Raw genomic sequence first — 56,242 nt, forward strand, 5'->3', positions numbered from 1 at the left:
TGAGGTGAGTGCTTTTCACTCACCTCATAGTTCTAGCTGACCTGTGACAATGAGACTGTCACAGGTCGGCTCAGTAGATCGGGAGGTGAGCAAACACATACTGGCATTCGCTCACCTCTCGATCCTGTCACGGCTCTCTGCCGTGACAGGGGAGGGGCTGGATTCCCCCCTCAACGATCCGCCAGCGCTGACTGGCGGAACGGACAGGGGAGGGTACAGCTGGCTCTGCCTCTAGATAGGCAGAGCCAGCTGTCAATCACGCAGCTGGGCGCATCCCGGCATAATTGTTGGGATCTGCTTCAGCTGCGGCGTCTCAGTATACTGAGCCTAGGGTGACGGGAGGACGCTAGTTTGTGTCCTCCCGTTACCCTAAGGAGAACTATGGGGAAAAGCCTTAACCCCATAGTTCTCCTTTAAAGGTCTTATTACTTGACCAATTTCACGAATTTAAGAAAAAAACATAGACGGTTGTATTCTTGCCAATAATAATAATTGGTTTTGATTTAGTTCTCTGAACAAAGGTAAAGAGGTGCTGCATACCTGCAGTAGCTTCAGATAGCCCAGAACTGAATTTCATCCCATTCTGACAAAGTTTTAATACTTCCTCATAGTGCCGAAGCTTGCCCAGGCCTGCTGCCCATTCTTATTAACCAGTGAGACAGTTCATCATAGTGATGGTCAACGTGAGAGGTAAGGAATTGGTAGGAAAACATTTTTTATTGGATATAATCTGAAAATAAATACCCTTCAGCCAGGGAAGATAATTGCAGCTTATTCAGCTGTGCGTTACTTCCACCAAGACATGCAGATCTCTTACCGGCTATGAAATCAGTCTCTACTTACGTTTCTGCATTTCTTCTTGCAACAACGGGCACCAAATAGATGCATACAAATACCCAGCAGATCCCTGAACTCTATTATTTTAGGGATCTACTGGTTTGCTCACAAAGGGGCATGAAGAAATTTGGAACCCTAGAAAGCTGGTCAGTTATAGAATGATATGCAACTGATTGTTCTCTGGCTTCAGTCTGATGAGTCATTGACTTGGAAGTAATATACAGTTCAAGCAAGTCAGAAATCATAGGCTGCATACTTGATCCTAGTCAGCGACTCAGAGTAGTAATATTTCTGGCTGGGAATAGCAGCCAGTCAACCAACATTTTCAATAGTAAAGTTCAGCTACATATACTCATGAGCAAAAATATTGGCCCCCCTGCATTTCTGTCAGATAATGCACCACTTCGCACAGAAGATTGCCTAAACATTTGTAATTGCAACATTCTCATGTTTGTTTCTTTTGTTTGTATTGGTATGGCACAAAAAAAGTGGAGGAAAAAAAAGACAAATTTGACACATTCCACGCAAAACTCCAAAAATGGACTGGACAAAATTATTGGCACCCTCAATTAATATTTGGTAGCACAGCCCTTGGACAAAATTACTGAAATCAATCTCTTCCTGTAACCATCAATGAGTTTCTTACACCTCTCTACAGGAATTTTGGAGCACTCTTCTTTCCCCAACTGCTCCAGGTCTCTCAGATTGGAAGGGTTCCTTTTCCCAACTGCTTTTGAGATCTCTCCACAGGTGCTCTATGGGATTCACATCTGGACTCATTGCTGGCCAGTCCAGTACTCTCTAGTCTAGCGCTTCGTCTGAAACCATTTCTGGGTGCTTTTTGATGAGTGCTTTGGGTCATTGTCCTGCTGTAAGACCCATGACCTGAGACAGAGACCCAACTTTCTGACACTGGACCCTACATTGCACCCCAGAATTCTTTGGTAGTCTTCAGATTTCATAATGCCATGCACATAGTCAAGTCATCCAGTGCCTGAAGCAGCAAAGCAACCACAAAACATCAGTGAACCTCCACCATGTTTGACTGTAGGGACTGTGTTTATTTCTTTAAAGGAAAGCAGTAGAATGATGGGCTTTACCAAAAAGCTGTTATTTTGTTTTGTCAAGAAGCTGTTAATTTTATGTCATACCAATACAAACAAAATAAAATGAACATGAGAATGCATTTGTAATTGCAAAACATTTTTGCGCAGTTGTACATTATCTGACAGAAATGCAAGGGTGCTTATATTTTTGGCCATGACTGCACCCCTATCAGCTATCAGGATTACCCAAGCCCACACGTGCCCTAATCATACATACCGCATACACTTTCACTATACTGATCACATTTATTTATCGATTCTGTGCTGGAAGAACTGTAAAAGCCAAAGTGCATTTTATTTGTATTTAAGGTCATATACACATTGCACCATACATAAATAATGACATTGTAAAAATGACTCCGTATTTACAAGTATAATATATATTTCAATATAATAATATAAACATTTTATATTAAATCTAGGGTATGGTATTTGAGTCCTTTCTGTAAAGTGTGGGTGGGAGGGAATTTCTCAATTGTGGGGGGAAAGGGAGAAAACAGGGTGGGCAGTGTACTGTGGTAACATAACTTTTTCTACGGCAGGAACCTGGAGCGCCTTACAAAGTGGAATAAAATGAATGCAAGGAATGCAAATCCAGGTCCCTGCAGCAAGAAAGAGGTTATCCAATATGGCACCTGTAATGTTTTTGTCATGTGATATTTTGGGTCTCCGTTTTACGAGTATAGGGGTGGTTTCATGTTATAACCCTGTGAGTAGCTGCGCAGCACCGAGGCTGTATACTGGTGGTCGGTTGTGGTATTAAAATATGCAAAAATATTACATTCTCACTGCGGGATAAAATTGACAGCTACAGCCATTAGCATGGGGACACAAGGGTGAAAGTTAGATTACAGTAGGTCATGGCCCTCCCTATTATTCCACAGCTTTCATCGATCGTACGGTTTGCTGGAAAACCCCTTCCTAGGGCACAGGGGTGGAAGATGCCAAGCTGTGCTCACAGAAGGGTAAAAACAGGGCTTTACCAAGGGACCTTACCAGCTCATGTGTCTGCTCAGAGTGGTACACATCCTTCTATATTTATACAACAGTTGGAGGACAGGGATGCAAAGACCGGTTGCTATCGTCCAAGTAAGACCTCCAGCCAGCAGGGGCAGGAAGTGATCATCTGTCTTGAGTAGCAAGGTCCCCAACCCTTGGCAAAACTGATGCGTATGCTGTGGGGATCATAAGGTCCATCTGTGTATTCCGGGTGCGCCGAGAGATGCTGCAAGATGCAGGACTTTTTAAAGTCAAAAACTTTGAGAGAGTAGCCGGGCATCACCTTGCGCACGACAAGTGAGCGACAGGTGGGGCCATCCAGCGTTGGAGAGTTGACAAAGATGGGATGGTCGCTGCGGTTATAAGCCCACACCCCATCTGGCTCCTTGCTTAGCACAATCCCAAGTCCAATCTTCTCCCGTGTCCTGACTGCGGCCTCACTCCGGTTCTCCAGACTTAGCTGGCCCAGGCAGAAGCCACTCCCTTGAGGTAGGTCATAGAAGATGCTTACTGAAGGCTGGCACACTGCATAAAGGCGCCCAACACGGGTCCTGTGCTCCCAGTAGGCTACACTGCACCAGTGGCCCTGCTTGCTAGAGTCCAAGGACAGGCTGGTATCTGTTGACATAAAGAAACAAGAAACAATTATTTCATGTGAAGATCCAACATTATCCAGATATGTGATTAAGAAAACAATACAGGCAGTCCCCGGGTTACGAACAAGATAGGTTCTGTAGGTTTATTCTTAAGTTGAATTTGTATGGAAGTTGGAACAGGTAAATTTTTTAAGTGCAACTCCAGCCAAAAAAAAGTGTTTGTTAGTTTTGGATAGCATAGGGAAGGGTTAACCCCCTGTAATGTTTGTTTTGCTGTGTGTGCCCCTGTTCAGAAGATTCCACCTCACTTGCTGTCCCTGTGACAATTGGATTTTGAAAATTTTGAGTTGTCGTGGAATCAAGGATTGCTGATAACTCTTCGGTGGAGACGCCTTTTTCCCATGATAACTCTTACAGGAGGGAATGTCCCTTCCCAGGGGTAGGTTTCCTCTCACTTCCTGTTGTCTCAAGGACAGGAAGTGAGATTAAATCTTTCTAATGAGGATACAGACAGCAGTAAAAACCTCACAGTGACCCGGAAGAAGAGGTGGGCACCCCTCGTCTGCATGTCTAACAAGAGCCAACTTCCTGTAATGTACGTACAGTACTACGAACCAGACCCAAAAAGGCGGGCACTCCTCATCGGCACGAGCGCAGTAGCATTACAACTACTGAAATGCTGCACGGTACACTTTGGCTGCCACCTGTGACCCCCTGCTGTGCAGCAATAGCCCCCGTTTGTAAGTAAGGGTCGTATGTAAGTCGGATGTTTGTAACTCGGAGACTGCCTCTACAGAAAATTCAAACCGTCATGAAATTGGTTATAAAAAAAGGTTTAAAAAGTAAAATTGGCAGGACAATGGAGCCGTTCATGTACACATCGGTGACTGTATGTTAATGTTTAGCACGCCAAGTCAAACATAGATAGGTCTTTACTCCTGTAATGCACTGAATGTGCACCCAGTACAATGCTGCCTCCCTGCTACACATGCCATGGCTGTTTGAACTCTGCATCTGAATTTCAGGGTATGTGAAGTTAAAGAGGAATTCTGCTAAACACCATTTTCTTCTGCAATACCCAGAACCCCCAATGAACATTCAGAAACACAACAAACCAGAACATAGCAAAGTACAAGAAGGACAAACAATCAGGCAAAAGTAGACCATTTCTTTCATCTATCCCGGAAAACCCGTTAATGAAATATATGCTGAAGACCCGATTCCCACCTCGGCGACAGCATCTTCACGCGTAGAAATTAGTTGCGCGTGTACATTAAGTTGTGTTTGTATGAGCAGATTGTTTTTTGTTAAAGAGGTCACCAGCACACCGTATTGAAGTGAAGAACACGTCTGTTTATTGACGCTTCGTGTCAAAACAAATAATGTTTCTGGGCCACACAGGGTCCCCTTCATCAAGCTTCTTCCAAGGCTGATGAAGGGGCCCTGTGTGGCCCTGAAACATTATTATTTGTTTTGACACGAAGCGTCAATAAACAGACGTGCTCTTCACTTCAATACGGTGTGCTGGTGACATCTTTAACAAGTTTCAGTATTGGTGGCGCCATTCGCGGTCACTTCGAGCACCCACGCTGACAGGGATATCCGGCAAGGAGTGCAGCAGGATTCTGGAATACATTTTTGAGCAGACTGTGACACATTGATGAAAAATTGGCCAAAATGCAAGTAAGCGCGCGCAAAAACAATTGCAATGCACGTCTCCTATTGACTTTATGGAGACAAAACGAGTTGTAATATGCCAAAAAGAAGCTCGTGCACCTTTTCAAGCAACAGACGTTTTGCTTATTGCGACAAAACGCTCAGATGTGAACGGGGCAATAAGAATGAATGGGATTTTTTGTGAAGCATTTTGACACGCTTATTCAGCTGCGACAATACGCTAAGTGTGAGCCAGGGCTAAAGGTTTTGTAAACCAAAATGTCTTATATTACAGCTTACCAGTTCTTAGATGCGGTGGCTGCATTCGTTTTCTTTTTTGGGGCTGTTTTTCTTTATTTTCACCTGGTGGTCTGGCCACTAAGTCTTACTTTTCTACTTCCTTAAATAAATCAGCAAAAGTGGCAGAACGAGGGATGAGATCAACCCTTTAACACTAACGGTCAGATTTTATTGATTTTTGAATTGTTTATCCCAATAAGGAAAAAAAAAATCTGCCGTTGCCGTTATCTAAACTTCGGATTTAATTTGTTAGTAAAGTCTAAATCTGCTGAAGCATCTAACACCACCTCCCCACAGGGTGACAATGCTGCTGTCCAAGGGCGGGGGCTCTGTGGCTCCTCCATAGAGTGGAGCCATCCTAAGACAAATAGAACATTGAAAATAGAAACATTCTTTAAAAAGAAAACAAATGCAGCCACCACATTTAGGGTTTGGTAGACTGTGATAGATTACATTTTTGGTTTTCGATATGCTTTTAAAGTGTTAAAGCAAAAAACTTTCTTTTTTTTAGAGCGGAGATTGGTTTGAACCCCTATCAGGTATTCATGGCCATCTGTGTCACTGCTGGGATGATTTACCGTCTCTCTAATGTCCCACTTAACAATGTCACCAGGACAGAAAGTGATGAGAAACCCAAAATGTGTCACTGAACCAGGAGGTAAGGGGGAATCTTCCAGTGGGGATACTAATCCCATGACAACTGTCTAAGAGAGAATAGATTGCCTCCATCTTCCTCCTGTTTCCAAAAAGGAAAATCTCTCTAAGGCTGGCCATACACCTATCCACTTCTTTCGTTCAACCCACGGGCTGAACTGAAGAAATTGACGCAATTCCTCCATCAACACAAACAGCGTGATCGAGAAATCGGCGATGTTTGCATTGTATTCTGACAGGTGCCGCTGGTATCAGTCAGAAACCACATCAGAGCGGGCAGCTCATTGGCTGCCGGCTCTGATCGCACAAAGATTTTCCAGCCGACTCCTTTGATCAGCTGATCGAGGAATGCCGGCTGAAAGGCAGCCGACAGCCCCACACACTGGCCGAATTTCGACTGCTACATGAAAAACCGTCCGAAATTCGGCCAGTGTATGGGCACCTTTACAGGCCACAGGCACAAGAAACCTGACAAGGGTTGTATCTATTCCATAGGCTATACAAAACTTAAAATATATTTTGGCTTTAAATACACTAACAGAATGGATTTCTACTTTAAAGTGACACTAAACTCAGAAGTTAAATCCTCTCATGGTCCCGTGATGGACTACAATCTTACATTTAGTTTACTAATTTGTATTGAGATTGTAGTCTATCCCAGGAGTGAGCTTGGAGCGGTGACTACTTTACAACACACACAGGAACCATGGGGAACAAAAGTAGCCCCCCTCCAGAAGGAAGGACAGTGTCAGCACCAATTCAGAGATGATTTGAGGATCAACAGAGTGAATGCAGTTCCAGGCCAGGTTCCCACCTGGGCGATTTGTGACCACGGGGCAATCGTGCACGATGCCGCACGGTCACGGAGTTGTCCATCAGCAATGAACGCGCTGTGGGTGCCATTATTTTCTAATCCGAACACGATGGCTGCTAAAACAGCCATGCGTCGTGCATCGCAAAGAAAAGGTACATGTTTCTGTGATTGCCACGTGGATGTACCCCATTGAAATCAATGGGGCAGCACAGCAATTGCTGTCTGCAATTGTGCATGACCGTGCAATCCCGGAACATGCGTCCCGGATCGGTCAGGTCTGCACTGGCTCTGAGGAGTTAACCCCTAGGTTTAGTGTCATTTTAAAACATTTAACTTTATAGCTTAGTTTTATCATACAAATACAGAATTAAAAAAATATATATATAACCCTAAGATAGCATCCTCAGCATTGTGTATTAGTTTATATGCAGCCATGCGAAGAACACCAAGACAAAAATTAGCTCTTAATTGTAATGGTTTTGTTGCGCACACTAATATCCAAAGCATATATTTAGAGATCTCTGATTAGGTTTGTTTGTTGTCTGGTTCAAACAAAATACCTGGAATGAAATAGCATTCTATGGCCTATTTTACATGTAAAAAGACTAAAGTTTCCCTTTAACCACTTCAAGACCAGGTGTTTAGACCCCCTTCCTGGCCAGGCCATTTTTCAGTATTCAGCGCATATAAACCTTGAATAGTAATAATTACTGCAGGAGCAGCTGGCTGGTTTTGTATTAAAGGAGAACTATGAGGTGAGTGCTTTTTACTCACCTCATAGTGCTAGCCGACCTGTGACAATGAGACTGTCACAGGTCGGCTTAGTAGATCGGGAGGTGAGCGAACACATACCGGCGTTCACTCACCTCTCGATCCTGTCATGGCTCTCTGCCGTGACAGGGGGAGGGCTGGATTCCCCCCCTCCCCACTCCGATCCGCCAGCACTGACTGGTGGAATGGACGGGGGGAGGGGGCAGGTACAGCTGGATCTGCCTCTAGATAGGCAGAGCCAGCTGTCAGTCACGCAGCTGGGCGGATCCAGACATAATTGTCGGGATCTGCTTCAGCTGCGGCGTCTCAGTATACCGCGAGCAGCAGCTCGCGGTATACTGAGCCTATGGTGACGAGAGGACGCTAGTTTGTGTCCTCCCGTTACCCTAAGGAGAACTATGGGGAAAAGCCTTAACCTCATAGTTCTCCTTTAAGGGAGGCGATAAGCAGGCTGAGGGAGGAAAGAAGAAGAATGTTTAGGAGATGGCAGACTACAGCCTGCCTAGAGTTTCTCCGATATGCCAGACCTCTTTTGCAGCCTCGTCCTGCAGACACTGAGTAGGGCAAGAGGAAGGAGCTGACAGAAGCATAATGTTCCTGCCGAATGGGACAAAATTTGAGCCATGGGTGATCCCGGGGTTGCCGAACGTCAATTCAAAATTGAAAGGAAATGGGTAAAGAAAATTGACAGTCAATGACTGCATTCAGTCAGGTGCAAATCACTGTCTGTCTGTGAAGGTTCTCATTCATCCAGGTCATGGTATATCTGTAAAAAATAAGTCAAGGCAACTGGACTTGCTGTATTTTTCTTGAAGATGTTTCACTGGTCATCCAACCAGCTTTCTCCATTCAGAATTCTCAATTCTGAATGGAGAAAGCTAGCTGGATGACCAGTGAAACAACTTCAAGAAAAATACAGCAAGTCCAGTTGCCTTGGCTTATTCTCCACAGATAATCACTGTATGGGTCTAGCCAGCCATGGGAGCCAGGTGTCTGAATACATTAGCTGGCAGGTGGGATTCCCCATCCACACTAAACAGTGTTTTCTCTTGCCTAAGGTTAGGCCATACAGGCATAGATTGCTCTTATTCATCTAACAGACTCCTCTATGCAGGCTAATCAGCATGGAAGGAGGAATCTACCCTGCGCCAGCCAATGTATTCAGGCAAACAGTATGTTCACCACTTTCAATTGACTTTCAGCATACCCGAACACTGACTGGGCCTAACAAATTCAGTCAATGTTGGGCTGACAATTGTCCACCTGGTTTCTATGATCTTTCAGTCCTGCTTAGCCTGTAGCCTAGAATGACAGCTCAGTAACATGTGATTTCCATGTGGGACAGCGTGAGGCCCCTTTCACACTGTCCAATCAGAAGGGGATCATACACCGATCCTCTCCTGATCAGAAAGGTACGGATCAGGTGTGACCACTGTGACATCCGTGTCCGTCCTGTTTTTTTCCTCCAACTTGCAATGGAGGAAAATCCTAAATGACTGGACCCCGTGTCTGTCTATGGGGAAACTTGTGTCCATTTACATCAGAATACCCCGGAAACGGCACGATCAGGTCCAGTGAAATGGAACACTGCTCTGTTTGTATTTCCGAACTTGGCCAGAGTCAGGGTCAACCAGATGTAAACGGACCCCCATCTGTTTAGATCTGGCTGCCCACAGACTTACATTGGGCATCCGATCGGCTTTAACTGAAAAACTGACAGGCGGACCTGATTGGCTGCTCGTCTAAAAGGGGCCCGACATTGGGAAACTACTTTGTCTTTGTCATAATAAAATAACTATAAAGATGTTGGTTGACAATTCTTTATCTTATTTCCTATATGAAGAAAATGTTTACACATAGTGCCCCTATCAAGCTGCATGTCCCTCTTATTCTTCATCGGTCACAAATAGGACGCATCTTGTTCTCGATCAATCAGTAGCTCCCTTTCCACACTAACGTTGTCCATAGATCTGCTCACTCTCCTCCACATAGCAGGTCCTCGGGCCCGTTTGGAGAGATGCATACGAGCTCACTTCATGCCAGGCTGTTCCTGCACTCAGTGGAAAGTCTGTGACAGCATCTTGGAGAGGACATCAAAGGAATCTATGAGGATGTGTCCCGTAGAGTGAGCACATCCTAAATCTTCCCAGTCTCACTGGCCATTTTATAAAAGGAGCAGGGACAGGTTTCATTTTTTTCTTAGTACAGTTTTAAAGTTGAACTCCAGGAAAATCAGAAAACCATTGCAGTGGGGCCCCTTGCCCTGCAGCGGTTAAATACTCATTTTTTTCAAGGGGTAGAAAACTCCTCACTCCCCAAATTACTCTAAAATGACACGATCTTCTTGACCAGCAGTTTCCTTACCTGTGAAATGGCGGTATTTCTTTCTAAATATTGGTCGCAACCTAATTTGGCTATACACGGTTAGATTTTTTTTTTTCATCCAACAACCTGCGGGCTGAATGAAAAAAAACTAAATTTAACAGATTCTCCCATCCACAGGGTTTAGCATGGAAGGACGAATCCCCCGCTTTTTCCATTGTATTGTGACAGCGGCTGCTGGCAGAATGCCCGACAGCTGATTGACTGCAAAGTGCCGTTCGGCTGAAGATTCTCCAACCAGCTCCTTTGATCTTCTGATTGAGGAATGCCGGGCAGAAGGGTGTTGGCAGGGGCACCCACTGTGCGCTTTTTCGGCCAGTTCATCAAGAAGCCACTTGGTCTCTTAAGCTGGCCATACTCCATCAACACTTACAAGCATTGATCAGGGGATCTCCTGCTGTCAGAATACCCGAAGAGAGCCCGAAGCTTATTGGCCGCCAGCTCTGTTCACACAAAGATTTTCCGACTGGCTCCTTCGATCAGCTGATCAAGGGATGCCGGACAAAAGGGTGCTGACAGCAGCACACACTGTGCGAATTTTAGTTGGTTCATCAAGAACCGGCCGAATTTCACATAGTGCATATAAAGGCCACCTTTATATTGAAATTGTCCGTCTTCTCTGCCAGTGTAGTCTGTAGAAAACACAGCCAGTGATCTGCTTGCAAGCGCACATAAGAGATGGTATTTACATATGCAATCCCAAAAATGTATACACTGCTGTTTATATACCAACATGACATCACAAAGCCATGCTCAAATGGTCACGTAAAATATATATGTGAAAATATAGAAGTTGCATTCTCACTAAACTGATATCAGATTTATTGACATTCCTGGAGAGGATAATGATACGATAACTGAAATATTGGGGTATGTAGTTAAAGCACAGCTGAAGGGCCGGAGTCGCCAACCCCTGCACTAGCGGGTCCATTCACACAGGCTAATTAGGTCCAGAGTGGTTCCGGGCAGCTCTGGTCACTCAGCCAGTACAAAGCAATGACAGGAGCCACAGTTGTTCGCAGCTATTTACGTGTATCTACATATCCAGTGGTTACCTGCTGACTACGGAGAGGTGACAGACCCTGGGCACAATCAATGTCCAGGGTTGGTTATCTATCCCTAGACACAGGTAACTACTGGATATGTGGATACATGCCAATAGCAGTGGACAGCTGTGGGCCCTGTCAGCCTCTGTCAGATTATTTTGTACAGGCTGAGCGGCTGGAACCATTTGTGATCCAAGCCACAAGAATCTGCTGCTGGACCTAATTAGCCATGTGAAAGAAGCTTTATAAATGTATCATGGCAATGGACGAGCCACCATGACAGCCAGGAGGTGTGCAGGCATTTGACACATTCTGAAGCATCAGATGCTGAAGATTCCAGCAGCACCTCTAGCTCTGCAAGATGGAGAAGATTGGAATCCACTCTCATGGTAATGGGAATATTCCTGTAGTTTCCAGTTCATTTTTTCCCCTCTTTTTACACACGAGCTACACACACAAGCAGCCTCAGACATATATAAACAGCTTCAGAAGCCTTCCAGACGCGCTCTCCTCCTCATTCGGTCAGAATTTTGTGGTCTCATCTGGGCAGAGGTTTTGGTTTAGAAGCAGGATAAAAGCAGGATGTTTGCCTGAGGTTACCCTGCCCTCAAATAAACATCCCGCAGCAGCCTCATCCCAAGAAGAAGCCGAGCAGTGTGAAGTAACTGGCTGCCTCTTACATCCTTCTCCAGGAGCCGGGGATAGACAGATCTGGGGGGGAAGTGAAGGAATGTATAGGAGGGGAGGAGTAAATCAATGGAGTAGGGAAAAGCAAAACAGAGGAATTTAACTGAAGCCAAGATGAGGAATTCGGGTGGGGGGGAGCGGCACAGAGCACGGAATGGTGAGGGCCAGAAAACCAAGAGGAGGCAAAAATCTTGGTGGGGAGCAGAGATGTGCTGGCGGTGTGTGAAGCACTGGGGTAAGGAAATACCATCAGCGGGGAAGAAGGTCAAAGTATATGCACAAGGGAAGAATAGCAGTAACTTTATTGAAAATGAACCAGCTACCTAAAATGTGCCAGAGCAATATTAACCCCTTTGTGACAAGAGCAAGACGCCTTTTGGTCCAAATGTAAAATGCCCCTTGCCCTGAGAACATTGATTAACCTTGCAGCAGGGAACTAGGAACATGCAACCGACTGTGTTCCTCATTCTCAGATCTGCTGACAAACAAATTAATCATAAAGTTATTGTCACGTTAACCGATACATACTGACAGTGCTAAAACTGGCCTAAACAAAAAAAAGAGAACCGGAGCGCCACAACCTAGCGCAATAAGGTAGGTTTATAAAGGGGCAACACAATATTCACTCACATGTGGTGGGGTTAGGAGGAAGCTCAGCAGTTTGTGACCATGAGGAGCAATGTGGTATGGTGTCAGGTGTGTCATCCAGTGGCTGCATTGACCCACCTGATACCATACCACTGCCCATGGTCACAAACTGCTGAGCTTCCTTCAAACCCCACCACATGTGAGTGCATATCAGTGAATATTGTGTTGCCCCATTTAAAAACCTATCTTATTGTGCTAGGTTGTGGTACTCCGGTTCCCTTTTTGTTTTTCCAGGATACACACCAGACACCCCGGTCTGATTTCACCAGGAGCCGTACACCAGCCTTCAATACCCAACCCCCCCCAAACCTAGCCTGGGCATCTAAGCCCCAGAAAACTCCGATCATGAAAGTGTTTAAGCAGAACTAAAAAGGTGCCAATACACTGTACGATTATCGTACGAGAATCGCGGGAAATCCCGCGATCGTACGATAATCACAAAGTGTATGGAAGGCGTGCGACCATTTCTACTGTACGGTCGCACGTCCTCCGTCGAACAAGCAGGCTTGAAAACCCGCCGAGAATCGTAGTGGCCTGCTTGTTCGACAACTGCCGAATGGGCCGGTGTGCGCACGCTCTCACTGCCCGTTTGCAGTGATCGGGAGCCTGCCCCTCATTGCAGTCATCGCAAGCCCGCCCCTCAGGGGGGCGGGCTTGCAATGATCGCAAGTACAATCTGCCTGTCCAAGATGGGCAGATTGTACGAGCTTTTAATTAGTTTACAACCATGGCAAGACAAAAGTCTTGCCATGGTTGTAAGGTGTATGGGCACCTTAAGGGTGACCATACACTGATCAGAACTCTCCTTCCATCCCCCGAGGCTGAATGAGCAGAAACGTTAGATTCCCCCATCCACTCCAAACAGCTTGGATGGGGGAATCCCTTCATTCCCCCTTCCTCTCGGGTTACTATATTTCGACAGGAATGGGTGTGCCAGTAAACTTTCATTGAATAGGATTGGTCCCGAGGGTAGCTACCCAGTGGTCCAATTTCAACCTGGTCAGCTGAAATTCAACCAGTGTATGGGGTCAGCTTTAAGGTAAAAAGTAAAAAACAAAAACAAAAAACTGCAACTTTCCAGGTCTTTATCGCAGAAGAGACACACTGAGGGGGAGTTATCAAAACTGGAGCAGACAAAATCTGGAGCAGCTGTGTATGGCAACCAATCAGCTTCTCGCTTTCATTTTCAAATCTCAGCTGAACAAATTGGAGAGAAGCCGATTGGTTGCCATGGGCAACTGCTCCAGTTTCTGTCTGCTCCAGTTTTGATAAATTCCCCTCACTATGTCTCCTCTGCAATAAAACAAACTTACCTGCCTGTTCGCAATTGATTTAGAATGTACACTGAGCTGTGCATGCTCGGCAGGCCTTAATGCCAGGACAAATTAACTCAGATGTGCAGAGTTATGCCATTTTCCCACTGACCAATCAAGTCGGCTGAAGAACCCGCACCTGAAAGTAGGCAGGTTAGACCAGCCTTTCTAAACCGGTGTGCCATGGCACAGCTTCAAGTGTTTTCAAGGTGCAAACGGTCCAGATGCCAGTACCAAGGATATGCACGACACTAATGCAGGGCATGGAGGGGTCTGAGGGGGACTCTGCTGCCAAGCATGGGAGCTTCTGATGTAAAGGGGGAGCCCCATTTTTTAGGTCTCCCCATAGAACCCAAATCAGATCACTATCTCGGAAACGTATCTGGTATACATATGGGGGGGGGGGGCAAACTTCATTTTTACCATGTAGAATATTTACATTGTACACTTAGATGCCTTGAGATTTTGCATATTTTTAAAAGGCGTGAAGGGAAAAAGGTTGAGAAACGCTGGGCTAGACAAATATGTTCTAACCCTACCTTTCAATATAAGGACCTAGAAACACCCCACACTAACTTATTCCATTGAAGCACAATGGCATCAACTTTACAAACTCAGTCCACATAAATATTTCAGTTTTGGGCTGACGCGGACATGTCGCATCTACATGCGAGTTACCAGTCCTGCCTACCACTTACACCCTCTATGTACGGTGGTCTCACGTTTCCTTTTAGAATGATACTTTCCCTCAAACTAAAATGAAGAATGAGAAAACCGGTGGACTTAGGGCCTGGCTAAACTCTGTGTGATATATTTATAGCTGTCCCATTTGGAGATTTAATGCTATAGAAAAGGCTATTAAAATTGTTGCTGGCGACTAGGGACTTTTCCTTCACTAACCAGGACAATGGGCTTCCTGTTTCTCAGGCTTCAGAAATTCCAAAAGAACAACAGATACCGAGCGCCTGTCTTTAGAAAGCAGCCTTGCTGTGAACTCTCTAACCTGCCACCATCTACATATAATAAACCCCTTTTTATTGTACTTGGACAAGAAGGCCCATAAGAAAACCGATTGAAAAAAACACAAAAATCCTGAACAAATCATTTAGGTCCAATTCACACCATATCCAGTGCGTTCCGGCACAGTTAGTGGCCGGAAGGCACTGGATTGCATAATTAAAGCCTCCCGCAGTGGTGGTGCCATTCATGTCAATGGCACCGCAAACTCGCCTTCTGCCCGCAGTGCGATCGCCCGCACCAGAATGTGTAGGACAGCAATGCCTGCAGTCAGATGCGATCGCCAAAAATAGTGCATGCTATTTTCTTATAGGCATTTATCTAAAAAAATATATATTGCTAGGACAACACAATCCCATTAAAAAAAGAGACCCTGTCACCAACCTAAAGAAGAGAAATCAAATATTTTTAATGACTACTTGCAGCATTTTACATAAACAATTTGTTTAATTCACTTTGTATGTCCCTTTGAACTTGCTAGGAAATTTGAATCCTCCAAGAGTCCATAGCACAGCCACAGTTCCCCATGCCTCCTTGCATGCCATAGGCTTCTCCATTTTTTTGGGATGGTAATTACTCTCAGGGCTGGCCCAGCTGCCCTGTTCCTCCCTACATAATTTTAATGTAGATGCCAAGGGAACAATATGAAGTGTCAAGCTCTAAGTCTGCTGGGGCTGTTGACATTACATTTATAGTTTGAACTAGATGGACTTGTGTCCTTTTCCACCCTGAATAACCATGTAACAGACATTACATACAAAAAGCCGGCACCCAGTAGCAGTCTAAGAGCCATCTGGATGTCTTTTACAGGTAAATAACATGCATAAAACAAGTTCAATGGGAAGGTTGTTATTAAAATGAATGGTCTGTCTACAGGGTCACTTTGTGACACGTCATGGAGTGGGCTGGGGAAGGACCAAGCTGCTGTTGATCACATATGAACCCTGAAATGCCTATATCTCATGATCTATGGCCCCTTTTGACATGCAGTTAGGAGGTAAAGTGGAATCAAAAATAAAAAACAAAATTGCTAGGGAGGTAGGGCTTTATGGCCGAGGAGACACGCAACTTAAAGTTTATTTTTTTTTGCGGCTTTACTTTTCTTTTGGGTAACAGGAGTACATTTACTAATGTATTCCTGTAACCCAAAATCAGTTGATAGCAGGCTGATGCCCGCCATCAGCTGACCACGCAAAGCTGCACTGCAAAGGTAGGGATTCCTGACAATATTATTGGGAACACCCACCTGCCTACTTGACAGCTGGTTACGCCTCTCTAGATCCAGAGCCAGCTGTGCCCGCCCCCTCGTCTGTCCTGTAGTTCCAGCCAGCACTGGTCACATTGTATTATCAAAAACAACTCTATTACAATGCTGATGTTATAACCGGATAGGATATGCTGGGACTTTACAACTCCTGTAATAGAAATATTTATTGGAACGTTTCTTTAATTTTTAAAGTAAATTTAACTGGTGAATGGCCAGCTTAACCACCACCGCTGCATGAGATCAATTACCAGGAGATATTTAACCACCACTGTGCGGGACTATACTCTGACCCAAGAAGTGAAATCCGGATGAGGATATCCTTGATTCAATACGTTTCACACATAGTACTTTATCACTGCAAGGGTTAAAAAAGTGATCATCTGTTACTAGCTACATTGATACATTGGGACATATTGAACTTTATATCCTGCAGTGGAAGTCACTATCTGCAGCAAACACTCCCCCCCCCCCAGTCACACTCCACATTTTTTCAGAGGGGTGATCGCCACATTGTTTTCACATGCTGTCAGCTTCAATTTGAACATTGAGAGCTCCACCGGTTCTTATACTTACATTAATCAGCTTGTCCGTGAATGCATGTATGAAGTGAGTGTCTGAATGGTTGGACCAACCATCTTTTAATAGGGTGTCAGGTGGTGGTGTTGTTTTGTCAAGGTAACCTGTACTCTAAATGTCATTGAATAAAATATATTTTTGTACCTTAGTTGACACTCCGACCCTAAATTACTGTCTTCGATGTGATCTCCTGTAGACCATATCACTTTCTCTTTACTAAGCTTAACCACACGTGGAACAACTTTGACTGGCTGTCGTATATAACTGTCCTGCACATTGCACCCTGTAGTAAATGAAGGCAACTGTGCCACAAGGTATAATTTGGAAGGTCGGGTTCTCCTCCATTATTCATGGCCACCAAGCTGTGGAGGATCAAGCTTTTTGTCTCGTCTTCCTTTAATAACTACAAACTGCCCGGACCTGTCCCCATAAAGAACAGGGATAAGCCCAGGCATTTCTATCCAGTTCCATCAGAGGCTTTATTAAAGTGACTGGGGAACTGAAGGGTGGAGGTTTGTTTTCTTTACTCCCATAAATAAGATTATTAAGCATCACAGCACTGAGGTCAGCTTTCCTTCTCAGAGAATAGCTGATGATAACTATCGTTGTGATGGTGTACATACAATATTAAATAACTCCTGTCAATACAAGAGGCAGAAATGTTGGCCGATGTAAAATCTCTAGAATCTATCTCACCTACGCATTTATCAAAATGACTTACATTACTACCGTAACCAGAATAATAAAAATAATAAATTATTATTTCGTTTTAAAATAGTATCTTTCCCCTTTCTTCTCTATTAAAGTGCAAATGAAGCTAAAACATCTTTTTTTTAGCTTTGGATAGCGTGGAGAGGGATTAGAACCCCTGACAGGTTTTTAGGGATTGCTCTGTGTCCTCGTTAGAGAAATTCACCCTCCTTATTTATCCCGGCGACCGTTATCACTGAAAGTGAAAGAAAATCCCACATTTTGGGTTGTCACTGCAACAGATGGGACATCTTCCAATGGGGACACTAGTTCTGGTGACCCTGCTGGCCAGTGCAGCTGATCACATCCTGTTTTGGCCATTAGACAGGAAATGAAGGGAAATTTCCCCAATGGGATACAGATGACAAAAAAAGCCGACAGGAGTGATAACCCTAACTTACTCTATCCAAAAATAAAAAATTGGCTTCAGTTCTATTTTAAGCTCCTTTTCCCTGCACAGCATGCTGCAAAATGACATTAAAAGGTGTAGAAGACCGGTCACGATACAATCACTGGCTGGGGTGGTCCCTGACCCAGATGCATTAAAGTGCAGTGGAGAATTGCCTTGGTCACAATCTAGTTATGCTGCCGGACAGGGATATCTGGATTAGAAAACCATCAGGACAGAATTAAATTTTCTCTGTCAGATAAGACAGTTCACACATATTTTGACTGTGATTCTATATATCACTCATACGCTTAGCTGTTTTCTTTGGTTTGGCTGTCCTCTGCCCAACATACTTTGATTGAAAAATCAAAGGAGCCTGGCCAGCTGTCAAAATACAATAGCTGTAGTTGGAGATTCCTCAATCCATGCCATTCAGAATGGATGGAGGTATATGCTAGAGTTCTATAAGTCTATGGCCAGCCTTAGTAGTGTGGAAAGGGCATCAGGCTCACAAGACTAGCTGAACAGAATGATAAATTCTTTGGCAGGTAAAACACTTGTATTTCAGCGGTGAATTTATCTTTTTCTCTGGAGTTTTGCCTTTAGGTCTACAGACAGGACAAGATCTTCCCACAACATGGCCAATTATGCAGGCATTGGGAGACAAACGCATATCTATGAGCACCATGTGGTGTAAACAAACAAGCTTTAGTTGTCTGATCTTAGCTTGGATTTTTCCCACTGATTACTATTGTTCTAAGATAATTCCGGCTCCGTGGGTGTCTCCGGGGTGCATACACATGGTCAATATTTACATACCAATTGTTTGCCACTCATCTTTAAACATTCATCTAATGTCTACAAGCAATCAAAAAGAAAACTATGTTATATTATCCCCCCATTCCCTTCACCCTTCCCTATGGGCCAACCTGTATCCTTCTTCCAACACTTGATTTCTCACCCTTAATATAAAACTGGCCATAAACTAGTAGATTTCCATAGGCAGCACTGACAATTCATGCAGCGCTTTACATATTGTACAACCACACTGGTCCCTGCTCTCAAAAGAGCTTACAATCTATGGTCCCTATATCATATACAAATAGAGGTCAGCAGAGGTAGGTTTCCTTCAAATCTAGCAGCAGCTGATGATGATTGAAATAAGGAAGACTGGCATTTTCCCTAAAATACAATAAGAACCTTCCCAAACAAAGTTCTATTTATGCAGCAAAAAAATATAAAGCCTTTCTATTTATTGGCTATGGAAAGCAGAAGTCATACTTCTCTTCATTTTGGAAAGAGGAACCCAAAACTCATGTAAGCTTTAACTCATTCATGCCAAAACTTGCTTTCAACCTTTTTAAAAATCGGCAGCTTTCAGTAACTTGGTGATCCTGCCATGAAGGTCCTTGCCCAGGCACTTCCTGTTATGGGGAGACAACCGTCCTTCAATTGTACTACTCTGCTGTCACGTGTTCCTGAAAGAGACTGCCGGCTGTGCTGGTAAACACTGGGCAGGCATTGTCCACCATGGTCACCATCAGGAAGCCAGTCTAGAACAAGAACCGTGCCTCCAGTTCAACGGGTAGAATCGTGCCTCCAGCCCAACATACGGAACCGCGCCTCCAGCCCAACATAGGGAACCGCGCCGCCAGCCCAACATACGGAACCGCGCCTCCAGCCCAACATAAGGAACCGCGCCTCCAGCCCAACATAAGGAACCGTGCCTCCAGCCCAACATAAGGAACCGTGCCTCCAGCCCAACATACGGAACCGCGCCTCCAGCCCAACATACGGAACCGCGCCTCCAGCCCAACATACGGAATCGCGCCTCCAGCCCAACATACGAAAACCGTGACCAGCTCAACAACATATAGAACTGTGATCAGCTCATCGCATACAATAGTCATAAAAATTCATACATAAGTGCCAAGAGAATCAGACATACGGTACACCTTTCTAAAGGCTGCAGGAAATAATGGTATTGTAAAAACAAAGAGACCAACCAGGTTTAATCTGAGGGAATGAGGCATGTGAATGATCACTATTGGCCAGGTCTGCACTTTTTCTCCCAGAACAGGCGATGTATGACATTTTCACATTTCAGTATGGTACAAACTATACCGGGTCACAAAATCTTAGTTTATACCAGCCATACAGTGTACACATTCCCATACTGACAGGACAGCATTGTACACCTAGGATACATACCTGGCACATCACCAGCAGATATACAGAGTGAACTGGAGGCATCCATTTCAGTGTATGAATCGGAGAGATCTGAAAATAAAACAAAACATCAATGAGGAAGATCCTTGGAAGCTGCAGAGTGAACAAAGCAAGCAGAGGAGGTACAGGTTAGGAGTTTACTGCTGTCATTTGTTGGGGAGATTTGCCCAAACCTCACATCTTGGTGAGTACACAGAATCATCACATGAGTTTCATGAATTGCTCCATGAGACTCATGCAATTTGCTGTGGATGGTACACTCTGTATTATACAATGACAGCTGTCAGTGCCTGCAGACGTTGGCAAACAGTCTGCACGCACTCTGCACACGGTAGCGAACACCCGCAGGTAATCACAACATACACAATTACATGCGATCAACTGCTTGGAGCGGTAGCTACTTTACAACACACACAGGGGCCATGGAGAACAAAAGTATCCACCCTCCAGAAGGAAGGACAGTGTCAGCACCAATTCAGAGATGATTTGAGGATCTACAGCCGAGTGATACATGAATAAGATACATTTTTGTTAATAGTTAAGGTACTTGAATGCATTTTTAAGATTGAACTCCTGAGTGTAGTGTCACTAACAGGCCAAGCTGTCCAGCAGAAGTGGCAGACAGAGGGATGAGACAAACCATTTCTTTGGGGTCGGATTTAATGATGTACTCTTGTGACTCAAAGCCAGTATATAGCGGGCTACTGCCTGGGAAGGATCCCAACAATATTGCAGAGATCCACCCGGCTTCCTGACAGCTGGCTCTATCTCTCCAGAGACAGAGCCAGCTGCGCCCACCTCCCTCCACTGTCTGTTCCCCCAATGATCGCTGAAGGAACAGAGAGGGGAATCCCTGCAGGAAGCAATGACTGACCGTCACTGGCTTCATGCTTTCTTGTCACCCAGTGACGAGAAGCATGGGGACGGCTTCCCTGCTAATCGGGAAGCAGGATGGCAAGTCTTTACACGCCGCCCGGCTTCCAGGCTAATCAGGAAGCCAGGTAGCGAGTCATTACACGCCGCTTGGCTTCCTTAATGGGATTTCCGGTATCAGAGAGTATCAAAAGAATAAATATAATTGGTACTCGTAACCGAAATACCGGTATCGGTGCATCCCTAGTACAAACATTTATATATCTTTTAGTGTCATCTAACATTACCCTCCCCATAGGGTGACAATGCTGCTATCCAAGGGGGTTGGTTACTATGTACAGCTTGCTCCAAATTCAAGGCATACACTTAAAAATGAGGTCTGATCAATTTGAACCATCTAGCATAAGGGTAGGCAACCACAGCACTCCAACTGTTATAGAACTACAAGTTCCATGAGGCATTGCAAGACTGACAGGCATGGACTTTCAGAGGCATGATGGAATTTGTAGTTCTCACCACAGCTGGAATGCAGAGGTTGCGTACCCGTGGAATTGAATGTTTTGCATAGTTTTGTTCCTAGCGATATGATATCTCCTTCCGATCAGGATCTGTAATGGAAGTGATAACATACTTACCTTATCCTCAGTCCTACCAGGCTGCTAGACCAATCCCTGCACTCTCTTCTCCCCTGGGCTCCGGTGGTCTAAGGACCACTGAAGTCATCACGTCTAATGCAGGTCCATTGACTTGCATTAGACCTAAGAGCACCTAGGGACAATCCATGGCCGGCATCAGACCTAAGGGCACCTAGGGACAATCCATTGCCGGCATCAGACCTAAGGGCACCTAGGGACAATCCATTGCCGGCATCAGACCTAAGGGCACCTAGGGACAATCCATTGCCGGAGTGGAGGGGGAAGAGAGGCGAGTGCCAACCGCCGTGGCACTAAGGATCAGGTAAGCAATGCAGCTTTATTTGACCCATAGCAAACTGCACACTTAACCCTTGCAATGTGCGGGCAGCCCCACTGCAAGAGTGTGGTGTTTTTTTTGTTTTAATTCCCAGAGTTCTCTTCTTTATTCATTGCAATTCAGTTCACCTCTCCCCAACCTAACTGCAAAAAAAGAAAAACACGTCTAAGTGACACTTGACTTTTCCCCAGCACAGGTAAGTGGAGAGGTTTAGCCGAATGTCACCAAGTCACCCGAGGATGTGTGCTGCCTGCAGGGTCTACAAGCCCTCCTCCTATTACACCCCCCCATCCCCCCCCTCTTTTTTGTCTGTAGCATGTAAAATTTCAACTGCCCTGACCACAAAGCAGGCTGGAACATGGTGCTGGAAGGATAAGGTTACACAAAGCCTTTAAATGCTTCATAGTTACCATACTTAATTACCCACATTAACATTCTTGAAGCTGTTTATTCCTGCAGGTTTCCTTCCTTCCTCCATCTGCTACTGAAGCACAAGAAACTTTGTTTTAACAAGTAACCCGTATTGTTCTCTCTCCATGAAACGCTCTGAACCTTCGCCTGCAAAACAAGCATCCTAGCACGGCACGCCGAGCAGATCAAAAAACGCCATTGTAAGAATGGCCACGACAGCAACGCCGAATTTACAAAGGGGTTGTACTTTCACAAGCGACATCGTTCCATACGCTATTCTCTAATGCCGATAGTTATGGAGCACAACGCTGGCCATACACCCGCGGGCTGAACAAAGAAAATATTACAGATTCCTCCATCAACGCGTATGAGCTCTAATCGAGGAATCCCCACTCTTTGCATTAGTCTGACAGTAGCCGCCAGGCGCTGTCAGAACACCTGAACAAAGCCAGCAGCTCATTGGCTGCTGGCTCTGATCGATCGAAGATTTTCTGGCCGGCTCCTTTGATCAGCTGATCGAGGGATGCCACCGAAATTCGAATACGGTACGGCCAGCTTAAATATTTAAAGTGCATCGAAACCCCATTTATTAGTATTTATACAGCGCTGACAATTTTATACATCGTGCACAGTCACATTGTAATGGATGTGGTTAAGTGACTATGATAAAATGCCTATTTCAATATATTGTGTAACTTAGCACCCCCCCCTCCTATGAAAAGTACGCACTAGAAATAGAAACCAAGATGGCGCCTCCAGGAGAAACTGCACCCAAGACGAGGACGTCAGCACCCTGGAAGGAGGTTACGCTTTAATGAAGCAGTCCAATTATAACCTAGAAAGCTATCGCAAATGCTATGTTTACATATACACTATCAGCCGCCTATATAAAAACACTACAATGCGCAACAATAATAAAGAAGTATTTTTACTCTGACTATCGGTGTCAGCATGTTTTATTTCTTCACTGATAGTATGCATACTTTGTACTGAATTAGGCCCAGGAACAGATATATGTCGGATTCTTGATGTCAGAGTCCACAACAACATCAGGCCCTGCCCTCCAGGAGTTTCCATCTATAGTCCGCATCCCACATGCACACGTACAGGGCTGATTCAGACAGGAGCCAATTAACCTACCAGCATGTCCTTGGAGTGTATATTATAAGATGTGGTGGCTCCATTTTTTTTTTCAGGCTCTCCCGCAATTTATTTTTACCTGGTGATCCCGCCAGCAACATACCTTCTCTCCTTGGGTCACTGTACTGGAGAAGCAATGTTCTCGCTATAGGACAGGAAGTGTGTTTGAACTACAGACCACCACTCACCTCCGCTCCGCTTGTAGTTTACAGAGGTGAACTGGGCAGTGTCAATAACACTATAGATAGCACAGAAACTTGCAAGCTCACTGGATTTCTATCAGGATCAACAGGTAGTTTGCAATCAAAAGTGTTTTGTCATGTCTCGTTGGTAAGTGCAATGTTTAAAAGACCAAAAGGGAGCAAATAAGAGACGCTCATTGTTAGAGTTCGCATACACATTAAGTGCCTGTTCACACCATTTAATGCGTTCATGGCATGGATCTGTGCCATGAACACATTGGATCACAAAAACAAAGCTTTCCCGCGTTCTGGGGTGGAAGGGGGTGTGATGGTGCCATTCATTTCAACGGCACCGCAGACATTCCTCCAGCCAGCCGTGAACAGGCCCTAAGGGTACATGCACACCAGCAGCCACACTCAACCGCACGGCTGTTGGTGTGCATGTACACTATCAGCGCCAATGTGCTCGATCAGGCCGCATTGCACTCTTTTGTAGAACTTTATTGAAATGTCACAAGTAACATTCCATTAAGTTCTATGGGCTCAACAGGGCATGCTGTACTTTTTCTAATAGCACTCCATCGGAACATGGTGGTGTGAACCGAGCCTATGACAAGCAATTTGCTGCCACCAGATCGCTTCTATGGCTCTGTAAAGTGCCCGCCCTCCAGTATTTCCTGGGCTCCGCTGCCCCTCCATTTTACAAAATGTTTGGGTTTGATAAAGAGTTGTGCCAATATGGTGCAACATACAAATTTGCAACTGCCACCATTTCATTCTACAGGGTGTTGGCTTTTAGAAAATATATAATGTTTTCGGGGTTTGAGGTAATTTTCAGGCCTAAAGTGTGGATTATAATATGTGCGCATTAAAGCTCAATGAAGTGCCCATGCATGCTGTTCCACTGGCTGCAATACAGCTTGTTAGAGGAAACCCTTTGTTGTCTATGTGCACATAACAATAAACAACCTGCCAGCTAAAAAGATTACCAGTTAAAACAGAACGACATTTTTTTTTTAATTAATGCCATCAGTGTAAGATACAGTCTATATAAGCATAAGTACTATATAAGAAGAGAATAGTGAGATGAGTATAGTAAGAAGAGTAGGTAATATACAAGAAGAGTATAGTAAGAAGAGGAGGCAATATATAAGAAGTATAGTAAGAAGAGGGGGCAATATATAAAGAAGCATAGTAAGAAGAGGAGGCAGTATATAAGAAGTATAGTAAGAAGAGGAGGCGGCAGTATATAAGAAGTATAGTAAGAAGAGGAGGCGGTAGTATATAAGAAGTATAGTAAGAAGAGGGGGCAATATATAAGGAGTATAGTAAGAAGAGGAGGCAGTATATAAGAAGTATAGTAACAGGGGTGTGGAATTCGTATCGCCCGACGCCCGGGACATGTAGTTCCGGGTGCCGGGCAAGTGGTTTTTTCAGTGTTTTAGCCCTGCTACAGATAAGTATAATAAAATAGTAGATCATTTATAAAGTATAGTAAGAAAAGTAGATAATATACAAGAACTGTACTAAGAATGGTAGGCAATACGTATTTGAGAAGTATAGTCAGAATAGGTCATATACAAGGCGGTAATATACAGAAAAGGTAAACGTAGCTAATATATAATAAGCCTAAACATCACCAGACCCCTCTTTACACATCAATGCATTACATTCTCACCATTCACCTCCCTACCATCTGATCTGTGTGAATGATAAACTGAAATAACGAGAACAATATTTACACAAAGAGTAAATAGAGGACTCAGAGTCTTGACAATTGTCAGATGTTCACAGCTTACAATGGGGCAGAAAATGTTTGGAAAAGTAAGAACACCACACCCTATCCACATAATGAATGGAATTTGGAAAGCAAGATATACACATCCAACTCACTAAGGACGCATTAGGTTCAATTCCACACATTATTAGCCAAATGCAACCTCCATGATGAACAGACACTGGAGGCTGTGCGATTCTCAGAAGGAATGTACACCACTAAGTCCACTGAACTCTGGTAATTCGGCTGATAACATCGCATTACTTGTCAAGACTGAAAAGTCTCTCTGCAAATTAATCACACGTCAGCTTAATGATCACGACAACTCACCCAGAGGTTTTTGCTCATATTGTGGAGAGAGACGAGAATATGGGGGAGGAGGAGACTCTGTAAAGAGAAGAGATTGAAATGTCAATTACGGTCTGTGTATTAAACGCAAAGCCATACCATAATATTCATTCTGCCGTCACTGAGATCAATTGATGCAAAGGAAGCAATTTCATCCCATTAACAGAAATTATGCAATGAAAACCAAAGTGCCCAGTTTTTAGCACCTACGTTAGATGATTTAAATATATGATAAATTCATAGCAATCAATACGGCTTAGAAAGTGGAGCTCTGAGCCGTAAATCACCTACCAACCCTAAGCTGGCCATACATTGGCCTTTTTTATTTCTCGTTCAGACCCGCGTGGATGGAGGAATATTGGCTGCAGTCACTGTGGTACCTGCTGTACCACTTTGTGGCACTTTATCATAATAAAGAAACATGGCTTTATGGGCTGTCTAACATGGCACGGTAACCTCACTGGACTCCAGGTACTTATTTTATCCACTGCTCAGCATTAGTAAACTCTAGTTACCTCCCTAGAACTGTTCCCTACACACTTATTGTTCAGTCATCTAGCACCAGGGTTCTTCACACCCTCTGTAAGCCCACAAAATTATGGGCACAACCCATGGTATGTCATCATGGCATCCTGCACTCGCAGTACAATTCTGGAAAAAGCAGCACCGCACTCCACATCCATGAAGAACACCCATTGCTAGGCAAGAAAAGAAGAGAAGGAAGACCATGCAAGTCTTGTGACCAGCCAGCACAGATTCCTGCACTCCATAAAGAAGGGTAAAATGTAAGACATTAGTCACCCATAAAAATACATGTTTTGAGCCCCCCACCACTACCACCACTTTTTTTTTTAGTCAGCCCTGCCACCTGCCTCTATTCTCTCTTAGACTGGGTTCACATCATTTTCTGGACCAGATCTGCAACATAGTGCATTGCATTTTTGCCATTTTTTACCGCGATTTGATTTTTTTTTCAACTTAAAATGGTCTTACAGGTGCGTTCCATTCGTTTTTGATCCAGACCAGACAAAATAGGACAAGGAGTATTTTTCTGGTCTGGGACGGACTGCGCTGGTGGGAACAGAGGCCAAAAGTATAGGGATACATTAGGATGCATTTTGGGTCCGGAAACAGTCTGGTCTGGAGGTAATCTGGATGTGGTAGAACGGGCCCTTAGTCAAGAATGACATGTCCTGCTCCCGCAGCTGCTGAGAGATGCACTTCACATACCCTGGGAGGGTGCAGGAGCAGGGACTCACAGTGGCTAGGGTCTTCCCCATCAGAGGCCAGCAGCAGTACCCAGAAGAGACAGCCAGCTCCCCAATGTCACACAAGAATGTGGCATTGTGGGGCTTTGGCATTGGATCCAGGGATCGCAGCAGGACAACACTGGATTCACTGGGCAGGCGAGTATGTTTACTGGGGAGAGCTCAGCATAAGAAGGAATAGATGGGAAAGAAAAGCCGGAAGGGGGGGCCTCCTTGGTGGACTTCTTCCAACCTTTAAAGGAGTTGTGAAGTCCAGCATGTGCTATCCTGTTAGGACATCAGTAGTGTAATAGGAATACATACTAGAGTGGTTTTTCATAATGCAAATCAAAGCTGAATGAAAAAATCCCTTTTATGTATTGAGTGCTGCCTTCTGTCTGCCCATCACTTTCACCAACTTCCTGGATTCCCAGTGTGCTTTGTGTCTCTTTCTCTGCTGCTTGATGTGATGCAATCATGATTTCTCAAAACTATATATCCCATCGTGCATTGCTTCCAGCAAGCAACGATAATGTTACATTAAGGGAAGTTTAGCTGTTGTTCAGCCAGAAGGCTTAGTTAATGTGACGACACAAGCAAGTGCATATTCTCTGGGCTGAGTGAAATTGTGTCAGTGTAGGAAGTACATCCTATAGGCAAGTTTACAAACTTGTAGATCAATGTGATTTTTTTAGGAGAAGGATAGAACTTATGGAAAATGAGGATCATCAGCACTCAGAAGATGACGTTCAAATCTTGATGTTCATTTATTAAAATAAAACGTCACATAGCCAACGTTTCGGGCCCGCACAGGGTCCCTTCATCAGGGAAACATAGGGACGAAATAGAACTCATGGGCACTGAATATATAAATACGGATTTATTTTCCTTTTTTTGACCATAGATACCCTTCAACTCACAATATGTGGCTTAGTGGTTAACATTTTCTTCCTTTCCGCACTTGGGGTCCCCGGTTCGAATCCTAGCCAGGTCACTATCTGCAAGAGGTTTGCATGTTCTCTCTGTGCTTGTGTGGGTTTCCTCCAGGTACTCCGGTTTCCTCCCACACTCCAAAGATATGCTGGAGGGTTAATTGGCTCCAGTCTAAATTGGCCCTTATATGTGTATGTATGCAGGTGAGATAAGGACCTTAGATTGTAAGCTCTTTGAGGGCAGGGACTGATGTGAATGTGCAACTATGTAAAGTGCTCCGTAAATTGTCGGTTTAAGTAAATAAAATCTCAGTGACCTGACTGGTTACAAGAAGAACCCGGCAATGAAGTAGAACTCAGAAAATAAAAATAAAGGAAATGGAGAGAAAAGATAGGAAGGAAAACAGTAACAAAAAAAGCCATATTAGGGGGTTGGGGAGGGGCTCTCTCATTCAGCTCTTTATAGAGTCTGGAAGAGAATAGATGCAATTTCCTAGGACAGACGGCCTCTGAATAAGAGCAGAAGGAGAGGAAGGGGGTAGTGGTAACTGCAGCTTTAAGAAAGCGCCTGTAATTGGCGAGATCTCCAGATAAACAGTCATTCTGGCGCCAGCAAAAAAGCTAACTCTGTATTATCACCACTCCTACTCCTCCTCAACAGCAGAGGGACCTCCTCAGGAAAGCAGAACTGGAGAGTGATCTGATTTCAAAGAGAAAAGCATGCCAGACAAAATAACAAACTTCAAACTCCCCGATTCCTGGGCTCCTCTCCTCTCCATTAGAGAGGACTCGACCTCATAAAACCATTACAGGGAAGAATGGCTTTATCTGGAAGTCTGGGTCCCACAATTGATACAGACAGCCCTGTATTCCCCCTCTCCCTCCCTTCAACTTTATTCACCGATGGTGTCACCCGCTGAACGTGGCCATGGTTTAGGGTGGAGATGAGATTTTACTGGGGCAGCAGAAAATGTGTAGGTCACAGAAAACACGAAAAACAAGTCATTTAAAAAAGGTGAACCTCAGGCGCAAAAATATTTACATAGATTCTTCTATAGCAGCCTTTCTCAAACACGGCCAGGGCATTGTCTGGGGTGCCTTCAACGTTTTTCTAAAGAGGGGGCTGTGATGTGATGGGGAAGGGGGGACAAATCTGATATGAAAAGGGGGGGTGGGTGATTCAGCTCATTGGGTACAGCTATGAAGATTTTCCAACCGGCTGAAAGAGTGCCGACAGCAGCACCCCTGTACAAATTTTGTCCAGTTCCTTAAGAACCAGCCAAAATTTGCACAGTATATGGCCACTGTGGTCAGAGCAGGAGATAAGTGGACAGCTTGGGTTAGGGCGTTCCAGAGGATGTGGGACACTCTGGAGAAGTCCTGGAGGTGAGCATGGGAGGAGGTGATGAGAGAGCTGGAGAGCAGGAGGTCTTGGTGATATTTTGAGGTGGGTGATGTAGTTGGGGGCAGAGTTTTAGATGGCTTTGTATGTTACGGTTAGTGGCTTGTATTTTATTTGTTGGGCAAGTGGGAGCCAGTGGAGAGATTAGCAGACAGTGAACGGTTGGGTTAGGTGGAGGAGTCTAGGAGCAGCATTCATGATAGACGGAAGGGGGATAGCCTGCTTAGTGGTAGGCCAACAAGAAGGGAGTTACAGAAGTCAAGAGATTACAAGGGGAGTAAGTTAGAAGCTCTGCTGCTTCATTTGTTAAAAAGGGACAAATTTATCAACAGAGGAAACGGATTTTGAGCCAGCCAAGGTGCACTGTTCACTTTGTAAGCAAATCTGCATGCCGACAGTGCCCTATGCCAAACCACTTGGTACAACCATACCAGTACGTTGGGCTGTGCACAATGCAGCAAAATAGCAAAGTCAGGGAAGTTGGGCCAAAGCCTGCACAATATATAAAACCCCCCTAGCTTCCTTTACCATGGTCACCATTACCTCCCCCTGTATTATTATTATTATATAGGATTTATATAGCGCCAACAGTTTGTGCAGCGCTTTACAATAGGAGGAAGACATTAGAATCACAATACAACTCAAAACAAGATGGTAAGGAGGACCCTGCCCGTGAGCGCTTACAATCTAAAAGGGAGGTGCAAGTGATATATGAGGAGGTAGCTTGTGGGGATGGATTGTTTGAGAATGGGATGGTTCAGTGGTTAGGTTGAGGTGGGATAGGCTTCCCTGAAGAGCATCAGGAAGCCAGGTGGGGAGTAATGACCCGCCTCCCAGCTCCCTGATTGGTCGGGAAGCTAGCTCCTTGACTGGGAAGCCGGCTTCCCTGGCAAATCAGGAAGCCGGGCGGCATGTCATTACTCCCCACCGGCTTCCTGATGCTCTTCAAGGAAGCCTATCCCACCTCAACCTAACTTGCCCGGGAAGCTGGCTCCATGCCAGGTAGTCGGTACCGAAAAAACGGTATTGGTGCATCCCTACTAAGAACGTTCTTCTTTGCATTGATTTACACAGAACGAACAATCAAAGACTTGTAGGGGAAATGGAAACAGTGTGAAAATACACTAAAGCCTTCAGGGCCTATTCACACTTGCCCGTTTTCTTGCAGCAATCCTCAAGCATTTTGCGGCATGAAGATGCATTGCAAGTAGAAATCCCAGCTGCAGTTTAGAGTGAAAGGAAAGGGAAAGTACATGGGCCCGTTCACGCCTACGCATGTGCATTACCATGCACGGAACGCTATAAATTCAGCCGAATAAGAATTAGTCTGTAACAGAGCAATCACTCCTCTCTCAATACCGATGAGAAAGTGAAATCAGACGGGTTTTATGCAATGGTGCGTGTCACAGGCCACAAGCCTGCTGGAAGTTTGTATCGAGGATGCAAGTTTTGTGAAGGCCGTCAGGTCTATGTGATAATCGCTGGATAAGTGACTACTGACAGCTCCGATTGCCTGATGCTGCTGTGTTATTAAACAGGGATACAGGCAGCATGCCTCATCCTACTAACAGAAGATAGAAGGCCGCCCCCCCCTCCTCCCCATGACTGATCCCCACACGCATCGCTGACTGCCAGCTATTCAACAAATGCAGCTCTCAGGACCCAAAAAGATCCCCCAGAAAAGAGACAAGTATTCTGTACGCTCTGATTCTCCATAACACTGAACACACTTACCCTCCCCCGCCTCTCCATTACATTGAACAGCGACCCCTCCTCCCCCTCGGCCAGCTCGCTCTGTATCAGCACTTTACAGAGGGTAATGCCTTTAACTGGACAAACATCGCACGGCTCATGTAAACACCGGCACAATGTTTAAGGAGATGGAGCCCCTTCCAAGACTCTGGTAGAGGAGAGTAATCTCATTCCTGGCCCTGTACATGAACAAAGCATGGCGGGGCCCGACAAACCACGGGGCCCAAATGATGGCCTGGCTCTCTAGAAAGGGAGCATGACCTCCGTTCTAGGGGCACATTTATTATTCACTGGTGGTGAATTACTCATTTACACAAATGCCTTATTAGTGGTTATAGTTCTTGCGGCGCTCGAAGGGCCCATTCACACAAGCACAGTGCTGACGCGCTTCATCGCGACACATCACATTGTTTACTTTCTTTTGTTAGAACTTTATTGAGATGTCACAAATGACATATTACTAAGTTCTATGGGCACAACGTGGTGCGAGATGGTTGCACCATGTTGCACTGTGCTGGAAAAAAGTACAGCATGCCGTATCTTTTTTCAGAACACACCATCGAAACGTGGTGCTATGAACGGAGCACATGTGGAACAAGGCAAATAGCCTGGTCTTGTGTTGCAGCGGTGCTGGAAAAAACAACCAGTTAGGTGTGAATGGGCCCTAAGGCTACATGCCCATGGCCTAAAGCTGGCCATACATGTTTAGCTTTTTCTCATTCGGCACACAGGTTGAGGGCCCAGTCACACCATATCCAGTCGCAGAGATTAAGCCGGGTAGCGTTCTGAGATTAAGCCGGGTAGCATGTCTGTGTCATTCATGTCAATGGCACTGCGGACACCCCCCCCCACCCCCAGTGCGATCGCCAAAAATTGTACATGCAGCATTTTTCCCCTGATCTAACTGCACCTGTACCTCCCATTCCAGTGCAGGCGCGATCGCACTATGGGTACGGGGGGTGGGGTTATATCTGCGGTTGACACAAATGGCCCGACCCGCACAGCACTGGATATGCTGTGACTGGGCCCTAAACAACTTAGCATCTCTGTCCTCCATGGACACAAACGTGCGTCTTCAGAAAAAAACCTTTGCTATGCGTTTACATCAGTGTCTAATGTCTGCAGACTGCTTGAAGCTGAACGCCAGGATTGCAAAGGGTTAACTGCTCATTTTTGTCTAGGGAGCTAAAATAAAGAACATATACCTCACCCGATCCTCGGTCCCATCTGGCTGGGAGACTGGTCCTCACAGCCTTCTTCTTCCCCGGGCTCCGGCGGTCTAAGGGCCTGTAATGTCATCATATCTAATACAGGTCTATTACACGTGAAGACGCCAAGGGGCATGCTACGGACAGAGGAGGGGGGGATAGGTGAGAGGTCGCTGCTGCAGGACTGAGGATCAGGTGAGTGTATCTTCTTTATTTCCAACCCTAGAGAAAAATGACCAGTTAACCCTTGCAGTGAGTGGGGCTACTATTTTCAAAATCTTAGGAGTGCAGAGACATGCATGCCCAGCAAAGGATCTTTCTGCAGACACACATTTGCGCCTATGGAGGACAGAGATGTTAGATCCTGGAGCTCTTTAATGGAAAGCTGCCATGAGAATCATGGCGGCCTACCTGCTAGTTGCCTGGCTGTCATACCGAGCCCCTTGCTTCAACAGTTTAGGTCTCTGACCTGGGGCGAGTAGGCATTGAATGTCTTTTCTCTATTATGCTGAGCCGTTGACCAGGCAGATCAGCATCAAAAGGCAGGTCAGAGGAGCGGCCAGACAAACTTTTCTGATGGAGATCAGAGGAGAGGCCAGACAAACTTTTCTGATGGAGATCAGAGGAGAGGCCAGACAAACTTTTCTGATGGAGGTCAGAGGCCCCCTCCATTACTCTTATGACAGGTTTCCTTTAAATCTGGGGTGCAATGAGGCAACGTTTCAGTCTGCCCTCTCCTCACACGGCCATGACAGCTAGGATTCTATAGTGAACTTCCTGGTGCCTCTATCTGGAGTCCGTCCTCCATAAATCACTCCCTCCTAGAGTCCACTATGGGGGTCAGTTACACCATGACACTGGCAGAGGATCGGACTTTACCTCCTTCCACAATATCCGGGTACAGAATTCAATTCACCATCAACATAGAAAACATTCAAAATCCAGATTCCTTGTAACACGACAACAATTAATCTGGTCCATTTAGTTGTGTTTTTCAGCAGCAATTGAACACAAAAGCAATCAATCCATGTTTTTTGTAACTCCTATGTTTCCGAGCCCGTGGACGTGATCGGACTTAGGTCGGCAGCAGAGAAAGGGTTAAAACTGCCTTTTACATAAATCTGTAAATAAATGCAAACTAGACAGAAAGAGATCTTCTACATATACAGACTGCACCGGTGATTGCATTTTACTGTAACTACCTCAATTCAACTCTGTCAGACTAACTAAAAAAAAAAAGTTTGATTCCATCATAGCAAAAGTTCAGGGGTGATGACATAAGGGGGCGGAGACAAGACCAGTCCCCCTGCACAAGGAGAGAGCAGCAGTGAGCGGTCTTTATTACAGGAAGCTCCTGCACAGAGACAACGTGTCACACTGGATTACTGCACAGACCTGGAAGACATACAGAAGATTCCAGCAAGATTGCACATGGCTCTTGTACTAGACAATATCTGCCTGTCCCAGAGTTCAGATTTAACTTTAAGTGTATCTCTAGGCAAAACCTTTTTTCCTGTTTTGGATAGAGTGAGGAAGGGTTAGACCCTCTGTCGTGTTTTTATTGCCGTCAAGTGTCCCAAATGAGGAGATGCCCCATCTTAATTCGTACCGGTGACCATGGTCACTGATGCAGAAAATAATGTGAAGGTCAACATTTTCGGGTTATCCCCAGAACAAGATCAAAAAAGGTAAAATCTTCCAATCGGAACACCTGTTTAAAGGACAACTAAGAGGAGACTTTGCCTCACTTTGAGAGCCTTCCTCTAACTTTGAGTCCCCGAACAGGAAGTGAAGGGGAATTTCCTTAATGGTATGCAGGCAGCAAAAAAAATAAAAATGAAGTGTCGGGGTTTTTTCTCTTCCCTACTCCAAAAAGCTTTGGCTATAAACACACTTTAAAGTCACGTTAAAAGTCTTTGGTCATGTTAGTAGAAGTTACTCGCATTCAACTGGACTTCATCTGGAATGTTGAAGTTGTTTCGTAGCGTCTCCAAGCCACTTCATCAGTTCCAAGAGTGTCAGGAAGATTGGAATTGGAACTCACTGGAACTGAAGACTCCGTTTTGGAGGAGCTATGAAACATCTTCAACATTCCAGAACACATTCAGCTGAATCGGACTGCTACTCCTAGCTATACCATGACCCGGATCAATGAACCGCCTGGGTCATGTGATCTCAGCTCAAGGGGCCATCAAGATTCAGACTGGGCCATCCTCACCATCACCAGTGATAACATGACCACAAAGGAGTTTGAAGCAACATTTTCTCTGGGAAAGGAACTATTTTAGACCTTCTTTAGTCTATCTATCCATCCCAGCAAGACTGTAAAACACAGCTTTTCGTTATCATTTACGTAGAGGAAGTCTCCAATCCTCTTCTGAGTGGTAGGTAATGCTTAGAGAAGCATTTCAGGAATGTGAAAGATGGAGCACACATTAAGAAAGTGCTCTGTGTGCTCCACTTCAACACAGGGGTGCATGAGGCCCAATGTACACGTTGGGTTGATTTACAAAAAGAGTTGAGATTTTTCATTTATACTGTATTGTGACATTAAACACCCAATCATGTGCAGAGGAAATACATGGGAATTTGCTTTCTTTATGATTGAATAATTGAAGTGAAAATCCACCCAATTTATTACAAGATTCTCAACTCCTTTAGTGAATCAGCCTCATACTCTTTACAATCAGAGGATGCAATTTATTCTGACATTAAGTGTATGTACTAACATGTACAAAGGATCAGAAAATGAAAAAACATTTTGATCATTACAACTGGGATCTGTGAAACTGATCAGAGCTACTACAAGCCGAGGGCTGAAAGACAAAAGTACATGTTTCTTGGCATGAATAGGACACCAGGGTTCCCTCATATTACTAACGTCTATGTACAGATCACATTATCTATGGCTACCCTGCGATCTCCACATCATTAGAGGATACAGAGTACTGTTCTCAATAGGGATGCACTGATACCGATTTGGCCGAGTACTCGTACTCGGCCAAATGCTCCGATACTTACCCGAATCCGGAACTTCCGGTCAGAGGGAGATCTCTCCCTGACCGGCAGTGCCAAGGGAGCCTGGTGCCGGCTTTCTTTCCAATTTGGAAGCCGTGCGGTGGGCTATGACCCGCCTGCAGGCTTGGTTGACTAGGAAGCGGACTTCCATGCTATTGCCTTCAAGCAGCAGAGTGCAACTTTTGCTGATCAATGGATCTCTTACACTGAATACAAATACTACTTCTGCTAGTTGCAGTCAGGGAAAAAAATTTACCCAATGCAACAATCTGTTATGTATGTTTACTGGGGCTTTTTAGTTCCCCTTTGGGCTCCATTCACATATAGCGTTTGCATTCCGTGCGGGACAAAAAAAAACCCCGCTAAAATGTTTAATCTGCACAGATGCCGCTTGTTTGCGGCTATTAAATCTGCCACATCATCACGCTTGTACTATTTTGGGGATCCCCACAATAGTCTGAACAATGCACTTTTAAGTGCATTGTTTTGTCTGTTTAAAGTGGCTCCATGCGGACAGCAACTCCAGTGTGAATGGAGCCTTATGGCTAATGAAAGCAAACCTTGTAAATGGTAGTGGGACTTGATTGTCCTGGAAAACATGAGCTGATAGGTACCGCTGCCACCCAATGTTCCCAACTCAATGCATTGTGAGACTGTGTGCAGCAAAACACAAAAATGCTGCCATTACTGATCTCCTTGTGAAAATATAAAGTTGCCTGGCTGCAATATTTTCTAAATTACTGACCCATCACAAAGAAAGCAGATCATTAAAGTCAGAGAAACATAACCTCCATACTTGAATCAGGCGAATGCAGGAAGGAGGGGGCGAGGGATGTGGATAACTGCTCTCTCTGCTGTGGAATAATGATCCAATGTGAAAAACCATCCTACCAATTTAACTTTAAAGCGGGTAGACTTTAATGCCAGAAGAGACTCTCTGTCTCTTCCGCCATAAAAGCTTCTGCCTTGCCTGCCTACAATTTTCTTCTGAGAGTACAGGACTCACACAGTGTACATTTTCAGCATGCCTTGGGTTATGGCATACATTAACCCCCGTGCACATGAGCAGAGGTAACATCATCTCAGGCCGGACAACGAAGTTGGCTAAATATTCCAAACCCAGAAGAAGACTAGGCGAAGAGGTCAGTGGCAGCGAACTAGAGACAAGACTGCGGGCGTTGAAATTAAAACTTCCTTCTCCAGTAGTGCATGTAAGTGTTTCATAAAGTGCAAGTATGCTGTACACATTGTGGCACAAACATTTTGGACAAAAATGGTACTATGGACAAAATGCCCATGGTACCAAAATGGACGAAAATGCGGTGCATGCCTAGCTTCCCTCCTCCCCGCTAGGTGCTGGTCTGTGTCACCTCTGATCCGCACTGCTCAACCCCACCAGAGCTGGCACAGGCAGGAGGATACAGAGCCGATCCAGCTACCGGCACCCAGCAGGGAGGAGAGAAGCTGTCAGCTGTCACAGGGGCCAGAGCTTTCCTCCCACAACGCCCGCTCCGCCTCCTGTGACAGGCAGAGCAGTCATGGTGGAGAGCGGAGTACATACACTAAAGGCCGTGACACACTGCACGCGAAGCCGTGCAGAGCGAAGCAAAGCTCTCCGGCACCGAGCTTCGCGTGCAGTGTGTGAGCTGAGTGCAGTCAGATGATTGACTGCACCTTCAGCCAATCGGCTCGTCTGTAACAACCGGCCAGACGTCGCATCCCGTCGCGCCGGTTCATACGTGCAAGCCGATTGGCTGAAGTTGAAATTGTTCATCTCGGCACGCTCAGCTCTGCGAGCTCTCGCAAGCTGAGGTGCCGAGAAGAAAGTGACATGACACACTGCTCGCAAAGGCAGCGCGCCACCGCTCCGCGCTGCTTCGCGTGCAGTGTGTCACGGCCTTAAGCAATCAGTACTGATCGCTAAATGTTTGTAAAATAACTAGTATTTAGTTGCTGTGTCCCCAGTGATGAATAAACAGGAAGTGCTCTACATCACTTCCTGTTCATTCATGATTGTGGACATAGTATCAGTTACTATCTCCTCAGTATATGAATGGACAGGAGCACTCAGTATAGAGGCTTCCTGTTCATTCTTAACAGGGGCTGCAGAAAAAAGGATTTAGGACTGTGTCTTAAATCTCTTTTTCTATTTTAGAAGGAAAATATCAGGGGTCTGTTTAGACCGCCTCTGGTATTTCCCCCAAATGCCCCAACAGTAAAGCAAAAATAAAATAGGTCAATAATTCTAAAAAGGTTAAAAAAAAAAAGTCATTTTTGGTTTTGGCCTGACACATTTTTAAGTTTTAGTTTCGTTCTAAAAATTTCACTTAAGTGCTTCCCTAATAAATGGCGAGAGCCACCTACAATTATACAGGCTTTAGTTCAAGAAGCAGGCTCAGCCACAGCCAGGAAGGGGACTACATATAGTATATACCGTACATTTTTTGGTATGATCTAGATCTGGCAAATATTCTCCAATATCTGTTGGAGCCTACAGTAAACATGGTGAAGAATTTATTCCTTTTTTAGAATGCATTCAAACCGAAATGTATACGTTAGACGTGACTCAATGCAAGTGCGTTCACTTGCATTGTCATAGTACATTAACATGTGTTACATTATATTTTTGGGGGGTTTTTACACTAAGCTACATAAAAAGGCATTGGATCTACCTTGCATGGTGTGTTGCACTTACGCACATTAAACACGCATTGCACTGAAAAAAGAAAGAGCCTGCTCTTTTTTCTAACACATGGCAGTGGACATCAACACAACACACTGGTACTCGCCCAAATGCTCCGATACCCCCCATACTGGAACTTCTGGTCAGAGGGCGATTTCCTTTGACCGGCAGTGCCACGAGGGAACATGGAGCCAGCTTCCTGGCCAATCAGGAAGCCGGGAGGCAGATAATGACTCGCCGCCCGGCTTTCTGATTGGCCAGGAAGCCGGCTCTATGCTGTTTGGTTGGCTCAATGTTAATTAGGTGGGATGCCAGCTTCCCAGCCAATAACCATTTAGCCGGCTTTCTGGCCAATCAGGAAGCCAGACAGGGGGTAATGACCCACGTCCCGGCTTTCTGACTGGCCGGGAAGCCGGCTCCATGCCGTTTGGCCAGCTCGATGCTGATTGGCGGGGAAGCTGGCTTTAAGACGGCCAAACTGCATGGAGCGGTCTTCCCAGGAAAATGACACGCCACCCGGCTTCCTGACTGGCCGGGAAGCCATCTCCATTCTAGGAGGAAGTAACTGTATTGGTATTCGGCATTGGCAAGTACCGAAAGATATATAATCGATACCGAAAAAACAGTTTCTGTGCATCCCTAAAAACCACAATTGCTAAAATAGTCAAACTCCAGAGCTCCAGGCAGCTGAAGCTGTATGCAAATGTTGACTTTTGCAAGAGACAAACCACCTTTCAGCCACTTCCAGCTTACTAACTTGTAGATTCTATAGAACATGTAATGGACCCATATAGTAAAAATGTACCTTATACAGGTTTACACAACTGAGCAGTAGAGTTCATAGCAGGCACCTGCTCTTACCTGTACTGGGAATGCCTAAGCCAGGGCAGGACAAATCCCAGCCAGGTAGCCAATGCTTCTTAGAAATTACAGCTGGTGCCCAATTTTTCTGGTTCTCTTTAGTTGTTGCCAATGAAGCTTGCTCCGAATAAAATCCTGTTGGCTCCTGATTTCCAAATAATTTGTCCATCCCTGGCCTAAGTGATGGACTGCCCTTGAATTCTGGGTACAGGGAACACTCCCCCGCCTCTCCACAATTCAACTCTTGGCGCAGTGGCAAGCCCGAGTGCCGTCACCTGAGGATGAGGGTACTCAGCATCGCTCAAGTTTTAACTTGCACAGGAATTTCAGGGGCTCCAGTGGCAAAACGGGATAAGCTCAGGACACAACATGAGTGTACTTTCAAGGTTTAAGTATGATACAAGAAAAAAAAAAATTCCACTGCTAGTCATTTACACCTTTCATTTCTTTGAAATACACAAGGCACAAATACATTCATACCTTCCGTTTTAAGTATCTAACTGCAGCAGTAATCTTAGCAGAGAGAAGTATGGGAAGTATGGGTCCCCTCATGCCTGGAAAGTCTCATGCCTAAAAGGGGTTATCATGCTGTTCAGTCATGACAGGCCTGCAATGTTTCCCACTAAAGACCTGTTTCTCTGTGTAATTACACAAGTGGCCCCAGGCAGGGAATATAAAAGCAAGCCTTGAAAAGATAAGGAATCTACCACTTAGTAACCCCTTCTATTTTGGATGCAAACCATTCTTAGTTCTCCTCCTAAATTGCAATGAACTGAAAAGCTGCAACAGAATTTTACCTTTTTCCCCACATAAATCACATAAAAAGTAATATTAGTCCAGGGCTGGACAGATCCCAGGAGCCAATACTCCTTACCAATCTTTGGAGGTTTTCTCTAGTTGTTGACAACGGGGCTGGCTCCTGGATTGGACAGACTGGCTCCTAAATTACACATGAATTTGTCCACCACTGTATTAGTCATATACGGCCCAGTAACTTCCATGACGAGTCAACATTATTCGGTAAACATCAACCGTAACATCAATGTAAGGCCATTTTATTCCCTTTTCTCCGCACTGAAGATTTAGAGTTATCCCACAAACTAGGAATGCACAGATACTAGTATCGGTGCCGAGTATTTGGGCGAGTACTTGTACTCGCCCAAATACTCCGATGCCTAGCCTGATACTTCTGGTATCAGGAAGCCGCCTGCCCAGCTTCCTGATTGGACGGCTTCATGCTCCCTTGTCACAAGGGAGCATGGAGCCGGCTTCCCGTCCAAGGAGGAAGCCGGGCAGCGTCTTTACTCGGCGCCCCGATTGGCCAGAAAGCCGGCTCCATGCTTTCTCGTCACAGAGTGACGAGAAGCAAGGGGGCGGCATCACTCCTAATCGGGAAGCGAGTCATTACACACCGCCTGGCTTCCTTAATAGGACTTCCGGTAACGGTGAGTACCGAAAAATATATATCAGTACTCGATACCGAAAAAACGGTATCGGTGCATTCCTATCACAAACTGTTCCCATTGGTGGGCCATACAGGAGCTTTTACACTTTAAATGAAAATAGATTCCTTGCTTAGACTCTTCAGGCTAGTAACACAGAGAAGTCCACCCACCCTTGGTAAGCCACAGGGCTACCCTGTCATTTCAGTTCTTCTTTCTGCCCACGTTGTACGCGAAGCATCCTATTGTTAGCTTCCTATATTTAAAGGAGAACCGACAGCTTGAAAACATTTTTGGAGCCACCTAGAATAGGGAACTCACTTATTACGTGGTCCCATCAGACAACAGTAACATGCCTTGAACGTTTCCAATACCAAACTAAAAAGACCCGCGTCCAAGTAACATGTTGGTTAATAGAGGATTTGTTGGCAAATCTCTACTTATGGAGACAGGAAAGGGCTCCCCCCATAGACTCCCATGTTAAACTGATGTCTGATTTCTGTGAAGGGAAGCACGCTGTGGATTACAATGAAGGAACCCAAGAACGTCTGTCAGACATTGCCCTTGACATCAGCTGTGATGAGGCCAAGAATCATAGGAAGGGTTGTTCAACATCAGCTACAAAGCTGCTGGCTACGGCCCAGAGATACAAGCCAGAAGGCCAGCGTTTTCACAACGCGGCGATATCTCCCAGTCCTCATGTACTGAAACTATGCAAGGGAATGCAAGTTTTCTGACTGAGGAAATTCTGCAACAGTAATGATTACTTCACCAAAGATGAATAAAAGGCAGCATTAAGGAGTCTCTCAGTGCCAAACTAGTTGTCAGCAGGAATTTCTAAATTAACAACATGAAAAAGAGTTCATAATGGAAAAAGCCGAATGTTTTTCAGCATGCTGGCAACTTTAGAGAGGCCAAATCCTGCTCTGCTGTGGCCTCCTTGATGCAAGCCCAAAATAAATAAGAATTACAAATGTTTTTTAAACTGCCTAAAGCAAAAATGATTTTCTTCAAGCTTTGAACAGAGTGGCAAGGGTTAAAGCCTATCTCCAGGGACTCCCCGCACTGCATGGGTTAACTGCTTGTTTAAAGCCAGATATACAGCCGATGGAAGGAGGCGGTTGGAAAATTCTCAGCCAAATTGAGTTTGAAGTCAATCAGCTGCAGACTCCATTGAGGTATTCTGACAGTGGCCGCAAGCAGGGGATTCCTCAATCAATGCTCACAATCACTGATGAAGCACTTTTATGTACCTGATCTCCCGCTCCCCTGGCAGTCAATACCCACCTATCCCCCCTCAGCTATGTGGGCTGTACTTCGATATCCTCACATATAATGCCGGGCTATAGGCCCTGCATCAGACGTGATGATACCAGTGCAGGGGGAGAACCTGTGGGCAATGGTCTTGTAGCCTGTGGGAGGGGGGAGCAGGTAAAAGTCCAATCCAAAAAACCTCTAGATAAAAATGAGCCCCACTGCAAGGGTTTTAGCCCTCATGGAAATAGGCTTTTGGCCCCATTCACACCTGAGCGTAGTGGGAACACACGTTGCGTTCCTGCGCGTTTGTTTTCTGCATTTGATGTTCTTCCACATTGATTTTTAAATGTGGTTCTGAGCAAACGACAAACACGGAAAAGTGGTGCATGTAGCAAAATCTGCGACATGTGTTCCGTGTTTGTTTGCTCTGTGTTTGTCCAGCTGGGTTTGGAGTGCCATTAACTGGTAATGGCAGAGCAAGCGTGTTTCTTGTTTTTTTTACATGTTTCATGAACACATATCAAAGCGCACATTTTTGGAGCTAATAATTTGGAGCTAAAGAAAGAATTCCTTCCAACAGGGGAATATGCAAGATAATTCTGAAAATGCTCGCCGTCTGGCTGTCATTACTTTCTGAGATCAACAGGTATTTTTCTGTTTCAGCTGCATTTTTTTAAGTAACAAAACACGGGGAAAGGTGTAAGTACTGGAGAGGTGCAGTCCATGGACATTACCAGTTGTCATATTCTATTGCATCTTTTTTGTTTATCCCCTAACCTAATGCAAAGACCAAAGTAAGCTGGTCATACTATAGTATGAACGAAAAAAAGATTCCTTTATGGACGATAAACAGCGTGGGAGGATGAACCTCCTGCTGCGGCACCACGGCAGTCAGAATGCATAAACAGTGACTGCAGCTGACTGGGTACTGCCATTGTTCGGCAAAAGTTACCTGTTGGGCTGACAGGGCCACCTGTATGGTGCATGGCCAGCCGATCAGCTGCAGTCTCTGTTCATATATTCCGACAGCCATGGTGGCCTCTGTCAGAATACAATAGCTGCAGCAGGAGGTTCGTCCATCCACGCCGTTTAGCATGGATGGAAGAATCAGTAACACTTTTTCCATTCACAGTAGTGTATGAAATTTAGATTTTGTAGATCAGCAATGTGAAGCTGGCTTTAGTTTAGTCCATCACAATTATACTACAAGGAAAGCTCACATACAAGAACCGCCATATCCTTGTAGTGCCCCCCGCACACCATCATTTCAATCTCCTCACATGGCCAAACAAGACGGCCCTGCAATTGATTGGGAAGTGATTAGTGCAAACTCTGCTGATTAGTAATGGTTCACCTAGACATGGAAGCACTCTTTACTTATTAATCCGAACAGTTATTTCTCTTTGATGATTGATCTCCCAAAGTAACAGTATTGAACAGCATATCATTCTATAGCTTTCAGTGTGGTTACATTGATCAGCATGCGATTACTGGGTGATAATTGCCATAGTAGGGCTTCTCAGATATCCTATAGCCACTTACTGCCAGGGAAAGGGAAGGTGGGGGCCAGGCTGGCTTCTGCCTTTGTTACAATGGAATTTAACACTAAAACACTTGTCTGTTCTTTTTCAATATTTTAATGGAGGTAACAATAATAAATCAGATCCTCCCACCCCCCCAAATCATCACAGGTCCCACAATACATCCCCCAAATCTATTTCAAATGCCTGCTAGTGACTGACGTTTGTTTTTTCAAGACAGCCTCTTCACAAATTTGGTACAACAGGCCTATCGGCACTTCTTCTCACCGAGAACAATGTAAGTTACATGAATCCATTTGGTAATGTTGACTATAGTCTTAAAGTGATCATAAAGTCCCCAAAAAACTTGGATTGTCTTATTACACAACTAGCAATTTCAGCTAAGAAGCTGGTGCTTGGCCCTACCCTCTGAGCCTGATCATTGGTTAGTAAGTAGGGATGTCCCGATACCGATGCTAGCATCGGAATCGGGCCCGATACAGGGCATTTTGACAAGTACCTGTACTTGTCAAAATGCCCCGATGCCTAGCGCCGAAGCTTGCGCTGTTTTTTTTATTTTTTTTAACCGTCCGTGGGGTCCTTTTTACTGTCCTCTGGGCAGGCTGGAGGAGCGTCGCCTCACTGCTGTGGGCGGCGCTCCAGGTGGGGTCCTAATGTGGTTGGCCAGCGACTGCCCAGATGACTCCGCCTGTAGCCCTGGCCACAACAGTGACGCGACGCTCAGTGCCGCCGACGTCCTCGAAAAGGAGAAAGTATTCGGCACCTCCATTGAACAGGCAAGAGTGAATAAGGGCCTGTGCTGGGATGGCAAAGAAGACAGTCAGTAGTTGCTCACAATAAGGGGTCCTCACTGTCCCTATGTGTATGCACCATGGGTATCAGTACCGTCAAGCACCCAGGGCACATGCCCACATCCCTGGGTGCTAAGGCTGCTTCCACCCACTGTTGATCTGTAGAAGTGGGTACAGAGGAGAGCTGGAGTGAGGGGGGAGGGGGTGGCAGAAGTGCTGAGATGTGGACGGGGATTTAGAGATGAGCTGTGGCTGGGTGGTGAAGAGGTGAGGTGGGAAAGGTAAGCTGTGGTGAGGGGGAGCAGAGTTTAGCTGTGGACAGGGGGTATAGTGGTAAGCTGTGAATGAGGGGGTAAAGGTGAGCTCTGAATGAGGGTTACAGAGTTTAGCTGTGGACATGGAGTTCAGAGGTAAATCAGATGTTTTTTTTTTTTTAAATGTCACCTGTCCCTTTAAGAAAAAGTATCGGTAATTGGTATCGGCAAGTACATGAGGGCCAGTACTTGTACTTGGTCTTAAAAAAGTGGCATCGGGACATCCCTATTAGTAAGGGTGCCCATTACAGTCGGGAGAGAACGGCTAGGAACTAGGGATGCACCGATATTTCGGCCGCTGAAACATATCGGCCGACAATGGCACTTTTGGCTAAATGCCGAAAGTGCCATTTTTCTGCCGATACAGGGGTGCATCCATTCTTTCTTTCCTCCCCGCTGGACACTGCTCTGTGTCCAAGCAGGGAGGAGAGAAAGTGTCACAGGCAGCCAAGCGCTGCGGGAGGAGAGTGCTGTGAGCGGCCGGCGTCTTAACTCCCACACCGCTCAGCCTCCTATCACAGTCCGGCAGAGCGGTGTGTGTGCGGAGACAGGCCGCGCTGTCACAGGAGGCTGAGCTCTCCTCCCTACACCGCTCGCTCAGCCTCCTGTGACAGCTGTCAGGATGGAGAGCGAGTACACTGAGTAATCAGTGATCGCTGAGTGTTTGTACATAACATGAGGACATGGCATGTTTACTATAGCCTCAATTATGAATAAATGGGAAGTGTTCTACATCACCTCCTGTTCATTCCTTATTGGGGTTATAGTAAACACACTATAGCCTCATGTTATGAATGAACAGGAACACTCAGAAGATTCCTGTTCATTTATAACAGGGGCTGCAGAAATAGAGATTAAGGACTCCGTGTCCTCAATCTCTTTTTCTATTTTAAAAGAGAAATATCAGTGGTCTGTTTAGACCCCTAATATTTCCCCAAAGCCCCTAAAAGTAAAAAATAAAATTTAATAAAAACATGAATAAATTAAAACATTTTAAAAAAATTGAAAAAAAATTAAAATAAAAACATTTTCGGCTGACAATTTTTTTTTAATTTTGGTTTTGAAATTTCTATTTTGGTGCACCTCTACTAGGAACAGCAGTGGAAGACTAAAGTACTGACTTCCTAGATGAAATTGCCATCTACCTTAGAGAGCCCTGAGGTTTCAGGTTCCCGGGATTTAAAAAAAAAAAAAAAGTTTAAACTACAAGCAGGGTCCTCCCTATGACATACAAGTTCTGGTCTTGTAACATTACTATGACTACACATACACAAACTAGGATTCTTTTTCCCTGTATGGCAGGAGGTGATTGCTATTGAAGTACAAGACCATTAAGACTTTAGCATATGGATGCTCCATGTCCCCCTCCAGCCTCTCGTTTGTACACTTCATTACTTATACCTTTCTATGTCCCCTTAAAGACAAAACACAGCATCCTACCATGATTAAAGGCCCGTTCACACTTGTACAAACATGCACTAAAATACACACACAAGAAAGCATGCGTTAATGCATGCTATAACAATGCATGGCAGTGCACCTGCTCTGTGTGCAGTAGAGCACAATGCACCACAGCACATATACTGCAAATTGTACTGGGCAGGACCATGTACATTTTTTATTATCCATTGTGGTACATCAGCAGCCCATTTAAAAGCATGTGCGGTAATGGAATGCTTAAATTTGAGTGGGCCCTAAAACCTAAAAACGGGCACCCAAATACTTTGGTCACCCAGAACATTCTTCCTCCAGTTCCAAAAGGCCCGTGTCGTGTCCCCCCCCTCCCCCCCAATTCCCTTCTTCCAGGGACACGAATAGAAATCTGACAGGGGTTCCAACCTTTGACCGCTAACCCTGCCATACTGACTTCCAGTACAGCCAAACAATGTCATCAGGACAGGAAGTGAGGCTAAATCTCTCTAAAACCCTGAAAGGGGTTCTAATCCATCCAAAATTAAGAAGGGAATTAATCAAAACTGCAGCAGACGGAATCTAGAGCGGGTGCCCATAGTAACCAATCAGCTCCTCTTGAGTTTCTTCTGTTAAGCTTTCAAAATGAAAGTAGTTGATCGGTTGCCATGGACAACTGCTCCAGTTTTAAAAAACTCCCCTCAGTATCCAGCCAGAGAAGATTAAGTGCCAATTCACAAACATGCATCAAGCCCTGGAACGAAGTGCAATGCCACTAATTTTGGATGGCACCCAAACGCACAGAATCAAACCATCTATGTGTTGAGGGGAACTGCTCTGAAAAAAGAAAAATGGCACAGCTGCATTTTTAGGTGTTCGTTGAGGTGCACGGCCGGTCCATTCCAAATAGATGGGCAGCCTCACAGCTAACAAACAGGAATAAAGATCCCTATTTATGTGTTGCAGCCTGCGCACAGGTATGGAGGAGCCTTACTGCCTCTGACATATTGTGTGCAATGTAAAAGCATAGACATAACGAAAGAACTTAATGGGCCTATTCACAAATACGTATCCCGGCCCATTTCAAGTGCATGGGAAGACTTTATGCAAATCCACAGTGAAGAGGGATTTATCAAAATTGGAGCAGACAGGAGCAGTTGCCCATAGCAACCAATCACCTTCTCTCTTCAGTTTATCTAGTTAAGCTTTAAAAGAGAAGCTGATTTGGTTGCCATGGAAACCGTTTCAGATTCTTTCTGCCCCAGTTTTTATAAATCCCCCCAGTGTGAATAAGATACGAGAATCAGATGCAGTGTAGTTTTGTAATATTTGCGAGAACCCGCGAAATTCATAAACCACGACAGTCTGGATTCCTTTATGATGTTTTTTTTGTGCAGATTTAACATAATATTTAGATAAATGAGAAACTTGCAAATTGCAGTAACGCCCGACTGGGCCATCACTACAGAAGAGTCTTAAAAGCAATACCTTGTGCCAGAGGCAAAGTGCATGAGTGCTAATAAAGGCCATGCCCTGCAGTCAGTCTACATTCACTTACCCGGGCCACATAACCTGCTATAGTGGTAAGGGTTGCAGCACATGCTGTTGCTGTCGGCTCCTCCGGCTCCCTGACACCCGCTCAGGGCTTTCAGTTGCCCGGGATGCTGCAGCTCTGGCCAGCGGAAGAGTCTACAGAGCAGCAGGTGAGGAGGGGGCCCGCTCCGGGTGACCAGCACGCAGCCCCCAGGCGCTGCCCCCCTGGACTCCACCGCCTCCAGCAGGGCACACAGGCCTTGCTAGGCACAGCCTGCCAGGAGCGCTCCGCACCGCAGTGCCACGTCTGTCCTTCTAGGGCCGGGCACGCAGCGATAATGAATGCGGTCTTCCGGTGTGCCAGGTGCACAGTTCTACATATTTCTCTCCAGTGCCAGGCGCACAGTTCAGTGATCCTCTCCGGTGCCAGGCGCACTCTGCTGGATTGAAAGTGATCCTGTCCTGTATTAGATCTGTGCCAGGTATATACAGTACTAAGCAATCCTCTCGTGCAGTTGGATCTTATCCTCTCATGTGCCAGGTGCACTGTGCTGGACTACGTGATCCTCTCCTGTGCCAGGCACACAGCCCTATGTGATGCCCTCCTATGCCAGGCACCCAGCAGTTCTCTATAATCTCCTCCTGTGCCAAGCAGACAGTCCAATGTGATCTCCTCCTGTGCCAAGCAGACAGTCCAATGTGATCCTTTTTTGTGCCAGGGGTACAGTAGTTATATGGAATCCTAGTCTGTGCCAAGCACACAATCCTATGTTCCTCTCCAGTGCCCGGCACAGTTCTATGGGGTCCTCTCCTGTGCCAGGCACACAGTCCAATAGGATCTCCTTTTGTGCCAGACACAATGTTCTTTCTCTGGGATCCTCTCCAGTGCCAGGCACACAGTCCTAGGTGATCCTCTCCAGTGCCAGGCACACAGTCCTAGGTGATCCTCTCCAGTGCCAGGCACACAGTCCTAGGTGATCCTCTCCAGTGCCAGGCACACAGTCCTAGGTGATCCTCTCCAGTGCCAGGCACACAGTCCTAGGTGATCCTCTCCAGTGCCAGGCACACAGTCCTAGGTGATCCTCTCCGTGCCAGGGAAGTGAACGCTGTGCGCACCTGCGGTGCCGATGCCCGGACGGCGGTGATGGGGGGGGGCTCCGCACACAGAACAGCAGAGAGCCGGCCGCCCCGGGTCACATCTCGCACACGCCTGGCTGCAGATGAAAGCCCCTCTTCGGAGGCTCCGGAGCTGTCACATGGCCGGGGGAGGCTGGAGATGTCGCCCGATGCAGCACACAGCCGGCATCCTGAGGACCACAGATGCTGCAGGGAGGAGATGCTTGCCCGGGATGGTCGGTGCACAGTGATCAGAACCCCGCACTGCACACACAGCAATCACACGCACGATCCCCTGCACACAAGCTTCACATAGCACCGCTGCAGACGGACCCTCTGCACACCGATCCGCCCTCCGTGCGTGCACGCTGCCTGCTAGTCTTCTGCAGTCCGGCCCCTTCTCGTGGAAGTCGCTTCTCCGGTCCCGGCAGATTGCACGGTGCTCGGCGCTCTCCCGGTCCGGTCCCTGCACACTGATCGCTGCTCTTTGTGCTCACGCTCTCTCTCACACACACTCGGGCCCAGCACTGGGCGCCCTATTGGCTGTCTCCAGTCACATGACAGTCTAGACACTTTGGCGGCTCCGCTGCACTGACTGTTGCGCAAACAAATCTCAAGTTTCTTAACTCTTAAAGGAGCCGCGCAGCAGCCTGGCCGTGCATCCTCTACCTGGTGCCTTGCCTCTGAGGTCAGGTGAGCAAGATGTCTGCTCCAGTGAGCCCTTCTCTACTTCATTGTGATTTATAGGCTGCACAGTTACCAAAATTATTCATATAATCCGAAGGGACCACTGGGGCCAACTGCAGCATCCTATGGCAAACTTGATTCTTCTCTGCTGCTGTTCACTTAGAGGTCTTGTCCCTCCCCCAGCCTGTGACTGGACAGTGAAAGGAGAAGAAACCGACTGATGAGCTCGTCTCTCTGTCACTCTGTCCTTTACTCCTATCAGCATGCTCTTAATACAACTAGTTGGCGCTAGTTAGCTACTTGTGCTGCTCCCCCCTCCCCCAGTTTGAATGCTGTTATACAGGGGAATGAATGAAGCTGATACCAGGTCCTATTCAAGTTATTACACAGCGTGCATTTAGAAAAGTGCATTTGATGATGTATTAATGAATACAGGGCTACATTTATTTTTGTATTTTACTTCTGACTGGAGTTCAGCTTCAACATGCACAGAAGCCAGTAGCAGATCCCTAAACCTTAGACCTGCCTCTGCAAACCCTACAGCTGCCACAGCAAACTCCACAACTGCCATCGCAAACCCTACAACTGCCACCGCAAACCCTACAACTGCCACCGCAAACTCTACAACTGCCACTGCAAACCCTACAACTGCCTCTGCAAACCCTACAGCTGCCACAGCAAACTCCACAACTGCCACCGCAAACCCTACAATTGCCACAGCAAACTCTATAACTGCTACTGCAAACCCTACAACTGCCTCTGCAAACCCTACAACTGCCAACGCAAACCCTACGCCTGCCATAGCAAACCCTGCAACTGCCACCGCAAACCCTACGGCTGCCAACGCAAACCCTACAACTGCCAACGCAAACCCTACAACTGCCAACGCAAACCCTACAACTGCCACTGCAAATCATCAGCATTTGAAATAGCTTAAAAACCTTTTGACTCTAATATCACTGTAAGAACAACTCGGCTACAAGTTTCCACACATAATCACACTGCTGAATATGTAAAACTATAGTGATTGCTATGGACTGACTAGTAGCCAGATGGCAAACAAAGTGCTCCTGTAAGCGTAATAAGACCAGTTATCTAATAACAAACAATAAATACAGTTAGTGACCAGAATAAGTCACCTAAACAGTCATTATGTCATAGGAAGATAAAACAATAATAACCCCTCTTCAAATCAGGGTGGAGGGACAATTCATCCCTATACACACTACTGTCCTGCAGCAAGAGACAAAAGCTAGACAAAGCAATCTTCCAATATTATCAAAGATCAAGGGGGATATTCACTATTGAGCCGAAGGATACAGCCGTAGCTTCAGCTGATCCTTTGGCTCTCTTCGACCACCGGAGCCCTTCTGTTCAGTGGAACCCGAAGGGCTGCTGTACGGGCTATTCACAATAGCCCGTACAGCAGCCAAAGGCATATGCTTCGGCTCTACTGAGCGGAGCTGTCACTGCTAGCTCCGCCCAATTGGAGTTTTGTCACGGGAGCCACGTACCTGAGGTGAGACCGAAGTAGTGGGGAGGCCTCCCTTGCACCTCAGGTCCTTGAAGTCTCTGGAGATGGAGACAGAAACTTGGTGGACACCGAGTGGCAGGGGTGCCCAGCACCGTGCAAGCCTTAGGCCTGGTTCACACCTGGGCGTTTTACAGCGCGTTCCTACGCTCTGTAAAACGCTCAACATGTGAAAACCAATGATTGCCTATTGGCATGGTTCCCACCTGGGCGTTTTACAGCGCGTAGGAACGCGCTGCAAAACGCCCTACGCCCAAAGAAGTACAGGAGCTTCTTTGGGGCGTATTTGCCGCGCGTATCCATTGGGATACAGCCAGGTAGCCCTCGGAAACGCGCGTTTGTTGCGGGTTTTTACCGCAAATCGCGGTAAAAACGCGCAACAAACGCGCATATTCGATACACCTAGGTGTTAACCCAGCCTTATTCCGAGATCCAAGCCAAGGTCAAGTCCACGCCCGTCCGCGATGAAGCTTGCAGAAAGAACTGCCGGAGATGATCTGGAGCATGGATATGCGACTCGGGTTCCCAGGAATTCTCTTCAGGGCCATAACCCCTCCACTGTACCAGAAATTGGCGTCCGCGACCCCTTCTACGGCAGTCCAGGATGGCCTCCACCTCGTACTCCTCAAACCCTTCAACCATGGAGGGAGCCGGAGGACGGACCCCACGTTCCCCAAAGGGGTTCGGGGCCACGGGCTTCAGGAGGGAGGCATGGAAGACAGAGTGGATCCGGTAAGTTGAGGGCAGTTTGAGTTTGTAGACAACAGGGTTGAATCGGGACAGGACAGGGAAGGGCCCAATTTCTTGGAGGGACAGGTCAACTTCAAATGCCTGGTAGACAGCCAACCTTGTCTCCCGATTGAAGATATAGGTCCCCCCGCCGCCTTCGATCATAGATGGCCTTGTAATCCAGCTGCGCCCTGGCCATGGTATCCTTTAGGACAGGGGTGCCCATAAGGTCGATCGCGATCTACCTGTCGATCGCGTAGCGATCACTGGTAGATCGGCATGTCCTCTCCTCCCGCCGCTTCTCTGGATGCCCGCTGCTCTCCCCAGCGGGGATCCGAGAAGAAGTGAAGGAACCGACAATGAGCTCGTCATTTGAAAAGTAGATCACCAGATGAAAAATAGTGGGTGCCCCTGCTTTAGGAGCTCCAAGTTGTTGTGCAGAAACTCCACTCTGTTCCAGGGACCGAAGCGGAAGCGGGTAGGACAGGGGCAAAAGAAGGGTGGTACCCCAGGTTGGCGTAAAACGGTGATTGCTTAGTGGTAGAATGTATTGCGTTGTTGTATGCAAATTCAGCGCAAGCAAGAAGGGACACCCAATTGTCTTGGACAAAGGTGGAGAAACAACGAAGGTACTGTTCAAGAGTTTGGTTCGTGCGTTCCGTTTGTCCATTAGTCTGAGGGAAAATTTTGCACAAGGAAGAAGGGACGCCCAATTGTCTTGGACAAAGGTGGAGAAACAACGAAGGTACTGTTCAAGAGTTTGGTTCGTGCGTTCCGTTTCTCCATTGGTCTGAGGGTGATAGGCCGAAGAGTAGTGGTTCTCGATGTCTAGAGCAAGACAGAGCTCCTTCCAGAATTTAGAGGTGAACAGGACCCCACGATCAGATACAATATTGCTGGGGACCCCATGGAGGCGTACGATCGCCTTGATAAAAGCCTGAGCAGTTTCTGGGGAGGAAGGAGTGCCAATCATAGGAATAAAATGAGCCATTTTTGCAAGGCGGTCCACATCAACAAATATGGATGTAAACCCATCAGAGGGTGGTAGCTCCACTATGTAATGCATGCTGATCTGTTCCCAGGGTCTGGAGGGAACAGACAGGGGGTGTAGGAGACCCCATGATTTATTCCTTTCCGTTTTGCTGTGATTGCATACCGGGCAGGAATTGACGTAAGCGTGGCAGTCCGCCTTGAGGGTAGGCCACCAAAAGGTTTGCAAAAGCAGATCGGTGGTTTTGGTCACCCCGAAATGCCCTGCTAACTTGTCATGGCTGAGTTTGAGCACCAGAACTCTCAATTGAAGGGGCACAAACACAGCATGGTCATGGAAGAAAAGTCCGTCCTTTTCTTGCAGATGTTCTCCTGAGGGCAGCTGGTCTAGAGAGGAGGCCAGTTTAATCCTGGACAAGAGGTCATCCGTAAGTAGGAGGAAATTATAGGCAGGGAGTATCGCGGCCGTCGTTGGCGAGTTATCTGATGTGGGATACATGCGGGATAGAGCATTAGGTTTACAATTCTTGGATCCCGGACGGTACGTGATATGCATTTGGAATCAGGTGAAGAAGAGAGCCCATCTGGCTTGCCTAGGTCAGAGACGTTTAGCTGTACGGAGGTACTCCAAATTTCTATGATCAGTGTAGATAAGGATAGGGTGCAAGGCTCCTTCCAATAGATATCACCATTCTTCCAGGGCCAGTTTAATAGCAAGGAGTTCCCGGTCCCCTACGTCATAATTCCTTTCGGCTGGGGACAACTTCCAGGAATAGAAGGCAACCGGATGCAACATGGCTGTGGCAGTCGAGGACTGCCCCGACCGCAATCTCTGAAGCATCGACCTCCAGCACGTAAGGCAGGGCCGGGTCGTAGGGATGAAGGATCGGGGCAGAGGTGAATTGCTTCTTGAGTTTGTCGAAAGCCGTCTGTGCTGAGGGGGACCACAGAAAACGGCTGTTTTGCTGGTGAGCTGTGTGATGGGCGAAATTATTGACGAGAAGCCTTTGATGAATCTTCTACAGAAATTGCCGAATCCCACGAACCTCTGGATGCCCTTACGGTCCGAGGGAACGGGCCATTCAAGAACTGCAATTACCTTCTGGGGGTCATGGATATGCCAGAAGTCGAAATAATGAGGCCAAGGAATTGTATGGTATCTTTCTCAAACTCACATTTTTCAAGCTTGGCGTAGAGTTTATGGGCTCGGAGGCGAAAAAGGACTTTTCGCATGTGGATGTCATGTGCCTTGAGGGAAGGTGAAAAAACAAGGATGACGTCTAAGTACACTATCATGAAGAGGTCAAGAAAATCCCGAAAGATATAGTTCACCAGGTGTTGGAAAGTTGCTGGGGCGTTACACAGCCCAAATGGCATGACAAGATATTCAAATGGCCAAACCTAGTACGAAAGGCCGTTTTCCATTCATCGCCCTCTCTTATCCGTATTAAATTGTAGGCCCCCCCGTAGGTCCAATTTTGAGAACACCTTGGCGGTGTGGAACCTCTGAACAAGCTCAGGGACTAGAGGCAACGGGTATCGATTCTTGATTGTGATACTGTTCAATTCTCTGTAGTCGTTACTTGGTCTTAAAGAATGGTCCTTGTTTTCCACAAAGAAGAGTCCAGCGCCAGCAGGAGAGGTAGAGGGCCGGATGAACCCTTTCCTAAGATTGTCATCAATGTATTTTCGGAGGACTTCTAATTCAGGCTCAGAGAGTGGGAAGATCCTCCCAAATGTTATTGCAGAACCAGGAAGAAGCTCAGTTGGGCAATCATACGACCGGTGAGGCGGTAGGGATTCAGCCCCCTTCTTGACGAAGACGTCCAAGAAGTCTCGGTAAGCCTGGGGGAGAAGAGTGTTGTCATCTGTAGAAAGGGGTTGAACCATCAAACAGGCTCCTTGTGGAAAACAGTGGTGTAAGCAATAGGGTGAGCCGAAAGACACAGCTCCAGTGGACCAATCAATCTGTGGCTGGTGCTGTCGAAGCCACGGTAACCCCAAAATAACCGGAAAAATGGTGGAAGAAATCACGTCCAGCCGAAGATATTCCCGATGGTCTGCGATGGTCTGCTTTGGTGGTGGCCAATATGAGGGGGGTCTCATGGGTTATAGCAGTGGTCCCCAACCCCCGGGCCGCGGACCGGTACCGGTCTGTGGATCAAATGGTACCGGGCCGCCCAAGGAACGTGTGCGACAAAAATGGTATGTAAATAAAGCATGTGCAAGCCCCAGAGTCAATAACGGCTGCTACTCGGATTATCCTTCCCGGTATCTGTACAGAAAGGCAGAGAGTGAGATGTGAGGATTTATCATCGTTAGGCGAAACAGATGGGGGTTCGATCCACTTACTAAGCCTAATGAGACATCCCTGTAGAAAGTGACCCGCTCCACCACAGTACAGGCATAGATTGTTCAGGCAACGACATTGTTGCTCTTCAGGTGTGAGGGGTGCACAAACTAAGCCGAGTTGCATCGGTTCTGCCTCCTGAATTGGTGTTGATGCGTGGGCCTCAGGTGCGGAGCCATGGGTACTCGTGGGAGCATTCATGTAGGACGGGCCATACCGGATCGTTCCCTGCGATGTTCTCCGAGTCTGCGATCAAGCTGGATAGCCAACTGAACTGTGGGTTCTAATGTACCAGGGAGCCCCACTCTTGCTAATTCGTCTTTGAGGGGCTCGGACAAGCCCAGGCGAAACTGGTGGCGCAAGGCAGCGTCGTTCCATGCAGTGTCTGCACCCCACTTGCGGAATTCTGTTACGTAGTCCTCAACAGGGCATTTCCCCTGTTGTAGAGAGCTCAACACTGTTTTAGCCGTGGTGGTTCGTTGTGGGTCATCATAGAGCTGTACCATGGCATCGAAGAGAGAAGACAGTGAGTGCAGTATAGGGCTCTCCTTTTCCAAATGCTGATGAGCCCATGCCTGAGGTTCTTCTGTAAGTAAGGCTACCACAAACCCGACCTTTGTATCCTCTGAAGAGAAGGTCCTAGGCTGTGATGCAAAGTATAGCCGACAGGCGTTCCTGAAAGGCCGGAACTTGTGGCGAACCCCTGAAAAGCATTCTGGCATAGGAACCAGTGGTTCAGGAGCTGGAGTAGAGATGGGCTGCTCCATAGCCATAACAGGTGGTTCAGGGAGTTCCGCAGGGCTCAGAACTGAGGCATTGGTCATTGCAGTCATCCGACCTTCCAGTTGGAAGTACCCCTCTTGTATGGTCGTCAGGGCCTGAGACACAGAGGCCACTTGTTGGCACAGGGCCTCGAAGGCAGAAGCACTCCCCTCAGTCTCAGACATGGCTGGATTATTCTGTCACGGGGGTCACGTACCCGAGGTGAGACCGAAGTAGTGGGGAGGACTCCCTTGCACCTCGGGTCCTTGAAGTCTTTGGAGATGGAGACAGAGATTTGGTGGACACCAAGTGGCACAGGTGCCAGGGGTGCGGAACACTGTGCAAGCCTTAGTCCGAGATCCGAGCCGAGGTCAAGTCCACTCTGGCAACGAAGTACACAAGGGTTAATCAGAAGAATGGTCGAGATCCAAGCCGGGGTCGGTTCCAATCTGGCAGCTGAGTACAAAAGGGGCAAAGAAGTAGAATGGTTAAGGTACAAATCCGAGGTCAATGGCAGGCAGCAATCAAGAGTAGTCAAATAGGTTTCCAGGTCACAACAAGTTCAGACAGATCACACACTAGCACAGGAACAAGGGGGGCTGAAGATAATCCAGCAATTTGGCAGTGTCTGGGCTGGGTTTATATAGGGAAGTGATGATTGAAGTTTGATGTCACTTCCTGTGCGCCTCCTGGGCTTTTTCCCACCTTTTTACATCAGGTTGAGGTCACTTCCTGTGCGCCTCCTGGGCATTTTCCTGCCTTTTTCCATCAGGTTGAGGTCACTTCCTGTGCGCCTCCTGGGCATTTTCCTGCCTTTTTCCATCAGGTCTTCTGCACATGCGCGGGTTGGCGCACTGACACGTCTTTGGCGCATGCACAGTTGGCGCGGATTTCCTCTTGCGGCAACGCGCCATTGGCGCATGCGTAGTAAGCCCTGGACTCTTACA

At 46.2% G+C, this 56,242-nt stretch overlaps 1 protein-coding gene across 1 annotated transcript; it reads right to left on the reverse strand.

Moving 5' to 3' along the window:
• Nucleotides 1-2,584: 2,584 nt before the first annotated feature.
• SMAD6 (SMAD family member 6) lies at nt 2,585-49,735 on the reverse strand. Its single transcript, XM_018552820.1, has 6 exons — nt 49,475-49,735; nt 48,247-48,510; nt 47,156-47,393; nt 25,722-25,778; nt 20,019-20,087; nt 2,585-3,560 (listed from the first exon to the last, which is right to left on the reverse strand). Exons 1-6 carry the CDS (start codon nt 49,733-49,735, stop codon nt 3,022-3,024), a joined length of 1,428 nt encoding a protein of 475 aa, XP_018408322.1. The 3' UTR covers nt 2,585-3,021.
• Between the last annotated feature and the right edge of the window lie 6,507 nt (nt 49,736-56,242).

This window comes from Nanorana parkeri, unplaced genomic scaffold, assembly GCF_000935625.1.
Source record: "Nanorana parkeri isolate BGI_ZX_2015 unplaced genomic scaffold, ASM93562v1 scaffold98, whole genome shotgun sequence".
Lineage (NCBI taxonomy): Eukaryota > Metazoa > Chordata > Amphibia > Anura > Dicroglossidae > Nanorana > Nanorana parkeri.

What these genes read in the sequence shown, in the direction of transcription:
- SMAD6 (XM_018552820.1), bottom strand. Translation starts at nt 49,735, where the DNA reads ATGGCAGGCGTAGGGTTTGCGTTGGCAGTTGTAGGGTTTGCAGAGGCA. An exon ending in TCCGGGCATCGGCACCGCAG is followed by an intron (nt 47,394 to 48,246) that starts GTGCGCACAGCG and finishes GGCTGTGCCTAG; the next exon opens with CAAGGCCTGTGTGCCCTGCT. An exon ending in ATCTGCTGGTGATGTGCCAG is followed by an intron (nt 3,561 to 20,018) that starts GTATGTATCCTA and finishes TTATGTCAACAG; the next exon opens with ATACCAGCCTGTCCTTGGAC.